General features: G+C 43.6%; 2 protein-coding genes across 3 annotated transcripts; both read right to left on the bottom strand.

Moving 5' to 3' along the window:
- Positions 1–15,888: 15,888 nt before the first annotated feature.
- On the bottom strand, positions 15,889–23,453 carry IL1F10 (interleukin 1 family member 10). 2 transcript variants are annotated; one of them, XM_008528437.2, is made up of 6 exons: positions 23,348–23,421; positions 22,755–22,862; positions 19,174–19,233; positions 17,310–17,395; positions 16,879–17,006; positions 15,889–16,593 (listed from the first exon to the last, which is right to left on the bottom strand). In XM_008528437.2, exons 3-6 carry the CDS (start codon positions 19,203–19,205, stop codon positions 16,381–16,383), a joined length of 459 nt encoding a protein of 152 aa, XP_008526659.1. In that variant the 5' UTR covers positions 19,206–19,233; positions 22,755–22,862; positions 23,348–23,421; the 3' UTR covers positions 15,889–16,380. The 2 variants fall into 2 exon arrangements, with proteins under 2 accessions (XP_008526659.1, XP_070429741.1); XM_070573640.1 differs by lacking the exon at positions 22,755–22,862 and having other exon boundaries at positions 23,348–23,453.
- Positions 23,454–26,187: 2,734 nt separating this feature from the next.
- On the bottom strand, positions 26,188–31,614 carry IL36RN (interleukin 36 receptor antagonist). The gene is made up of 6 exons (XM_070573638.1): positions 31,556–31,614; positions 31,291–31,344; positions 29,836–29,921; positions 28,658–28,785; positions 28,194–28,460; positions 26,188–28,136 (listed from the first exon to the last, which is right to left on the bottom strand). Exons 2-5 carry the CDS (start codon positions 31,317–31,319, stop codon positions 28,236–28,238), a joined length of 468 nt encoding a protein of 155 aa, XP_070429739.1. The 5' UTR covers positions 31,320–31,344; positions 31,556–31,614; the 3' UTR covers positions 26,188–28,136; positions 28,194–28,235.
- Positions 31,615–56,686: the final 25,072 nt, after the last annotated feature.

Raw genomic sequence — 56,686 nt, 5'->3', positions numbered from 1 at the left:
CACTGGCCACAGCCTCCCCAGGAGGCCATAATGGGAAAGAATTACGGTGAAAACCCTGGCAGTTATTTTGCAAAATCACACAACCTACAGTGATGGTTTGCAAACCTTCATGTGCTTTCCTCCATCTGCTATTCAGCAAAGCTATTTATCCTAGCAAGCATTCATCCGATAAAACCGCTCTGGGCTTACCATTGACACAACTCCCACCACACCCTCCATTCCCTTTGGAGGACATAATTTGTGACATATAAATCCCTACTTCCTCCACACACCCCTTACTCTTCATCTAATAATCCTGTTTTTTTTTCTTCACAAGCTATATTGTTATCTGACATTACGTTGAGTACGTATCTGTTCAGGTGTTTATTCTCTGTCTCTTGCCCCTGGAATGTAAGTTTCTTAATATGTCTTATTTACAGATACATTCCAATGCCCAAAACAGTATCATACACATAGAAGGTGCTCAATAGTTATTTTTCAAATTAATGAATCTACTATCTTTCCATTCTCTTTTCTAAATATTCCCCCAATTCTTGCCTTGGCTGAAACCTGGCTCTCTTCTGGGGACCATGCTTTCCCTACAGCTTTCTCAAGGAGAAAGGACTCATGCTCCCACACCTAGTTATTTCAGGGACAGGAAGTTGGGACCAATGTTGGGTCACGTCTCCACTGACATCAAATTGTGACATCTGCAATCTTTGTATAAATGATCAACCAACCAAAGCAAACAAAATTCCCAGTCCTCTGAAGTTTATATTATCCTTTACCTCTCTTTGTAACTTTCAGCTATGACTTCCTGGTCATTCCCCTCCATTTATTAAATATTTGGCACCTAAAACCAAGTCCTCCTCTTTCTCCTAAATCCCAAGGGTCCTTGGCGTCCATGTGGATGATCAACACCATGATATCTCAGTCGTTGGTCTTTCTCACCTCCAGTGCCTTCCACCTCTACTCTCCCTTTTTAACCCACCCCCAGGGCCACACCCCGTGCCTTGCCATCATTCATTCCCTCTTCACCTCTAAAAAGTTCAAACATCCTGCTCTCTGACCACAACAGACAGACTTTATGGCCTGTTTCTCCCTCCCTCCTCTCTCTCTTTCCATCTGTTCATCACTCTCTCCATTTTTCCTGTTACTTATATATTTCAACCACCAGAGAGCTACAATCCTTTGACCTGCTCAGTTTTGCTCTTTCATCTCCTTCTGTCTTCAGTTCCTTACAGCTCCTCATGTGGACCATTCATTTGTCACTATTTCCCACTGTTTGGCCTTTCTGCCCTCTCATTGCACTGTTTGGAAAAGCTCTGGATCTGTCCAACATCTGCTGTCTCAGATCCTACACCAAGTCACAGAGCACCTCAGGAGGACATGGCAGATAGGCACCACTGGACATTGATGATAGTCAAAATCAAGAGGCCTTTTGGTTACTTAGCACCCCTTCCATGTTTCTATGCAGTCGTGTGCCACACGGAGACATTTTGGTCAATGATGGACTGCATATACAAGGGTGATCCCACAAGACTAGTACCATATAGCCTAGGTCTGTAGTAGCCTACACCACCTAGGTTTGTGGTAAGTACCCTCTATGATGCTTGCGCAATGATGAAATCACCTAACCATGCATTTCCCAGAATATATCCCCCTCATTAAGAGGTACATGACTGTCCCATCTCCACAGCAAATATTTCTATTTTTTTAAATTTAAAATTTTTATTTTTATAGCAGTAACATTGGATTATAACATTATATAACTTTCAGGTGTGCATCTTAACATATTTCAAATTCTATGTAGATTACATCATGTTCACTACCCAAAGACTGATTACAATCCATCCCCACACACATGTGCCTAATCACCCCTTTCTCCCTCCTCTCTCCCCGCTTCCCTTCTGGTAACCACCAATCCGATCTCTGTTGCTATGTGCTTGTTTGTGGTTGTTTTTATCTTCTATTTATGAGTGAGGCCATATGGTATTTGACTTTCTCCCTCTGACTTCTTTCACTTAGCATAATGCCCTCAAGGTTCATCTGTGTTGTCACAAATGGTCAGATTTCATCATTTCTTATGGCTGAGTAGTATTCCATTGTGTATATATACCACATCTTCTTTATCCACTCGTCACTTGATGGGCACCTAGGGTGCTTCCCAGCTTTGGGTGTTCTGAATAAGGCTGCGATGAACATTGGGGGTGCATGTATCTTTATGCATTTCCACAGAAAATATTTCAAATCTTCCCCACTTTCTTCAATCTCCCACATTACCTTCTCTTCCCTCACTTACAGCAAAATAACAGAAGCTAGTAGGAGACATTCTCAACTCTCCATGAGCCCACATTAAAACCTAGTGAGTCTTTCATTATCCTTTCCTTCTTCCTTTTCATCCCACAGAATGAGGAGCCCCACTCTTATCCAAGGCCAGTCCCTACACTTTTGCTTTGGGTACCATCCCATTCAGCTTCCTCAAGTCTCTCACATCGATCAGTTAGTGAGCAGCCTGTGTGCTAGCCCCATGCTGAGGGTTTGATAGGCATTAGCTTACTCAATCCTCCCAGAAAAGGCTAAGCTGTGGAGTTACTATTGGTATACACCACTTTACCGTGCAACTTGCGCAAGGTGGAAGAAAAAACATTCAATGCTCCTAATTCCACTATCATTAAATAAAATCCTATTTAGTCCTTTTTCCATTTCTACTGGTAAAATTAAGCCCAAAGGCCTGCTGTTTGCTTATCATACAAATAATATTGCCTATATTGCTGGTTTTCATAACTAACAAACAACAAGTATCAGCAATCCAGGAGGTGTTCCTCTCCCTCACAGCTTCAGTGGGAGAGATGTGGTTCTGCATCATAAAGTAGGTCAAAGAATCCATTTTGAGAAGCATTAAATTGAGAACAGCCACAAGACCATCACATTTTTCTGTGCATTATGAAGCCCTGTGTGATATTCATACTATCGCCAACGTTTCCATTCTTAGTTAAAATACATATGTCCTTGCAAGTAGTATTTCAATAAAGGATCTTATACAACACTGAAGGCTTCAGAAGTTGTTATGTCTTGTAAAAAAAAAAACCCTGAATAAAAGATATCTGTAATTTTAATTTGTTGTTATAATTGGCAGTGTGTTGCTGTTGTGGTTTGAAAACACATCCACACATTATTTGAGACTTTTCTCATTAAGAGGTGGCGTCTAATTACCCTCCTTCTGAATGTGATCTGACATTAGTGACACACTTCTAATGAAGAGAATGAAGTGACCGTGGTGTTGAATGGCTTCTGAAGCTAGGTCATCAAAATTTATACAGCTTCTGCCTGGCTCTCTCTCTCAAGACACTCACTCTTGGAATCCAGTCACCATGTTGTGGGGAAGCCCAACCTGTGTGGGGAGACCATGCACAAGCATTTTGGCCAACAACCCACCGAGGTCCCAATGGAGAACCAGCAACAGCCTCCAGACCTGTGAGTGAATGGCATCAGATGGCTCCAGCTCCCACTCTTTGAGCTCACTCAGCTGATGCTGGGTGGATAAGAAAGAAGACATTCCCAGTGAGTCCTGCTCAACTGCAGATTCACAAGCAGAATAAACACTGTCTTCTTCTTTTTTTTAAGCCACTAAGTTTTGGGGTGGTTTATTTCACAATAGTAGATAAATGAAGCAGTTGCCTTGGAAATAATACTGAAAAAGAATTTCCATATCTTTAAATGGTATAGATACTTAAAAGGTTTCTAGTTAAGTCTGAAGAAAGCCATTGGCACTTTCCTTCCAGATGCATCACACAAAGATAAAAGTATATGATTCTGCTACATTTATATTTTAAAGGTAACTTGAGTGTGTCTATTTCATCCAACTTACTCAAATAAGAAACAGCAGAGTAGAAATTTAAACTCAGATAAATTTACTCCAGAGTCATGCACTTACCCACAAACACATACTGCATCCTCACCCTGTTTTTTATCAGCCATCCTTCTCCACTAGCTCCTTCCTATCAGCTTTTACACCTGTTTAAACCTGTCCCACCTTGAAAACTTCTTCTCTTAGCCTCGTGTCTCCCTCTAGCTACCACGTCTCTCTCTCCTTTCGCAACCAAATTTATTGAAAAAGTAATCTCGACTCACTGTCTCCATGTTCTCACCTTCCACTCACTCCTGGAGACCCTTCATTTTAACTTTTGCTCAACCATCCTCCTGAAAGTACTCTAGGGTCTCTCAGCTCCTAAATCCAACAGACACTTTTCAAACTCTGCCAGACTTGATGTACTGTTAGCATTTGACACCGTTGCCTTTCACTTTGAAACCGTCTCTTCTCTAGACTTCCGTATTCTATGTCTCCTGGTCTTCCCTTTACTTCTTAAGGCGTCTCCTTTTAAGCCTCTGAAGACTTAGAATTGAAGGCTCTGCATCCTCTGCCTGATTCTCAAATATTTCTCTGTCCTGGACCATCTTCCCTTTTAAACTAATCTCTCCATTTCATTCACCCCACAGAGTCAATTATCTTATTTATTCAGAAAACTCCAAATTTTATATCTCCAGTCCAAATTCCTCTCTAAGACTCAAGATCTGCATGGCTAACTACCTACCGAACACCTCTGTCTGGATGCTTACATACACCTCAAAACTCAACATAGTCAAAATCAGTACTTATCGTCTTTCCCCCAAAACGGCCACCTAGTCCTCCGTTATTTCTTATGTCAGTGAATGGAATCACCATCCATTAAAATAATCACCATCCATTAGTAGAAACATTCATCAATAGACGCCAAAACTAGAAATCTGGCTCTCATCTCAACAATTACTCCCACATTCTGCGTATAACGAATCACCAAAATCTATCAATTCTACTTTCTTACTATGCCTTAAATCCATTCTCTCTCAGATCCCCTGCAACAATTATTAGATACTCATCTCTCAACTGGATTGGAGCAGAAACATCACTTAAGAGGCTGTGCCAACATCCATTCTCCAGCCAGCAGCCAGAAGCAATTATTTTAGGAGGCAAATTTGACCACGTCATTCTCCTGCTTGAAATCATTCACAGGGACTCCATGTTGCCTGCCTGTTAAAGACCAGGCTTTTAGCATGCCTTAATGAATTTCATAATTTGGCCCTTGTTTTCCTCTGAGCCACGTCTCTTGCCTCACCTCCTTTACTTGTACTCTTTGCTCCAATCACTTGTGGCTCTTTGGGATGATTAGCAAAAGGTTTCCTTTCCTGATTTTATTCTCGTCAGCCAGAAAGTCTTTAGAAATACTGGCGGTTTTAGTCTAAGGCACTTTATTGTCAGCTACCATAACTTTGTCATAACAAATATTCAAGTCTATGATATAAAATTGTGGATGGTGCCCCATAGAGCCATGCAGTGTAAAACCTGCACATCCCCATGAAGTGATCCTAATAGCTTTGTGCTTGTTTATGAGCGTATAAAAATAAAAATGGCAGTCTCTGTCCCTGAGGAGCTCACAGTCTGGTGCCATATCATCAGAACCTTAATTAAGGGGCAAGCATCCACCTACTGCCAGCAGAGTGTTTGGAGTGAGTGGGAATGGGCTCTGTCACACCCATATTATCTTACCAGGATCTCTTCAGAGCAGGAGCTCCCATCCCTTTGGTGAAGTGATTTGACCACACCTAGGAAGTGCCATCTACAAGGTACAACAAAGATGTACCCAAGGACAAGACAGTAAGGGGAGACACCCAACCTCCAGAACAGGAAAGGAGGTAAGATTAACCTTGAACCTTCACCCAAAAACCATGCCCCTACCCCCACCCTAGCTGACCCTGGGCAAAGCACCTCCTGCCCCTAGTAGAGTCTATTCTAGTGAATTCTCAGAACCAAGCTTCCCTGAATTTCATTCACGTCGCCTCTCTCGCAGGGTGTATGGGGAAGTAATGACTGATGAGCAGCCTCTCATAATGAGGATAATTTTCCATCATCTTCTATGACTAACAAGCCCGAGCAGAGAATGACATGCTGGGTCACATTTATGGCATATGTTTTTGTATAGGAGAGTTATGTTTTGATTCTCAACTTCCTGTTTTAGTTATTCCCTTTTTGTCATGGAAACATACACACACGGAGCGTCGTGTAGGCTGCCTGGGGTCTAATTTCTGGGGGCTGATCACGGAGGAAGTGAAGGTCAGTATGCCTTGGGGATCCTCAGAGTCTTCCCAGGAACCACCTAGAGGCTTCCCAGAAATTCAGATTCCTGGGCTGAGCCCCACAATTTTGTGTCAGCAAGTTTGACATGGGGATCAAGAAATCTTCATTTGTAACTAGCCAATCTTGATGTAAGTGGTCAAGAGGATTCAAGAACCTCTGATGCTCTGAGGGCAAATTATTATTTAACACAGTAAACATGCAAATCTATACACCTACAATGTGATCAGCATCCTCGGCGTACCGTGATATGAAGGGGAAATAGTCTTGGATGAGGGTCAGGCTACTCTTTAGAATATCTGTGAAAATGTCCTTCAGTCTTCCTCTCAGTTTGCGTTTGTGGCTTAGAATCCTTCAAAGCAGTTGATTATGCTCTCACTGTGCCCTCAACACTGAGTTCAGGGTTTTGGAGAGCAAGAAAGAAGTATGAGCTTAAAAAGCCGAGGAAGTCAAAACTTACACATACCTCCTGGCACAGAATCGAAACTGGGAGTCAGTAAATACACATGGAAGGGAGGAAAGGAAGGGAAAAAAGGAAGGAAACATCAGAAGCACAGCATAAGTACCTTTTCATAATAATATTGCCAGGGGCGCCAGAGGCTGGTTGCTCTGAGGCAGAAGGTACTTCTCCACTTCAGAACCCATTCCTAGGGCCACAAACCCTTTGTTTTCTCATCTTCCTCCTCCAAACAGCTTGGGTCTGTGTCTCTCAAGCCTTAGTGTCTCTCAGGCCTTAAGTCCTGCCTAAACTTCTACCAGTCTGCCTCCTGTAGACTAGGTCTCGGGTTGGACATCGCTTCCCTTTGGAAGTCCTTCTAAGGGCTAGCTCTCTTCCTTGGGTTCCCAGTTAGGGTTAAAACCACTCAGCAAGATGAAGAATGTCTGAGAGGGCTTGAGCAAGGTTAGCCTTCCCATCTTCTTCAGAAGCACCACGTGCTGGACCCCACTTATTTCTGTATCCCCCGTGCCCAGCACGGCACTTGAACACTGGGTGCTCAGCAACATTTGATGAGTGAATGAATGAATGAATGAGGAGTTTACTGGCATACACCCCACGTCAGAGTTTGTTGTGAAAGCTGGGTAATGTGAAGGTCAAGAGTGTACATTCTGGAATCAGTCTGCCTGGGCTTAGCCCCCTCCTCTTCGATTTCCTTTCTTTTCCATTGCCGCAGCGACTCTGGGCATAAATTCTTTTCAGTGCTTCTCCTCGAGAGGTGGCGTCTATTTCTCCACCCACGTGCCCTTGAATTGAGACTGGCCTTGTGACTTGCTGTGACTAATGGGATACAGCAGGAGTGACCATGTGCATGCTGGAACCCAGGCCTCAAAAGGATTTGCAGTTTTTATCTTTCCCTTTTTGAACAGCTGCCCTAAGATGCCACATAAGGAAGTCCCTCTAGCCTACTGGAAGATGAGAAGACTCACGGAGGAGAGCCAAGGCCCCCAGCCAACAGTCAGCATCAACCCCCAGACATGTGGGTGAGACCATCTTGGACCTTCTAGCCCAGGTGACCCCCCCACTGAATGTGAACCCAGGAACCACCAGACAACATGCAGAATCATGGGAAATGATAAATTGTTGTCCTTTTAAGTCGCTAAGTTTTGGATCGGTTTCACAGGAATAGGCAACTGAGATATCACGCAAAGAGCATCAGACATTGGCTGGGAGCCCTGAGGCCCCATCCTCTTCCACAAGCCCTCCTTCTGGAAACTAGGCTCTTTCTCCACTACTCCCACCCACTGGCACAGTCCTTCCTGACAAATCTGGACACGGGTTCTGATGCTGTTCTCCATAGGCCCTGATCTCCAAATTGGACCATTTGGGGAATCCTACTTGAGTTTCCTGGGACTGATCCCCACGCTGACCTGACCAACCAATATTCCCCCAACTTATTTGTGCACTTACTCCTGTATTCACTCAGAAATGTTGCTGAGTGCCTGACACACGTCATAAAAACTTTTGCATGATTGTGATATACAAACGAACAAAACAGTCAAAGACCTCTGCCCCGTGGAACTTACATCCTAGTGGAAGGGGAAGGAAAAAAGTACAATAAATAAAAAATAAATCATAGAGTGTGTTAGAATGTGATATTATTATAGGGAACTTCGGAGTGCTGAGATTCGGGGAGAGGTGCACGTTGCAAATTTAAATGAAGCAATCAGAGTAGCCCTCATTGAGGAAGTGAGACTTCCAGACAGAAAGCTAGTGCAAAGGCCCTGGGGTAACATTGTGCCTGACGTGTTTCTCTCCGGAGAACAGTGAGGAGCCTGGTGTGCCTCAAGCAGAGTAAACAGAGAGAGGCACGTAGGAGAGTAGATCATAGATAAAAGTATTAGGGTTCCCCAGAGAAACAGAATCAGTAGGATATGTAGAGAGATATATACATAAAAGAGGAGAATTATTATAAGAATTGGCTCACACAGTTATGGAATCCAAGAAGTCCCACAGTCTGCCATCTGGAGGAACAGGAAAGCTGGTGGTGAAATTCACTCCAAGTAAAAAGGCCCGAGAACCAGGGGCCAGGAGTGGGTGGCAACTGCTGGTGTAAGTCTGGAGTCCGAAGGTCCTAGAATCAGGAGCTCTGATGTCCAAGAGCAGAAGATGGATGTCCCAGCTCAAGAAAAGAGAGAAAATTCATTCTTTTTGTCCTATTCAGGCCCACAGTGGATTGGATGAAGCCCACCCACATTGGTGAGGAACATCTTTTTTACTCATTCTGCTGATTCAAATGCTAATCTTTTCCGTAAATGCTCTCTCAGACACACCTAGAAATAACGTTTACCAGTTCTCTGCGCATCTCTTAGCGCAGCCAAGTTGACACATAAAATAGACCATCACAATAACCCATTTTCCCCATAAACCTATGAACATTCTTTGGAATAGTGCTCCCTGAAACCATTCTGGAAAATACTTAACTAGGAGATCTCGGAGCCTGCAGTCCTCTGAGTAGACAGGCTCACGCGACCAGTGCCATTTTTTGGTATCTCGGGTCCCACGGCTGTGGGTCCTCAAAAAATGTCCATGGGAAATGTTCCAGTGTAGAAGAGCCTGTCCTGAAACTCCAGGCTTCCAGCCTCCTTTGTCGCTCTGATTCTACGACCAGAGCCTGGGCCAAGGGGTCCCAAGGGAGTTGGAGGGGATGAGCACAGGAGAGGGCGATTCAGGGCAGCATCTCTGTCACAGGGAGAAGGGATCCCCGGGCATATGAGTTTCGCTCCTTCACATGTATGCACAAAACCTAAAAGTGAGCATGTGTTTAATATGTCTTCCTTCCAAGGAAGGCTCCAAGCTCCGGGGAGCAGGGGCCACGTCCCTCTCGTCAGGGGTGCTAAGAATCCTGCTGTCAGAAGGGAGAAGCACACAGAGCTTTACGGAGTCTTCACGTGAACCAGATGTGCACCCGCACGTCGTTGGAGAAGGATGCATCTACCTTGGGTGAGACAGACATGTGGGGCACGGGGGCTGACCCACAGTGGATACTAAAGACTGGAGGGATTAATTTGCTTGCTCACGTAGCTCCAGCTCCAAAAGGCAGCGCAGAAGTTGATCTTTGTCGCCACCTGCAGCCTGAAGTTCTTCCTGCCTCAGAAATGGGCTCCCGGGATCCCGAGCCCGGAGTGTTTGGTCTTTGCGCCTTTGAAGGGGCAGAGACCGGAACTAGGTTTGGGGGTAAATAGACTCTTCGTTTTGGTAGAATCACTAGGGAACAACCTTTTTAGTTATGCAAATATAAAATCCACCTGGGAATGTAGTCAAATAATAACTCAAATGTCAGTGCCTCTGCCCAAGATGTTAACTTTTCTGTTTGATGCTCCTTATCTTTATTTCCGTCACGTTCACTGAGGAAATAGTGGTATGTTTTAGCAGAATGGTACCCAGGAAAATTTGGTTTCCACTGGAGTTGTCTTCTTCACTTTTACTATTTCCTCCCTAAATCTGGGCTTAGACTTCCCCAGAACTGCCATGTGCCGTGCGGCCTGTGGAGTTCTGTGTGTTTCTGCTTTGAGCATTGTTCGTAGAGGCTAAAATAATGTTTGGGCGTGGGATCATAAGATGAAAATTTGGGTCAAAAGGAAAATGTGACAGATTTTGAATCCTGGTGGGAAAGATTTAGGACACGCGGGTTATAGGAGGCCCTAAACACATCACCCTCTTGCACACAGTTGCTCCAGAGCTTCTCACAAAAAAGACAAGGCCCTTTATGCATCAGTTGCTGCCTATGTCTGGAGCCTCTTGTGGACACACACACAGCACACATGCACACCCAGGCACTCAGGCACACACACAGCTCACACATGCTCACACGTGGACACAGGTTCACGCACACACACATGCATATCACACTCACGTGTGCACACATTCATGCTCATGAGCACACACAAAACATGCATGCATTACCACACACACACAGCACACTCAGGACTTCCTTCAGGCCCATATGTAGCTGTCTCCTCTGCCAGGAACATCCTTAGCTGCCCCCTTGCCTCTCCCTGCACCTCACGTGGCTGGTCCTCATGCATACTTCACTTCTAAATCCTCTCGGGACCACCTTGCCTACCACCTACCCTCCCCACCAGCCCAGCTGCCTGAATAAGAGGTCACCGTTGTGTTTTTCAATTACCCATTTAATAGTCTCTGGCCCCAGACCTACCAGTCCACTCTGAGATGCAAATAGTGGTGAATAAGACCAAGTGTGCTGCTCCCAGGAATTTGCATAATAATAGCTCTGATGGACTGGTTGTGGAATGAAGGCTTTGGTGTGGTTGCCTGGGAGGAGGAAGAATTTAAGAGAAGCCTTGGGAGGTGGAAAAGGAATATTCCTGGCACCTCTGAGCTGTACTTATCAGAAGTGACTCCCATTTCTTACTCTTAAATCCCCAGTGCCAGAACATTCCATCATTATTTCTACCAGAGCCCTGGAGAATTTCAATCCATATATCCCTGAGTGCTTTTGCCGTGTCTTGTAGACATTCTGTAGAAAGCAGTCAATAAACATTGGCTTTTATTCATAACGTGTGGTCTCCCCACATACACAGTGTGTCTTTAAAGGGTAGGGATCATGTCTTCTAAATCTCTTGTATCCTCCTCCTCTCCCAAGCACTAACATAGAAATGGCATATATTAGATGCTCGAAATATTTTTTACATTTACATTACTTGATCCAACTCACCTTTGCTGCCCCTTCTCTTGTGGGCTGTGCCTAAGAGCCACCCAGGCATAGCCAGGCCTCCTCTCACTTGTGGGCCCTGCTCTAAGTCAGGTCAAGTTGAGTTACTGTGAGCGAAGGAGATGAGCTGGTGTGGGAAGATGAAGCAGGGGTCAGGCCAGCCTGGGAACCAGAGCACCAAAGCTGATCCCAGAGCGGTGCCAAACAGAAGGCGGGTAGGCGAGAGAGGGAGTAAAGAGGAAGCTGAGATGAGCTGAAGCCCTAGTAGCAGCTGAGTTGGTCCAGTGTTGACCTCAGGGACCCAGGTTTAAAATATGGGTCCACTTGAAATGCTTGGATGATTCCTCTAGAGCTCCTGGGTAAAGTCTAACCACCTTCGCAGGGCATTCACAATAAGGCCCCACCTATCTTCTCATCTTAATTTTCAGCAACTCCTCAGCCACAGGAGCTGGGGCTTGGCCACGTGGATGACTCACCATGCCCCAGATGTGCTGGGGGTGCTCTTCTATCACACCTTTGTGAGTTGTTCTCTCTTTCTATAATGCCCATCCCTACATTCTGCTAGAAAACTCCTCCTTTTTCTTTGAGGCCCAGACGAAATGAACTTTCTTTTGTGAGACCCTGTCCAGGCTTCTTTGTCAGCTCCACCTCCATGCAGCAATGGCATCCATTCACCTTGCTACCATAGCTCTCGTCATACTGTATCTCGAATGTCCAACAAGAACCAGGTGATCATCCACTAACTCGTTCAAGATTTTGCACTTACTCAGCACCTTCTGGTGTCCCAGCAGCTGCTCTGGACGTTGGTGACGCAAAATTGAACAGAACGTGCCCTCAAAACCATAGAGAAGTCTCAACACATAAAGACATAGTTATGACATGAGAGCCAGGTTATAAAGTGATCAGGACACACAGAGCATGGAAGCAGGGAAAGGACCTTAACGTGTTAGAGCCATAAAGCCCAGCATGTCTCTCCTCTGCTTAAACCTCCCTGTAGCTTCCCTTTGCACTTAACAATACATTGAAGCCCTTACTTTGCCTTCAAAGCCCCCGTGATCCAGCCCCCGCTGGTCTTGCTCACCTCCTAACCCTCTCCCTCGCTTTCCAGGCTCCAGGGTCCCTGGCCTTCCATTGGTATTTGAACGCACCAAGCCCCTTTTGTCCCAGGGCTTGTGCATTTGCTCTTCCTCTGCCTGGATCTCTCCTAGTCCCACTCCTTCTGGTCCTTTAGCTTCAGCTCAAAGGTTGTCTCCTCAAAAAAGTCCGAGTCACCTCCCCTGGCCACCCTCTCTAATGTCACCATTGATTATCTACCAACCTCACCCTCTGACCCATAAAATGCACTAACTTGTTGTCTTGTTTATCTGCCTGTTTAGTGTTTCTCTCACTCCCTTTTCAGCTCCAAGGAAGCTTGGTTTTGTCCACCATTCCATGCCCAGCTCCTGGAATAAGAGTGGAATAAAAATTTGTGGAACGACATTGGGGTGAGATGGGCCCAGTTTTATCTTGAGCTCCGACAGGTACAGCCTGTGTGACCTGCAGCAAGTTATTTCACTTCCCTTAGCCCAGCTTCCTCATCTGTTCTGTCAATGGGGGTAAGAATGCTTGCCCTGCAGAGTCGTTCTGAAGGGAAAACATGTCTGTTCTTAAGTGCCCTGGGCCATGGTGCATGTTGGGTGGATGCTGAGGAATAGTACAGAAGACGAAGAGCACCGGCCACTCCTCTGAGCTCTGGCACCATGGGCTCTCTGCTGTATCTGGAGCCCAACCACAGATTCTCCATGAAGTGGAGAGAGATTTGGGCTCGAGGATGAGTGTCAGTTCTAACTGCAAACTCTCAGTCGAGGTCCAGCCCTGTGTCCCAGCTGTAACAAGCCGCCTCAGCACATCAGTTCCACCATAACCTTAAACTCAACACTACAGTACAAAGTCACTACCTCTCCCGCACTGCTCCTCCTTGCTCCTCACACATCTAAACTAGCAGACAACTAACGGTACTGATCAGCTGGTTGAATGACTGATTCACTGTGAGGTATCTGATAGGAAAATCGTTAAGACTTGAACTAAAACTAAAATCGTAAGGATCCCACAGCATCGTCCATGGACAGAGGAGGAAAGCTGGGTCCTGCCCAGAGCTTCTTGGCTGTTTCTAGAAGTGCTGGAGCAGATGGACTGCAGAAGAAGCTGTGGCCAGCCTTCCAAGAACTCACCAATGTACATATATACCACATCTTCCTTATCCACTCATCAGTTGATGGGCACTTGGGTTGCTTCCACATCTTGGCTATGGTGAATAATTCTACAATGAACATAGGAGTGCATAAATCTCTTTGAATTGTTGACTTCACGTGCTTTGGATAAATACCTGATAGTGGAATTGCTGGATCATATGGGGTTTTTTTTTGTTTTGGTGAGGAAGATTGGCCCCAAGCTAACATCTGTGCCAATCTTCCTCTATTTTGTATGTGGGATGCCACCACAGCATGGCTTGATGAGTGGTGTGTAGGTCCTCATCCAGGATTTCAACTATCCAATCCCAGGCCCCTGAAGCAGAGTGCACAAACTTAACCACTGTGCCACCTGCCAGCCCCAGTATTTCTATTTTTAATTTTTTGAGAAATCTCCATACTGTTTTCCATAGTGGCTGCACCAGTTTGCATTCCCACCAGCAGTGTATGAGGGTTCCATTTTCTCCACATCCTCTCCAACATTTGTTATTTTTTGTCTTGGTAATTATAGAGATTCTGAGGGGTGTGAGGTGATATCTCATTGTAGTTTTGATTTGCATTTCCCTAATAATTAGTGATGCTGAACATCTTTTCATGTGGCTGTTGGTCATCTGTATATCTTCTATGCAAAAATGTCTATTCATATCCTCTGCCCAATTTTTTATCAGGTTGTTTGTTTTTTTGTTGTTGAGTTGTATCACTTCTTTATATATTTTGGAGATTAATCCCTTGTCAGATAAATGATTTGCAAATATTTTCACCCAGTTGGTAGGTTGTCTTTTTGCTTTGTTCATGGTTTCCTTTGCCTTGCAAAGTTTTTTAGTCTGATATAGTGCCATTTGTTTATTTTTCTTTTGTTTCCCTTTCCTGAGTAGACACGGTATTTGCAGAGGCTAGCTACCAAGGCTGATGTCAAAGAGTGTACAGCGTATATTTTCTTCTAGGAGTTTTATTGTCGTCCCGTTTGCAACAACATGGATGGACCTTGAGGGTATTGTGTTAAACGAAATAAGCCAGACAGAGAAAGACAAACACCATATGATTTCACTCATATGTGGATGATCAACAAACTCATGGATGAAGAGAACAGATTAGTGGTTACTAGACAGGAAGGAGCTGGGGGAGGGGTGGGCAAAAGGGGTAAAGGAACACATGTGTATGGTGATGGATAAAAATTAGACTATTGGTGGTGAGTATGATGCAGTCTATACAGAAACTGATATATAAGAATGTACACCTGAAATTAGACAATGTTATAAACCAAAAAAAAAAAAACAAATCTAACACAAAAAGGCAATGATATTCTCAATACGTATGTGCCTTCAACAGCATTCTCAAATAAAATGAGTTTTGGATTTAAGAAAAACAAACAAACAAAAGCAAAAGCAAAATGAACAAACAAACAGAACAGGTTTCCGAGCCCCTGTGGTGGTCCTCCTGTTTTTTGCTTTGGTTTGGGAGTTTTTTGTTTTCCTTCATTTCGGTCCTGGATGGAATCGATGCCCCTTTCCTCTAAGAATAAATGGAACCTCGCCCCACTGGCATTCCAGTGGTTAGGGGGGACACGCAGGCCCAGCCCCAGTTCCTGAGTGGACTGGCAACCCTGGACCAAGCCGACAGCGTATTCTATCACCCCACCCCACCTCATAATTAGTTCAGGGCTGGGCACATAACCCAATCCAGAGCAAGGACAGTCAGGCCTCGAGGTTTTATGGATTTGATGGGAAGAAGTAAACTTGCTATTGCTTAAGGCCAGTGATTCTCAACCAGGGGCAATTCTGCCCCACGGGGGACATCTGGCAATGTCTGGATGCATGTTTGCTTGTTACGACTAGAAGATGAGGGATGCCACTGGCACCTAGTGGGCAGAGGCCAGGGTCGTGCTGCACCTCCTACAATGCACGGGACAGTCTCCACCGCAAAAAATTAACTGGCCCAAAGTGTCAGTAGTGCCAAAGCTGAGAAATCTTGCTTTTTGATTTAACCTTCTGAAGAGATAAGCCTAGAATTGCTGGTGCCATCACACATACTTGCACGCCAGAGGAGGCGGAACACAGACAAGGAGGGAGAGAATGGAAAATAGAGGGTAAGAATAATAGTTCTGATATGCCTAGGGACCTGGATGAGCTATGCCTGAAGCCAATGAACCGGGACTCTTGTGCCAATAAATCTCCTTTTTTCATTAAAAGAAAGAAGAAGAAAAACTCACCAAGTTACCCATGCCCTTTGCGTTCAACATTGCACACATTAAACATTGGGTTAAACGTTGCACACCAAGGCCTCCTAAGGCCCTATGTTAGTCTCCCACTGCTGTTGTAACAAATTACCACCAACTTAGTGGCTTCAAACAATAAAAATTTATTACATTACAATTCTGGAGGTCAGATGTCTGAAGCGGATGGCACTGGACTAAAGGTGTCAGCAGGGCCACGTTTCTTCCGGAAGCCCTAAGGGAGAATCCATTCCCTTGCCTTTTCTAGCTTCTAGGAACTGCCTGCATTCATTGGCTGATAGCCCCCTTCCTCCATCTTCAAAATTAGCAGCATAGCATCTTCCAATCTCTCTTGTCTGTCACCCTCTTGCCTCCTTCTTAGGAGGACCCTTATGATTACATTGGGCCCACTGGGACCATCCAGGATGGTCTCCCCATCTCAAGATCCTTAACGTAATCACATTTGCAAAGTCCCTTTTGCCTTGTAAGGTAACGTATTTAAAAATTCTGGGGATGAGGATGAGGACATCTTTAGAGGGCCATTATTCTGCCCACCACAGACCCCGAGCAGGATGAGCTTGGTTTGGGGGCACCAGCCTGGAACTCAGTCCTGCCTCCCTACCTACTCTGTTCAAAGTAGAACTCAGTGCAGGGTGAGGGTTCACTCTCCTTGGTGAGTCGTACTGGCTGCTGGGGCTCAGCTGGGCCACAGAGAAACCAGCCAGGCCAGGCAGCAGCCTCGAGCCTGAAGGCAGAGCCCATGCTTCTCTGGAAGAAGGTGAAACGTGTGGCCTCTTCACCGCCCTTGTACAGGTCCTCGATGTTCACATCCTGTTGGGGCAAGGCAGCCGGCTGCAGGATGAGGCTGCTGATTGAGATGTCAGCCCTGGAGGCCTCTGGCTTGGCCAATGAGGGACTTGACAGGGAGGGTCTTTACCCAGGGGATGGCCTTCTGCAAGGTCTTAGCACCGGGTTACAGTAGGAGATGGTGGGAACCTGAAGGAGAGGGACGTGTGGACCTGGCCGGGAATCCACAGATGGGCACAGAGATGCCAGAGCATCTTGGAAGCCAGGCCAGTTCTCCAGGTTGCCCTAGAATGGGGTGCTATCTCTCACCTCCAGCTGCAGGGAAGGCCCATCTCCTGTCTCCACACATGCCAGGCAGCGACTGCCTCCCTGGATCCCCAGAAAAATGGGGACCTTGGTGCGATCCAGGCCTCTGTTGGGAAGTATGCAGATCTTCTCTGGGAGGGAAGAGAGAAGAGAGCCAGGAGATTAGGAGACCCCAGATCACAAGCGTGTGGGTGAGCTAAGGCTCAGGCAGGAAGGAACTGGCCAGGGTACACCCGGCTTGGCACCTGCATGCAGGCTGCTGGGTGAGCTGGAACTCCTGTAGAGGTGATGACCCCCTCCCTAGGTGAAATCCTCAGCTGCTCCCTGCATCTTCTCACTGCCACTGGAGGTAGGAGGAAGGCGAAAGGAGAAGGGAGAGCCTGTGGTAGATGGAGCATGGGCAATCCCAGGGAATGGAGGCCCCGGATGCTCACCTGCACAACAGTTGTCCGAATCAGGATCCCCCACCAGGAGCTGGCCAGCTTTCAAGTACAGAGACTTCTGATCTGCATCCTTAATTCTGGAACAGGATGGCAGTGCTGATGGCCCACTCCCTTCAGGACCACTGAGCCCCCAAGCTCCCCACCCCCATGCTCTGAATTATCACACTGAACATTTGGGGGTTCTTCTCCCTTCTCCAGGTGAGAAGGGGGGCACTGCTCCACACTAGTGCAGATAAAGACCAGGTCAGCCTTAAGGCAAGGGAAGGCCCCCTGGGGCTCTTGATTTTCAGAGGCTGCACCTCCTCCCTTTGCCAGGCTTGGCTCCTGTCAGGTGGGGAGGGGAGCCAGGGCCTTCTCACTGAGGGGTAGAGTTTGCCTGACTATGCCACCCTTTTCCATAACTTCCTGAGAAATTTCCTGATGAGGCTCAGATATGTCTGGGATACGGCGAGCCTTATCTCAGATTTTCTGGCTCTGCCCCATTTTTCATAAATGTTTATTCTCTGCAGTAAAGGGATTAGTTAAGTGTATAATGAAGTGTGATTTGTCTTTCAGATATTTTAAAGACTTTTTACAGAAGAAAATTCACAAATCAGAAAAAAAAAATCCTATGTGATGGTGAGTATGCCAACATGGCCACCCTCTCTGGGTGAGGTGTACTCTGGGGTGGGTCCACGTTATGGGCGCCAAATAGAGGAGGTCAGCAGAGAGCTGGAGCAGGGCCTGATTACAGTCATTTGAGGTTGGCTGTGATTCTAATGATCAGCCTGGGAGGGGAAATACGTGCCAAGGAAGCTGGGGAGAAACCTTGGTGAGCGTGTGCAACATCAAGGTCAAGCAAGTTATTAGCTCAGTCGTCTGGCTGGTTTCAAAGACATTCGTCAGCAGCTCTCAGGGCCTGGGCAAAACCTTCCAGGGAAAAACCTCTGGGCCAATGCCACCACCTCCAAAAGATTTTTCTCTCTCAATAACAGCTAATTATAATACCCTTAGCTAATAATTGCATGTGTTTAAAACAGGTTCACTTGTACAATAAAAATAAAGATCTGAAAAGAGCCTGGGCTTGCCTGCTGGCATTCTCCCTCCAGCCTGCACAACCAGGACTTGTAGATAACTTGTCTGCCAGCAACAGTCTGTTGGAAACCAGAACCCAAGCTAGATTCCCCAAAGGGTTGACTTCTATTTTGTCATTTGTGTGTTTTGTGCACACGTCTCGCCTTCCCAGCCAAGCAGTAACTTCTTGGAGCCCTCCTCGGGCCCCCCATGTCTATGGCAGGACAAGCTCATGGAGGAGCTGAGGAAATGCATGCCAGAGGTCAATCCTATTTTATCTCATTCTTAAAGGGCTTGAGGTCGTTTACAACAAAAATTACAGACAACGAAGTGGTGAACTAGAGCTAAAGACCCAAACGTGGAATGAGGTAAAATGCAAGGAAAGGTTGGAAGCTCAGACTGGGAGGAAAGGCCACAGAGGCCAGTCTCTGTCATTGAGATTCAAAATTGTCTCTGAGCTTTTAGAGAGAGGAGGATGGAGCAGCACAGAGACTGTGGAATCTGAGTCCTGGCTCTGTGTGACATAACCTCTCTGAGCCTCGGTTTCCAGAGCTGTCAAAGGGGCTTAGCAATGCTCCTCTTGTAGATTTCTCAGGATGGAGGCGAGGCAGTAGAAGGACCGGCATCTTGCAGATGCTCAGGAAAGAGAGCTATTGTTGTGATGATGATTAAGCTTAATTGTGGGGCACTTGAGATTCTAGGGTAAGAGGGGGCCTCATCCCTCTGACTCAGCCTCCTTTCCCTCTTCCCCTGTCATCCCCAGACCCACGATTAGGTAAGGGAGGACTCCAGGAAGACTTACATGTAGTATCGTGCCATGGGGAGGGAGCACATTCCTGCAATCAGGGGTGACTGGTTCTTGCTGAAAGTAGAGAAGTGCTGTCAGAGAAGCACAGCCGTGGAGCCGGGGAACAGACACCCTGAGAGCCCTGAGTCACCTAGTCACAGGGTGGATAGTTCCCACTAGCCTGCTTCTGCATAACAGGCCTGCCAGAATCCACCAAGGTCTCCCCCAGCCCAGCAAGCTCCAGGCAGCTCTAGATGATCCTCACGTGGGGCCGCATGGGAACAAGTTGGGCAGGCAGGGGTGTGAGCCTGTGACACGTGCACTGATGCTAGCCCTGGGAGACCGGAGAACAGGAGGACTTCCCACGGCTGAAACTGGTGTGGGATGTACTCTAGCCTCACAGTGTGAGAATGAGCCTAGCTCAAACCCTGTCCTACTTCCTGGCCTGTCCATCGCATCACCATGCTCCTGCCCTCCCCTTCCTAGCAGTGGGTTAGGCCCAGAGCTGAGGGAAGAGCAGGTCACCCCACAGAGTTAGAAAGCATCGTTCTGAGGGACTGGATCACTATGCCAAGATTGTGAAAGAGAGACCATCCCAACTCCCCTATTCTACTCCAGATGGGAAACAAGCTTGAGATAGAGACGCTTGTGTTTTTGAGGGTGAGTGATCTAAACTGAAGCCAGTATCCCCATATACCCCAGAGCACAAAGCTTCCCACAGCTCCCCTCCTTCTGGTTGGATTATCCTGCCCTAGATCTTTTCCCTAACAAGACCACCTTCAGAAAGGCCAATATGGAGTCTATCATGGAAAGAAACACAGAGCTAATCAGGTCATGAGGACAGTAGAGGTTGAAAAATAGCCCAGAAAAGTACAATGCAAGGATGGCTAAGGCTGAGTTTACCGAGTAGATCTGATTCCCACCAAGTAAGAAGAGAAAAGTGAATGAAAAAGAGAAGAAGGGAGAAAATAAGAGGGGATGGGTAAAAGGAAGGTGGGAAGAAAGGAGCAGGGCTCAGAGATGGGGAGAGGAACACTGAGGGACATTTTGGGAAGCCGGTAAGGAGGAACAGGTTGATGCTACAGCAGGACTTCCAGCCACCGCAGCAGCACTGAGCTCCATGGCCTGGGTGTTAGAGGATTATAGCCGAGGGGGCTTTTAGCACTCGGTGACCTTGGACAAGTCATTTCCTATCCCTGGGCTTTGCAGTGGGAGTCTAAGAGTCGGTGAGATTGAAGGATAACAGGCCACCGACAGGAGCGCAAATTCTGGATGGGTGTTGGCGACGTGAATTAAAGTCTTCCAGCATTCTATGCACTTTGTAATTTTACCTGTTGCCCTTATTCTAAGGAAGAATAATGGATTGCCCAAATGGTTAGTTATAAAGATATTCACTGCATCATTTTTTATAATAGCTGGAAGTGGGAAATAATCTAAATGCCCAATAATAGGTGATTGGTTAAAAAATAATGGCAGATTTAGTAAATAAGAAAGTATGTGTACATTAAAGATGCTATTGTAGAAGAACATTCTATGATATAAAAATATTCAAAATACATTAAGTGAAGAGTGCAGGTTATAGATAGTGTGTACATTATGATTCCCTTTAATTCCACACAGTGAGAGACACACATGCATAGAAACAAAGATTGCCAATATTGCTATGGCATTGTTATTCAACTATGGCTGACAGATTACACTGACTTTTATTTTATTTTTTTAACAAGTCAACATTTTTTCTATATGAACATGAATTTCCTTTGTAGTATAGAGTAAGTTTTAGTTTTTTTAAAAATGAATTGTTCAGTCAAAGTCATTGGCTCCCAAGCGCGCCTGCCTATCGAATCACCTGGAGGACTCTCGATAAGTACTATTTTCTGGGCTGAAGGTTCTGATTTGGCAGGGCTTCAAGCGATTCCAGTGATCAGCTAGGCTTGGGAACTGCTACGCTAGCTCAGTTTTTCTTATTCTCTAATGAACATGCCCATCACCTGCAGCTCTTGTGAAAATACAGATTCTAATTCCCTAGGTTGGTGAGAATTGAGATTCTGCATTTCAAACCCACAACCAAGTGATGTTAATGCTGCTGGTCCCTGGCCACACTTTGAGTAGCAAAGGACCAGCTTATCCCTCAGCCCACAGAGTCCGACAGAAGCCTGGCCTCAGTGCAAGCCTACTTGATGCCGTGCTCTCTCTCCGTCAAACAATTGGGGCTCCTTCGGTTGTAGCACCAGAACTACAGGCAGCCTGGTAGGTGTGCCAAGATCTGGCCAGGGCAGACTGATTGGAGGGACCCTGTGGACAGGCAGGCTGATGACTTGCACTCTTGGTCAGGGTCCATTCAAAGAGCCAGCAGAAATTGAGTGCTGGTCCAGTACAGCGGGATTCTCTGGGGCCCGTGAAGACTCCTGTCCTGATGCAACCCCAAATGCCAATATCTCTCCTAAAGACACCCATGTCAGGGACCCCCTGCCTGAGGTCTGACTAGATCATGAGGGAGTGAGTAGGAGTGAGAAGCCAGCTTCTAGTCCATGATAGAGCCTGGGGTTCTGGTGCTGAGCATCTGCCATGGTCCCTCCCAATGCACCATACATTCCATACCCAAAGCTTTCCCTTCCCTCTTGTCCCCAGGTGACCTTTCACTGGACTTTGGCCTATACTCCTCCTTGGACACCATCTCTGGCTGCCTCAGACCTCTTCAATGCACCTGTCCTGGATCAAACACCACCAAGTAGCCCTGGGCTTTCTCCACGTTCCTTTGCACATCACACCCCCTACTGCCTCCTGGTTCTCCTACACATTATCTATAGGGAATCTGCTCTCTCCAAGCCTGGAATTAACTTCTGTGGAGCTAAATCGAAAGACTCTCTTGATTCCTCTGATATTTGGCTGCCCCTACTTCAGAACACTTGACATTGATCAACTTCCTTCACACCTATCCATTTTCCCCTTCTTAGGTCCATTGCAGATTCTCCCTTCCTTATGGGGGCATCCCTGAGGCTGGAAATCACAAGTCAAAGTCCTAAGAACTTCTCTCTCTTATGTTGCAATTCATCCATTTCTGCCGCTGCAGTGATCTTTTTGGTCTAATGCCTCCCAAGTCCAGACTGAACATCCTACTTTCTCTCCAGCAGTCTACAATACATCCTTCTTTGGACATCCTGCCCTCACACTCAACCAGATATACCCAAGGTCAAATTAATCTTCTCTTCCTTGCCCATTCATCCCTCCCAACTTCATTTCTCTCACTGCCATAATCTTCCTCTAGTCAGTGAGATTTAAAACCTGAGTCATTGACAGTCTCTCCCATTTCTCCTGACTTTATGTTTGATTTATCAACAAGTTCTAATAGATAATTCTTTAAAATATAAGTTTTCATAATAGACATTAGACCTGTGCCCATATTCCTGGTTTTTCTACCTTCAATCCAGCCCAACCTATGTATGTGCCTGGACTCACGTTCTACATACTGCTTTCGCTGCATCCCTGCCCACCTCTAGAATCTACAGTGGCTGCCCATTTCACCACCATCTGGCCCCGATTTACTTGATGAGTGTGTTTCACTTGGTTCTTGCACGTAGGACATAGAAACATACCCAACAGGTTTGAATGGCAAGGCTGCATTCCAGACCCAGCTCTGCTACCAGCTTATCTTGCCATCTTGGAAAGTCCCCTTTTGTCCCTGGGCATCCAATTTGTTATCACTGGAATGAGAGGCTGGGCAAGGTTAGTATTTTTCAAAGCTAAGTTTCACAATGAAATTTTCCATAGAAACCTAATGAAAGTAAAATGGATAAAAGGGACCTACTTTTGTTGAATGAGGAAGCGATGAAGAAACTAGAACCCTGCTAGCATCTTCCTGGACCACTGACGCAGGTACTGGGACATAGCTAAAGAACCCCCAAGTCTCACCAAACACTGTTGAATACCACTGGCCTGGATGATTTCTTTGAAATTACTTTCCAAAATCTATGACGCTAAATATTTAAAAATCTTAACTTGACTTAACTTGTACCTTCTCTTCAAATTCTTCTATGTGCCCCTAGACTTATTTAGCATCCCACAGTGTTCTGTGGAGGGGATACCTTGTTATCTAGAGAGCTTGCTAGGAGGAGTTAAGGGAGGGGGCATATCAGAGATATTAACAGAAGGGAGAAGAGAGAGAGAATATGGCCTGTCCGCCACTGACCTGCAGATCCTGGGTGCCTGGAACCTGTGACTGATTTCTCCAGGGCATGTACACTGAGTTTATACTGTCCCATCAGGGTGGGTCAGGCCTGCAGCAATCTTTATAATTGGCTCCAGAATGGGAAAGAAGAGCCTAGGGATTTCACAATGTCTTCAGCACAGTATGGATAATAAGAAGGTGGGGGCATTAATGAGTGTTTGCTGGAGGGGGAGAGAGTCACTCATAAAGCCTTGGCAGAAGCTGGACTCGGGGCCCCTGCTCATAGCTACTGTCATTGACATTGTTATTGGAGGCTTTGGCCGCCAGATAAACAGTGCTGGGGTCAGACGTCTTCATATCACCATCCCTTTGGTGGCCCATGGGGCTCCATTCTAGGCTTAGAGAGGTGGAAGAGGCAAGAGTGAGTGTGTCTGAGGGGCCTAAGGACAGATCAACCTCTGATGCCTGAAGCCAGGCTGCAGCCAGTGAGGCAAAGTGAGAGCAGGGCTGTCAGCACTGTGAGTGTGGCCCTGTTTGGAAAGATGAAAGGGAAGTCTCTGCTTTACAACACCTTCTATTAGCTGGTATCAGCTTGACGAGACAGAGTGTCTAAGGAAACCCGTCTACAGAGGACGTTGACCTTAGATCCATCCCGGGACTGGGCAGGTGCCATGTGCCCTGGACCACTAGGGCACACGACACAGTGTCAGCAGGGCAGGAGTAAAGAACACTCAGGCCTCTCATTGACATTACTCAACTCAGTCCATCCATCTCCCCATCCATCCGTCCATCCATCCACTCACATGGGGCATAGTGTTCTCTAGGGACCAAGAGCCTTATTGTAATTCTCCCTCTTAGGTCATTTGCAAATTTCCACAAAGGACTTGGCGAGGAAGTGGGAGAGGTCAGTCCAAAACTCAGTTGCCTGAAAAGTGAGAAATAAGAAAAGGTGGGCAGGGACGAGACCAGATTTCTGTTTTCTAAGGCCATTAGTCATTCTTCATCCCCTCTCCCAATCTCTTATCCCACCAAAGAAAGAACCAAAGAATGAGGTATTATGCCAGGCAATCAACGAGTGTTTACCGAGCATTTACGCGCTATGTGACAAAGACATCCAAAACATGGTCCCTGTTGTTAAGTAGCTTTACAGTCCAGCTGGGGAGCTAAGTTACAAACAATTGAAAAGACAATCAAGAAGACCAGACTCTCGAATCGGAAGGCCAAGGGCATACTGGAGACAAGAGAGGCAGAGAATCTCCGAGAGTAAAAAGATAAATTCCTCAAATTGAAAGGGCCTTAGACATGACATTGTAGTCTCCCTTCAGACGGAGAAATTCATGCTATTGCATCCCTGAGAAGTAGGTTAATCAGGCTTTGCTTCAACACTTCCAGAATCGAGGGCCTCTCAGCCACTTGAAGAAACCCTAACAGTGTATGTGCTCTTTATGGGTAAAATTTGGGGGTCACACAGGAAGAACAGCCTCTGCACAATTTCGACTCATCCGTGCTTGTGCTTCCTGGAATTACACAGAACAAGTATATTCTACTAGGCATGCCTTTGAGTGCTTGAAGGGGGCTCTCTGTGTATTGCTTCTTCCAGGCAAAGACCCTCAGCTCCTTAGCCTCTGCCTTTATGACTTGATCTTGGGACCGTTTCTCCTCTTCAGGACAAACTATTAGTCCTCAATACCTGCAATGGGCACCAACTCAACCTGATGCAGGCATGCACCTCTGTAAATACAGGCCTAGGTTGGGAGCTTATATTGAAATTGCAGAAATCTAAAGCCACAAGATCTGTTCACTTGAACAGTCATGATGCCAGGGTCCCCCAGCCCATCCATTCCTAAAGGTAGCATTTCACGTTCCTCCTTTTCCAATTGACTTGTGTCAGCTCATCCCTGCTAAAGCCCTTTTAAATTCTACCATCCAACAAATGATGAAGTAACCATTTCAGGCTGGAGAAAGCTTCAGGAATGAGGTGGGATTTCAGCTACTCCCTGAAGGATGGGCCCATTTAGATGGGTGGAGAAGAGAGAAAGAATATTCCAGGTGGAGAAATAGTTTCCACATTCTACACTCACTGCACTCCAATTGTTTGCCAAACGTTGTTCAAGGTGCTTGGAAACAAACGGATATAGCCTTGACCTTGACGTCATTTTAGGGGCCGCAGACACCAAGTCAATTACAATGAGGGGAAGTTAGCATAGAGGTGTGCACAAAGCATTGTCACAGAAGATGACCAGGGATCTCAACTCAGCAAAGGCTTATCGGAGGAGGTGACAATATGAGACTATGGCTGGGCCTGTGGGCAAAGAGAGAGTGCGAACTGGGTCTGCAGAAGCACAGCCCGGTACCTGGAGCCTATGTTCTTGGCAGCCCTGGGCTGCCGGCTGCCCAAGGACATCAGGAGCCACTGAGGTCCATGGAGGCAAACCCTTTGGGCCTGGCCGCCCCCTTGCTGGTCCCTCAGCAGAATCTGAACCTGCCAGGCTGGTCTGACTGGTGAGGTGCAGTGGGAATTCCTGGGACTCAGACTTGGGCCCTCCTCTGGCTTCTGCTCTCATCCCCCAGGGTTTCCCTAGGGACACTGGAGTCACGGTCCCTGGCAAGTACGACTGGAAGTGCAAAGGTAGTCAAGGAAGGTCTAAACCTTGCAGTAACAGAGAATATTCAACAGATTTAGTATGACCACCTTTTAAGTAGAATATTTGGGGAAATAAAAGGGCTGATGTTCATTTTGAGAAGGAAAATGAAAATATTGGAGAAAATTGCAATTATAATAAAATAAATACATTCATTTCTCTTTCCATGTATATTATTTACCTATTGCTGTGTAAAAAGTGACTTCAAAACTTAGCAACTTACAGCACCAAACATTTATTATCTGACAAGTTCCCGAGGGTTGGGAATCTGGAGCAGCTCAGCTTGGTGGTCCCCACGCCAGAGTCTCGCCTCAGGTTGCAGTCCAGCTCTGGGCCAGAGTGGCACCCTCTGAAGGCCCGACTGGGGCTGGTGGAGCTGCATCAAAGCTCACTCGCGTGGCAGTTGCCAGGAGGCTTCATTTTTCACCTCACAGCTCTCTCTGTTGGGCTGTTCACAACACAGCAACACAGCAGGTGGCTTGCCCCAGACCAGGTGAGCAAAGAAACAGAGAGAGACCAAGGTAGAAGCTGCAGTGTCTTTTATAACCTGATCCCAGGAGTGCCATAACATTACTGCTGGAATATTGGTCATAGGGACAACTCTGGCACAATGTGGTTCAGGCTGTGAATACCAAGAGACGGGATCATCGGCAGCTCTATTAATTTCCCAGGGCTGCCGTAACCAATTACCACAAACTTGGTGGTTTCAAACAACAGAAATTTGTTCTCTCATAGCTCAGGAGACTTGAAGACCATACTCCCTCCAAAGGCTCTGGGGAGTTCTTCCTTGCCTCTTTCTAGCTTCTGTGGTTGCCTCAGTTGTTGGCATTCCTTGCCTCACTGCAGCACAACTCCAGTCTCTGCCTCCATCTTCATATGGCCCTCTTCCCTGGGTCTCCTCTGTGTCTCTGTCTGTCCTCACCTCTTCTTACAAGGATATCAGACATATTGGATTTCGAGTCACCCTAATACAGCTTGAGCTCTTAATTAACTGCATCTGCAAAGACTATATCTCCAAATAAGGCCACAGTCTGAGGTTCCTGGAAGGACATGTATTTGGGTAGAACACTATTCAACCTGCAAAGGAGCCCCTTTGGAGCCTGGATCCCATATCTTGGAATCTCAGGGGGCTGTGACCACTTCAGGATTTTTCTTTTTGTAAATTCCTTCCCTAGGAGATTCCGGCCACACTAACCCATCACGTCCTCCTTCCCAGCTTCGCTGAGATCCGTGTTCTGATTCTACCCACCAAAGCAGCAGAGCTCGATTCAATTTGTATTTCACTCAGGGGAAGTGGAAGCTGAGAATGATCAGAAATAATATCTGCTCTGTTTACCTCGAGATTAATTTTTCTTATTATTATACAAGTGATCCATCTTCATTGTAAAACAATTAGAAAATACAGACAAATAAAAAGAACAAAAAGGAAAATCACCTATAACACCACCACCCTGACATTGCTAAAATTGAAGTAAAATCTCTTTCAGACTTTTTTCTATGCAGAAATATAGAAATAAGTATTTTTTTAAATTAAAATGGAATGACAAGATACGCTACTTTGTATCTTGCTCTCCTTACTTAATATGTCACGAGCATCTTTTCAGGTGAATAGACACCAGTATCTTGGATTTTAATTGACCTTGGGTTTCAAAAGGTGTGACATGCCCTGCCCATCTTTGGTCTTCTGAGCTGCAGCCATGTCCTCGGATAACAACATCCTCCCCTGCCTGTGGCTAGAGCATGAGGGTAGAGATGGAAAGGCAGCATATGATGGCAGCCAAATTAAAGGGAAGAGGGAGGGGGCTGGACCTTGGGTCCCTGACTCTATGACGACCCTCCCTCTCCCGCACAGTGGTGAATGATAGGACCTCCTCTGGGCAGCTGGTGGCCCTGATAGGCTCAACTGGGTATGGGCTGGCCTGTGGGGCTCAGAGCATGCGATAAGTTACCACCAAGGATGAAGGATCTCCCTATTCTGATCCCTTAGGAATCTTTTTATGTGACTCCCAGTTTATCTCACGTGGTTTTTGTAAGGTTCCACAACAGTAGCAGCACCCAACAAGGAGGGAAACCGTGGGCTGAGCCCCAAGTCTCAGAAGAATTTACCCAAACTGGGAACCAGGTGAAGGAAGGGGGGCCGTGTGCCTAACCAATGAGAGGTGGGGGCCCTGAGAGCAGGGGAGGGTGATTGCCCTGGGTCTCATCCTCCACTCCCCTGCCCCTGCCAGAGCTGGCCCTGCCCACCGAGTTCTCAGGGACACGTTGTCCTAGTCACACTGCTGGAAGTAGAAGTCTGTGATGGGGTCATCCCCACTGGCATCGTCGGGGAGCTGAGTGAGTCTAAGAGGCTGGTCTGCTTCGGGCACGGTGCAGAGGAACCAGCCCGGGTAGGCAGCCGATTCGAAGCTGGAGGTGAGTCCAGTGTCGCGCCGGTAGAAGGTGAAACTCTTATATTCTTTGGCACCAAGGTAGAGCTCCATGATGTTCACTGGCTGCGAGCAGAGGGGCATGGTGGTGAGGGGCAGAAGTGGGGACAGTGAGGAGGCTGGGCTGAGGGCACGTGGAGGCAGAGCTTCCATCAACAAAACCCTGCAAGGACATCCCGAGGGGTTGCAGGTTGCAAGGTCTCAGTGAGTTCAACGTCTGTTGGTTTAGTTGCCAGATGGTGAGGATGCCCAAAAGGACTCACCTCTAGTTTCAGAGTCGGTTCCTGCTCCGTCCCACACGACAGGCACTGGCTCCCTCCCTGGACGCCCAGGATGACTGGAGAGAGCTTGGCATCCAGAAACCGATTGGGTACAACGCTGATCTCCTCGCCTACAGGAGGGAGGCCAGATGCAGGGGCCTTGGTGGCCTTTCCCTCCCTCTCCCTAAGTCCTGGACTTTGGGGAGCAGGACCTATGTGAGATGTCCTGTCCCCAGGCTGGGCAGAAGGGAAGCCTCTTGGTGATTTTCATGAAGGGAAAGGTGGTCCCACTGGTGCCAGTTGGTCCAGTGGATGTCAAGGCACATAAGCACATTGTACCACCTCCCACTCCCAGGGGCAAACCTTCAGGGCTTTTTCTAACTCCCTAGGGAGTTGGAACTTCTTTAATGCCCCTCAACTCTCCAGCCTCTTTTCTGAAGCTTGTCAAGATAAGCCTCCCATTAGAGTTATTTGAACATCTTTCATTCCTCTCTGTACCACACCCCCACCACACCACACACACACGCACATGTGCACACGTGCATGCACAATGCACTCACACATGTGCACACACACACATATGCACTCACTTGCATACATGCATACACGTGCACATACACGCATCCTCACAGAGGGATCTGCCTGGCCCTAGCGCCTGAAAAGGGTATCCTAGGTGGGCAGATGTGTGCTGTTTTAGAGAGAAGGACCTGTTTGGTTGCGAGGAGGCAGAATGGGTAAGCACGAGGCCAGATGGTGCCACCTCCTCTCTGGGTCGGACCACTCTGAGTGACTGAGGATCCCGAAGGCGGAGGGACTCAAGGTAAGGGAATAGAAACTGGGTCCCAAATGGGAATAAAGGCACAGAGAGCCTGCTTTAGTTCTCTCCTCAGCACTGGCTCCCAGGAAGAGGAATGTTTGAGCCAAGCTCACCTAGGAGGGAATGACAAAGCATTCATCTAGGAAAACAATCCCACCTCTGCACAGAGGTTCCAGGGGCACTGGGGTCCTCCCTTTGATGGAAGGTGTAGTATTTAATTTGTCCTTGCTCAGAGCCTGGTTTTATGATGCCCCATTTACAGTTTCAGGCCCAGGGTCTGTAGGCCTGTGCCATTTGCATGACTGTTCAGGTCCCCTCCTCTCAGACAGCGTAGAGACCTAGGAAAGTAGGGTTTGCCACCAACCTTTCATGACCTTCCCTGTATGCAGCCCTCCGGCTAGAAGCTGGTTATCATGCAGATAAAGCACCTTCAATGCCGCATCCTTCATTCTGAAACATCAGCAGGGGATGACAGTCGGGGGAAGGGTGGGCACTCCCGCTTGCCTGGGATCTAGAGTCCCCCATCTCAGGCTTTGTCTCCCTCTTCTCCCACTGCGCCCAACGTAACGGCAAACCTTCTCCCCCAGTCCTGCTGGACTCATGCCCCGCCAATGGGACATTCCACGGCCTCCCAGCTGAGTCTGGGATTTGCTCCTTCACCCTACTCAATGTTTTCTACACCACCCAATCTCCTCCATGTGTTATGTTGGAAAAGAAACTGGACTGTGAGTCAGGGTCCTGGGTTCTCGTCCACCTCAGCTACCGTTACTGTTGAGTCACAACAGACAAATCCCCCGCCCTCTCTGAGCCTGAGCCTCCCCATTGCTAAACTAAGACAATGAATTCAGTATCACTTAGGCTTTGCCCAGATTAAAATCTGATTCTTCAATTATTATTGAAGATATCAAGATGCATTTACTTCCACTTGGCCATATATTCCCCACCAAGTGAGGAATTTCTTTACATTTAAAATTCTTTAATTTAACTTTTCAAATGTATTTTGCATCTATGGTCTCAGTTGATTTTCTGACATCCTGTGAAAATGGTGAAAGATGTATCCTAAAGTGGGTTTCTCCAGATGTCAGATGGAAAAAAGCACGCTGTGTACAAATTGATCCAATGTCGGCTAAACACAACTAAATCTCTACTTCAAAGTTACTAATATGCTGAATTGCACTATGCTTCTCCCTTAAGGAGACATAGACAGCAGTGTTTCCCACATTTACTTAATCAAGGAGCGCCACTGTATACAGCAATGCATAGGATTGGGGTTCCACAGAACCCACATTGGGAAAAGCTCTCCTAGACTCTGAGTTCAGTGAGAGCCAGGACCAGTCTCACTCACTGTTGCCAAGTCCAGAGCATAGCAGAATGCCAGGCTCAGTACAGGCCAGTGGACAGACAGACTCATTGACTGAACAGTTCTGTGGTGGTTTAGTCCCAAAGGGCAGCAAGGAGGAACAGAGTGGCCGGACTGACACCACTTCACTGCAGTGGGTGGCAACAGCAGGGCTCGAGGCTCCTGACTTTCACTCTCATTTGAATAGAGGAGGCTGCGGCTCTACACGGGGTGACTCACTCGGCCCCCTTCCCCTCAGGGAACGCCCATGAAGAAGCCTGCCCCATCTGAAGGAGGCTGCAAGAACTTTTCTCAGGGCAGTGAGGAGCTCTTCTCAACTTCCCAGCTGCCCACACACCTGGGAGAGCCCCAGCTTGGGGCAATCACTCCCCTTGCCTCTCTGGAAAGGCTGGGCAACAGGTCTACCTGGAACCACTTCTCCCCGGTGACACGGCCGAATCAAGACGCTCGGATACTCACCGGAAGCACAGCGCTCCACTCAGAACCATCTTGCGCTTCACAGTGTGTAGACTCCTATTTTTAAAAAAACAGAAAATCTTAGGTGGAGACTGAGCTGGTGGGAGCAGGGTGGCAAGCAGCCTCCTGACTGCCTCCCTCCCCCCTGCCCCCCTCCCCCACCCCTGGCGTGGGAACAGCCCCCACAGATCAGGGGATTCTAGGTCTGGGGTCAGGATAGAGTCGCAGTCCTGCAGGGGAGGATGAAGCCCAGCTCCCCAAAGGCCACCTCAGCTCCTCCTTTCTCCTGGCGGAGCCGTGGTGTCTGCCTGCTCCTGCAAGGATGCCTTTTATTAAAGCACAAGGGAGGGGCTCCTGAAACTGCCACAACCTGTGGAGGAACAGGGTTTCCCAGAGAGATTTCACACCACCCTGAGCCTCCAGAAACACCTGCTGCTCATTATCTCTCCCAGGGAAGGAAGGTTCTGGACACCGTCTTCTTCTGGCAGTTCTGAGGAACTTCCTAGGGGCTTTCCAGTTCCTCGAGAGCACTCGGCTCCTCCAGGTCCTTCCAGATCCAAAGGCGTCAGGGCAGACAGCAGCTCAAAGAAAGCAGATTTTAGAACAACTCTCTTTCCTTCCTTATTTCCTTCCTGCCTGCCTTTGCCAGGCCTATGGAAGATGCTGGAGGGAGGGCTCTCCTGCTTAAGGGATGTTTAGTCTCTATATTCATTGTCGAAAAACTTGAAAATCCAGATTGGCAAAAAAGAAAAACGTGAATACTTGTCTTCTGCGAGTGCGCCATCAGAAAACCAATGAAAACACTTTTTCGTCTGCACATGCATACATGTCACTGTTGACAGCTTTTCACACAACTGCATCATAGAACCCACACTCTTTTCAACCTGCTTGTTTCATAGCAAAGTAGCAGCATATCTTTCCATACCAGATATGAATAATGACATCATAACATTGAATAGCCGTTGACAAATAAAAATGGCAAGCAATAGGATATATTGGAGTATATGAGGAAGCCATTTGGTATAAACCTAATTCAGCCTGACTTTTTTTTCCAAAAAGGCCTGACTGTGGCCATTGAGCATGCATTGTATATCTGCTTAGACATTTTGAGATAAAGGTGCAACTTCCCTCCCCCTCCCAACATTGGCATCTCCTTAAAGATTAAGCATCTTTCTTTAGGGTGGGAACTGATTGCAGCGCTCATCTGTGACCGCCCAGCTCGAGGCAACAGACCTGCCAGCCTGCGGGTTCACCGAGACAGCAGGCCTATCGGCTGTTTCCATCAATCGCTGTGCTGACAGAGCAGCCTCGTGATTATTGTAAAAGGGACATTTCAATCAGATGTGAAACATACTCTTTGAGGGTATATAACCACCCTGTATACCCCCACTTCTTTGGAGTGCTCTGTTCCTTTGTGGAAAAACTCTCCCGGGTTATAATCCTCAGATTTAAGCTCAGAATAAACTCACCCAAATTTTCATTTATAGATTGGTTATGGATTATTTTCATCAACACCGTATAGTATTTCATTGTATAGATGCAACATCATTTATTTATAGGAATCAATTATTATTAGTCCTTTATATTATTATTATTTACTATAGAAAATCTTGTGATCATGATCTTTATGATCGTGATCATGAAGATGTCTTTGTATCAACTTCTTTGCTCATGTGTCTGATTATTTCCTCAGGAAATAGAATCTAGCTCCTGCCGTCCGTGAATGATCTTTCTTCAGTACCTCACTGGTAAAATAATATGTGATTGTGTAGCAGTTCCTGCAGTTTAATAGCTCCACACACTCTCTGTGATGGATCTGAGTTAAAGGTAAGGGTCAGTGAATAATAACAAACAATTTAATTATCTCTTGAGTACTGTTAAAAACCGTGTATTGTTAAGGCATAAATTTTAAAGAATTGTGTTCAGGCTTACGGGCTAAAAAGTCCTTAAAGCGTTCAAGAAGAAATAAAATACCAACTTGTTCAAAGGAAATAACCCACCACTCACCTAATGCCACTAATGTGACAAATACCTTTAGAAAAATAAAAAATGTAGAAGCCACCTTATGCAAATTTATTAAATTGACCATAAATTAAGCAAATAGAAATGACGCTGAATTAGTTGCAAAAAAGAGCAAAACAAAAAAGAAACTCCGGAAGGAGCTGGCCCACAGGCAAAGTGGTTTTAAGCTAAAAAGGCTTTCACTTGCAAAGTGTTTACAGAGAAGTAGAGACTGTTTCACCTAAACGGGTAAAATGCCATCTGCCCAGGCTGCCTTCTCCGATTCCCCAGACCCCAGGTAATTGCACCCATGTGCCTACAGGACACTGCCGTGGGGCTTCATAAAGCTCTTCCCTCATTGCGACAAACGAAGAATGATGCCCGTACATGGCCACCTCCTGATATGGGGCAAGCCTGCTGAGGATCCAGGGAAAGTCTCTGCCAGCTTTGCCCACTCTGCAATGTGCTTTAAAGGGGATGGACGCAGAATGAATGGATGGAGCGACGCATGAATGAGCTAAGAAGGTGAAGGTGAGAAAAATAAAACAAACCCCTGTTACGAAAGTTCTTGTCTTGAAAATAAGACAAAATGATGACTGCATGTGCTTTCAATGTCATATTGGAGCATCACCAAACAGGCCCCACCAACAATTACTCAGTTCTCGAGGGAATGTATACTTTTGTTTGACTTAATTACTATGGATTACATACCAGACTCTGTGAACTAAGAGGTTGATAAATTGCAAATTATTTCTGCTTGATAGAAAAGATAGCCCTAAAGGATGCAGTTTTATTGGCTTACAATTCACTAAACAACTTTTTAAAAATCTAAGTTAGCCAACCTATTCCACCATTTCCTTCCTGACTGATTATATGATCTTCTGTTCCTTGACTTATCTTTTGAACCAGTTTTATAATCCTGCTGGTCCCTTCATTTATTAACAATGATAAATCTTTGACACATGCTTGCTATGTGTTTGTATGAGTCATGTTTTGGACTTCTTGAAAATCAGACTGGTGTCACCCAAGACAATGTTATTTTGCCCCAAACTCGCACGCCATGTGTGGTCGTTTTAAAATAAGTATACAAGTTTTCTGATACTTTATCCTTTAAGAAGTGGAGCTTAATTCTCCTTCCTTTGGGAGTGGGCTGGACTTAGTGACTTACTTTTAAAGAAAAAGCTACATGGTGGAAGTGATAGTGCCACTTCTGAGGCTAGATCATAAAAGCCATGGTGGCTTCCTCCTTGGTCTTTGTTCACTTCCCCTGGGGAAGCCAGCTGCCATGTCATAAGGACACTCAAGAAGTCTGTGGAGAGGCCCATGGGGTAAGGAACTGAGACCTCCTGCCAACAGCTATGTGAGTGAACAATCTTAGAAACAGACCCTCCAGCCCCATTCAAGCCTTCAGATGATGCAGCGCTGGCTGACCTCTTGATTGCAACTTCACTAGAAACCCCAAGCCAGACCACCTAACTAATGCCACTCTTCTGATTCCTGATTCTGAGAACTTGTGTGAAATAATAAATGTCTGTTGTTTTAAGCTGCTAAGCTTGGGAAAAATTTGATGCACAGCAATAGGTAACTAATACGCCTTGTCATCACCACTGGCAGTTTCTACTCCTGTTGGTTTTTTCATTCTCCACAGTCTTCAGTGGGTACACTTCCTTCTTAGGAAACATCTCAATTCTTCATGCACTTTATATGACAAAGTAGGTGCCCCAGAAGCTGTCCCAGTCTGCAGAGAGGTCATGTTCCCCATGGTGACTTCTCACCACCCTGTGAGAGTGGCAGTGCCCTGGAGGTGGGAGTGGCTCGTCTGCCTGCTGTAGAGATGGGAACTCAAACAGAACAAGTGTACACACCTGTGTCAGTATGTGAGCACACATTCACAGTTTATTACAGTAAAACAGTAATTTTTTATTAGGAAAATAAATTTAACAATGATGAAAATAACCGGTATTCATTTGATGTTCCTATGCCCCTAGAACTACATTTAGTGGTTTCCCTAAATTTGCTCATTTTGTGCTCATTACTGCCCTACATGGTAAATACTATTATTATCTCTGTTTTATGGAGGTGGAAACCACACATGGAAAGATTAATTATGTTGCCTGATATTGGACCAGTAATTAGTATTAGAGTCAGAACCAAATCCAGGAAACCTGAGTCTAAAGCTATTGACCCCAAGATACAACATGGTGTCAGAGCGGTCTTTTTACAATCTGAGTCAGATCATTGTCACAGTTCTATTCTCCACGTCTCTGAGAGTAAAAGGCAAGTCTTCACCATGCTTCCAAGGCCCCAAAAAATCAGGCTTTCATTAACTTAACCTCATCCTTTCACCACACCATGCAGTACACTCAAGCCACACAGACCTCTTGCTCTTTCTTAAATAAGCCAGTCCTACTCCTTCCTCAAGGGCTTTCCACTGGCTGTTCTCTCTGCCTGGAAAGCTCTTCTCCAAGATATCAGCATGGCTCACTCCCTTACCTCCTTAAAGTCTTTGCTAAAATGTCCCCTTCTCAGTGAGACCTACACTCACCATCCTGTGCTTCTCTCCTGCTCCCACATTCCCCTTACCATGCTCCATTTCTTTCCACAGCACTCACCATTTTTAAGTGTATTATATAATTCAGCTGTTATTATGTGTATTATTTATTGGCTTCCCCCCCCAATCCTGCTGGAAGATAAGCTCATACAAAGGCAGGTGTTGTCTATGTTTTTCATTGGTGTATTTCAAGAACTTAAAATGGTGCCTGGTGTACAATATGTCTTCAAGAAATAATGCTGCAACACCATTGAATGAACTGTATACTATACCACATCGAAAGGCCAGAGAATTCTCAAATAAATAAAGTTTTATTGGAACACAGCCATGCTCATTTGTTTACACAGTCTATGGACGCTTCTGCACTACTGTGGCAGAGTTGAATATTTGTACTGAAACTGTTGATAAAGCCTTAGATATTTAGTACAAGGCCCTTTATAGAAAAAGTTTGCTAAACTCTGGTCTAAACCATCTCGATTCAAGTCCTAAATCTGTCACTTAATAGCATGTGTCTTTAGTCACGTTATTTAACCTTTTTGTGTTTTGGAGTTCTCATCTGTAAAATGGGGATAAAAGTAGTACTTACTCAGAAGTGGTTGTTTAGATGAAATGAGTTAATGTATGTGAAGTGTTTAGAACAGTGCCTGGTGCATAATCGGTGTTTAAATGTCAACTATATCATCACCATCATCATTAGCTACGTGGCCTTGGGAAATTTGCCTCATCTCTCTGATTTGATGATTCATCTCACCTCGTTATTGTTTCTTAGTAAAGAGGAGAGTAAAATCCACCTCACTGGGTTTTCATGAGGACTGGATGAGGCTGTAAAGTGTGGGGTCCCCAGAGACACCTGCTTCCTGCCCCCTCTGTGTTTCCTACCTGTCCTGCTCTCCTCCCCGGGCATGTAAAGAGACCTGACAACATGGCAGAGGCCAAGTTTCCATTGACCTAAGTCTGAGGCTGGTTCAAGACCAAAGACTTCCTTGCATGAGTGAATGCAGCTTACCTGACCCAGAGAGGGAGAACGCCCCAGCTCAGTCTGGCTGAATGACTACAGAATATGCTGTGGGACTTCCAAGTTATTTACAAGAAAGATGACATTTACTGCACATTCACTGTGTCCGTACAGCCTTTGCCCATCAGTCCTGTAAGGTAAGTGCTGTTCTTATTCCCATTTAACTGACAAGACAAAACGAGGCTTAGAGAGATTAAGTTACTCACCCAAGGTCACAAACTAATAAGAGATGTACCTGGTATTGATACTCTTATAGCTCAATTCCATATAAACTCACCCCCATTCCCCACTGTAAACAAATAAACCATGTAATGCTTATAGATTCAAGCAATAGAGGAATAGAGGGCAGAGCTGGAGGCCAGGGGGATCTCCCTGCCAGGAGTCTGGTTGCAGGAAGGACCAAAGGACTTCTTGAGAAGAAGAGAGGCTTTGGGAAAGATGGTAGAAACCAACAGAGATGGTCCAGAGACAAAGGGCTGCACCAAGGCGGAGTGTGGCATGCATCTGGGTGGAAGGAATTCCTCACTCCCTGGGGTGACTTTTGGTGGCTTAGAACATCCCGGAAGGCCCTGCCTGTAGGAGAGATGCTGAGGATGCACAGACACACAACCTTCAGGGGGCCATGAGCAGAAGGGACCTCCTCCTATGGCCCTGGACTCCCACCTCCACCCCAGCCACATCTTATGGTCTTTGTGGGGAATGTAAGGTGTGGCTTGGCTCATAGCACATTTAAGAAACGCTAGAATCCCCGAGAAATCACAGACAGGTTTGTGGGTTAGGGCACTGTAGCTGGGTGCTGAGCCAGAAACGTGTTGCTTTGTTGTCCTTGCTTAGTCTCATGACATCTTCTAGGGCGGGGGGCTTAGGAGGAGCCAGTTCTACAAGGTAGGATGGGAAGGCAGTGTGTGGGCAACCCACAGGCGGGGTGAAGCTCTGGGGCGCGTCATACCCATAGGCAGTTTCTCTTGATTGAGTCACCAAGGGCGGGGGCCAGAGCCACTGGCAACATCCTTACCTCAAATCCAGGTGAGACTCTCCTGAGCAGGTCCAGGCGCTTCTCTGGTCTGTACCTCTCAGGCCCTCAGAATCTGAGGACTCTCCTCCCACGGATTATGTGGTTTGACCACTACTGGACCTCTTACCCCAGAACAGTTAGGACATCAGCCAGATTCTGGAACTGGGTATGAAATTAGAAATAGACCAAATAAAGAACAGAAAAGCCAAAAGATCAGTAAGAGTGCTGGTCTGGCTCCATTCTTCCTGCTCCTTCGGTGTCCCCTCCTTCTGCCTGGCCAGAGTGCAGGCTCTTTGTGCATGGCTATGACCTTACTAGAGATGGTGCTCTTGGCCAGCCTGGATCTGGCAGCCCACACCTGGATGCATCGCTTCCAAACATCCACAGGACCAATCCATGCAGTCGTTCCTTCTGTTTTTGTATCTCTTTTCACAAAGGATTTGGAACAGCTCACCCAGGCAGTGAGCGTCCACAACAGAACTAGACAGGATAAGGTGAGCTACTTTGGGGGTCCCCCAGAGGAGGCCCCAAGCTTTCCTTGGTTCTGTCAGTGTCACTTGGAACTGAGGGGGTGGAATCATCCCCTTTCATGAACTCCATAAGAACAGACTATTTCTTTTTTTAAAATTAATATCAAATTTTTTTTGCTGTTTTTGGTAACCTTTATTATACAGCTGTTTGCACATTTGTCATTTCTAATTTTTTAATATTTTTAAGTTGTGGTAAAATACACATAACATAAAATTTACCATCTGAAACATTTTTAAGTGCATAGTTTGTTGCCATTAACATTCATATTGTTGTGCAACCATCACCATCATCTATCTCCAGAACTTTTTCATCTTGCAAAAGTGAAATTCTGTACCCACTAAACACTAACTCCCCATTTCTCCTTCCCCCAGCCCCTGGAAACCACCATTCTACTTTCTGCTCTGAATTTGACTACTCCAAGTACCTCATGTAAGTGGAATCATACAGTACTTGTCCTTTGTGACTGGTTTATTTCACTTAACACTGTCCTCATCCGTGTTGGAGCATGTGTGAAAATTTCCTTATCTTTAGAGACTGAATAATATTGCATTGTATGGCTATACTACACCTTGCTTATCCATTTACCCATTGTGGATACTTGGGTTGCTTCCATCTTTTGGTCTTTGTGAATAATGCTCCTATAAACATGAGTGTTCAAATATCTGTTCCAGCCCCTGCTTTCAATTCTTTTGGGTCTATACCCAGAAGTAAATTGCTGGATCATATAGTAATTCTATTTTTAATTTTTTGAGGTACTACCATGTTTTTTTAATTGAGATATAATTGACATATAACACCGTGTAAGTTTAAGGTGTACGATGTGATGATTTAATACATTTATAAATTGCAATATGATTATCACCAAAAAGTTAGCTACCACCTCTATTATGTCACATAAGTATCACTTCTTTTTTGTGGTGAGAACACTTAAGATCTAGTCTCTTAGGAACTTTGAAGTTTATAATACAGTATGGTTGGCTATAATCACTCTACTGTGAGTTAGATCTCCAGAACTGATTTATCTACTAGTTGCAAGTTTCTACCCTTAAACAATACCTCCCCAATTCCTCTACCCCAGCCTCTGGTAGCCACCATTCTACTCTCTACTTTTACGAGTTCGGTATTTTTAGATTCCATATATTAACTATATCGTACAGCATTTGTCTTTCTCAGTCTGGCTTATCTCACTTAACATGATATCTTCAAGGTCCATCCACGTCTCAAATGGCAGGATTGCCTTCTTTCTCATGACTGAAAAATATTCCATTGTATATATATACCACATCTTCGTTATCTATGCATCTGTTGACAGACACTTAGACACTATTGTGAGTAATGCTGCAATGAACATGGATATGCAGATATCTCTTCGAGATACTGATTTCAACTACTTTGAATATATACTCAGGAGTGGGATTGCTAGATAATATGGTAGTTCAATTTTTAATTTTTTGAGAAACCTCGCTATTGTTTTCCATAATAGAGGTACCATTTACATTCCTGCCAACAGTGTATAAGAATTCCCTTTTCTCCACATCCTCATCAACACTTATTACCTCTTGTCTTTTTAATAGAAGGCATCCTAATATGTGTGAGGTGATGTGTCATTGTAATTTTCATTTGCATTTCCCTAATGATTAGTAATGTTGAGCATCTTTTTGTGTGCTTATTGGGCATTTGTGTATGTTCTTTGGAAAAATATCTATTCAAGTCCTTTGACCATTTTTTAATTGCATTGTTTGTTTTTTTGTTGTTGAATTGTAGGAGTTCTTTACATATTCTGGATATTAACTTTTTTATCAGCTATATGAATCCCAGTGAGTGGGTTGTCTTTTCATCCTTTCATTCAAAAGAAATTTGATAGTGTCCTTTGATGTAAAGAAGTTTTTTTATTCTGATGTAGTTCCACTTATCTATTTTTTCTTTTCTTGTCTTTTGGTGCTCATATCCAAGAACTCATTGCCAAATCCAATGTCGTGAAATTTTCTCCTTCTAAGAGTTTTATTTTATTTTATTTTCCTTTTTAAGATTGGCACCTGGGCTATCATCTATTGCCAGTCTTCTTCTTTTTCTTCTCCCCAAAGACTCCCAGTACATAGTTGTATATTCTAGTTGCAGGTCTCTCTGCTGTGCTATGTGGGACATCACCTCAGCGTGGCTTGATGAGTAGTGCTAGGTCTGCACCCAGCATCTGAACTGGCAAAACCCTGAAGAGCCACCAAAGAGAAGCACACAAACTTAACCAGTTGGCCACAGGGAGGCCCCTCTTTTAAGAGCTTTGTAGTTTTAGCTCTTACATTCTGGACTCTGGTCCATTTTGAGTTAAATTTTTCATATGGTATAAGGTAAAGTTCTGACTTAACTGTTTTGCATGTGGATATCCAGTTTTCCCAGCACCATTTGTTGAAAAGATTATCCTTTCCCCGTTGAACAGTCTTGGCACCCTGGCAAAAATCGTTTGACCGTATACATCAGAGTTTATTTCTGGGCTCCTTATTTTACTCCATTGGTCTATATGTCTATCTTTAGACCAGTGCCACACTGTTCTGATTACCACAGCTTTGTAGTAACTTTTGAAATGAGGAAGTGTGAGGTCCCAAAATTGTTCTTTTCAAGATAGTTTTGTACTAGTATCACTTTTATCATAAATATAATAGAAGCTCACTGTTGAAAATTGAAAAAGATCCATATAGCAGGGTATCCAGTGATGAAACTTGTTTTACTTCACTTTAGCTTATTATATTTTATTTCATTTCATTTAACTAAGTCTAAGAAACTTCCACTGACAGGCTAGCAGCCACTTCTGTTTCTGATGTTGAGAAAACTGATGAACCCCACAGATATTTTTTTGTTTAATGCTTAAAGAACTGCTTGAGCAGTTCATTTTGTTTCAGCTGTTTTAAAACAATGTTGTGGGAAAAGAGTCTTATTTTCTAAAAATTTCATTTGCGCTGGACAGAACCTACTTCTTCTAGTTCCTCTGCCTTTCTATATAAAGTTTAGAATTATTTGGTTGCTGGGGAGGAATGGGCAAATTTGAAGAGCGGCTAGGAAGCCTTCTGAGAGATACACAACAACATGTTATTAGAGCATAACTCAAGGATTGAGACCAGCTGAGGAAAGAAAGACACCACACCCTCAGGACCTAGAATGTCTTGGTGGTGGATGCTGTTTGCAGCCCAACAACATCACTTCCACTGCCTCTGCTGCCATCACCACCGCCCCCATCATCACCATCACCACCTCCACCAGTCTCTCCCACCATCACTACCGTCATCTTCATCACCTCCACTACTACCTCCTCCACTGTCACCACTATAACCAGCTCTACCACAATCACCATCATCAACATCACTACCACTACCTTCACCACCACCACTGATACCATGCCACACATATGACTAGCACCTTATCCGTCATAAACACCATAACAACCACTACCACACTACCATTATCTTAACCACTACCACCATCACCACTTCCTTCACCATCACTATCATCACCACCACCATCATCATCATCATCGTTGTCATCATTTTGTGTTCTTCCTCTTTTTCGTCATCATTAATAATAATAATAAGGATAGCTAGCCCTTTAAACAAATTCAATTTCTTTCATAGATATAGGACTATTCAGATTATCTATTTCTTTTTGTGTTAGTTTTAGTAGTTTGTCTTTCAAAAAAATTGGTCCATTTCATCTAAGCTGTAAAATTTATGGGCATACAGTTGTTTATAGTATTCACTGATATCCTTTTAAAGTATGTGTAGTCAGTATTGACGTCTCTGTTTCATTCATGGCACTGGTAATTTGGCTTTTCTCTTTTTTTCTTGATCAGTTATCCTGGGGATTTTTTCAATAATCAGCTTCTGGTTTCATTAATATTTTCTATTGTTTTATGTTTTCAATTTCATTAATTTCTTCTTTAATCTTTTAAATTTACTTTTCTCTGATTGATTTGGGTTCATTTTACTCTTCTTTTTCTATTTTCTTAAGGTGGAAGCTTAAGTTACTGGTTTGACACCTTTCCTTTTTTCTAATCTATTTAACACTATAAATTCCCCTTTAGGCATGCTTTCGCTGCATCCTACAAATTTAGATATGCTCTATTGTTATTTTCACGTAATTCAAATAGTTTTACCTTTCCTTAAGACTTCCTCTTTGACCTGCAGATTGTTTAGAAGTGTGGTGCTTAATTTCCAAATATTTGAAGTCTTTCCAGAGATCTTTTTGTTGTTGATTTCTAGTTAATTCAGTTATGGTCTGAGAATGCACATTGTGTGATTTCTATTTGGAATTTGTTGAGATTTGCTTTAGCCCAGAATATGACCAATCTTGGTGAATATTCTGTGTGCACTGAAAAATAAAGTGTATTCTGCTGTTGTTGGGTAGAGTGTTCCATACCTGTCAGTTAGGTCTAGTTGGCTGACAGTGTTTTTCAGGTCTTCTATCTCATAACTGATTTTTTTGGTCTATTTGTTCTATCAATTATAGAGAGAGGAATGTTGAATTTTCCAACTATAATTGGAGATATATCATTTCTCCTTTCAGTTCCTTCATTTTTTGCTTCTTGTATTTTGAAGCTCTGTTGTTAGGAAAATATACTTTTATGATTACTATGTATTTTTGGACAATTGACCCCTTTATCCTTATGGAATGTCCCTCTTTATTCCTGATAACATTCCTTGTCCTTAAGTCTGCTTTGTCTAATATTGATATAGCTACTCCAGCTTTCTTTTGTTTAGTATTTGCATAGTATAACTTTCTTCATATTTTTACCTTTATCTATGTCTTTGTATTTTAACAGGGTTTCCTGTAGACATTAAATAGTTAGGTCTTGCTTTTTTATCCTATCTGACAATCTCATCTTTTAACTGGTGTATTTAAAGCATTTACGTCTAATTTAATTATTGATTTGGTTGAATTAAAATCTACCGTCTTGCTGTTTTCTATTTGTTCCATCTGTTCTTTGTTTCTTATTTCCTCCTCTTGTGACTTCTCTTGAGTTAGCAACATATTTTGTGACTCTGCTTTATCTGTTCTATTGACTTATTATCTATATTTTTAAATATTTTTGTTGGTTTCCCTAGGACTTACAGCATATGTTTTTCATCAGAATCTGCCTTCAAATAATTTTACATCACTTTAAGTATAATATGAGGACCTCACAACAGTATATTTGCAATTCCTCCTTCCGTGCTTTGTGCTCTTATTGTCATACTCTCTACTTTTCTGTGTGCTCTAAACACATCATATGCTGCCACTATTTCTGCTTTAGACCGTCAGTTACCTTCTGGAGTAATTGAAAATAAGAAAAAAATAATGTAGTTTTATCTTCATTTATTCTATTCTCAGGATTTTTCATTTCTTTGTGAATCCAAGTTTTGTTCTAATTACATATTTTTTCTGCCTGTAGAATTTTCCGCAACATTTCTTGTAGAGTAGTCTGCTGGCGTTGAATTCCATCAGTTCTTGTTTGCCTGAGGAAGTCTTCATTTCCCCTTCATTTTTGAGTTATATTTTCACTGAGAATAGAATTTGGGGTTCACGGTTTTCTTTTAGTACTTTAAAGATGTCGCTCCATTGTCTTCTGGCTTGCACGATTTCTGACAAAAAGTTTCATCTAATTCTTATCTTTATTTCTCTGTTTGCAGTATTTCTATTTTCCTCTAGACACCTTCAAGGTTTTCTCTCTGTCTTTAGTTTTTTAGCTGTTTGAAGATGCTATGCCTAGTTTTTAGCTGTACTTTTTTAAAAAAATCCTGCTAAGTGTTCTCTGAGCTTCCTGGATCATGGTTGTGACTGTCATTAAGTTTAGAAGATTCTTAGCCATTACTTCTTCAAATATTTTTCCTGCCCCATTCTCTCTCTCTTCTCCTTCTGTGATTCCAAGTTCATATCTGTTAGAACATCTGGTATTGCACCATAATTCTTGGATATTCTGGATTTTTTTTTTCACTCCTTTTTCTCTTTGTGATTATTTTGGGGAATTTTTATTGACTTATCATCAAGTCCACTTATTCTTTCCTTAGCTGTGTCAGTTCCATTGATGAGCACTTTGAATGCATCATTCATATCTGTTCCTGTGCATTTTTTAATTTTGGGCACCTCTGTTTGTTCCTTTGTTGTAGTTTTCATCTCTGATGAAATTACTTATCTGATCTTCTATTTTATCTACCTTTTTTGTTAAACTGCAATCTTTTCTTTGTTCTTTTTCTCCCCAAAGCCCCATCACATAGTTGTGTATCTTAGTTGTAAGTCATTCTGGTTCCTTTATGTGGGATGCCACCACAGTATGGCTTGAAGAGTGGTGCGTGGGTCTGTGCCCAGGATCCAAACCAGCAAACCCTGGGCTGCCGAAGCAGAGAGAACGAACTTGACCACTTGGCCAGAGGGCCAGCCCCTATCTACCTTTTTCACTAGTGCCTTTAACATACTACTCATAGTTCTTTTAAGTTTCTTATTATACACTTTCAGCATCTGTCACATTTTAAACTGGTTTTGAATATTGATTTTTATTTCTTTACCTTGAGAATTTGTTGGTTTTTCTTATATCTTCATGTGCCTCATATTTTTTTGTTGAAAGCTGGACATGTTGTGTAGGATAGTAGAGACTGAGGTAAATAGTTTTTAATGCCTGCCTCTAGACACATCTTTTCGCCTGCTAGGCATTTAGTATGTAGGTTTATATTAATCTGGATAAGAGTTGGGCTACGTCTGAGATATGCTGTTGCTGTGGTAAACCTCGATACACCACAGGCTTTACATCCTTGTGTAGCAAATGGTTCACCAGAGCAAAAGTTTTAGGTCTTCCCTTTGTACTCTACCCCAGAGAGGGTCTTTTTGCATGCTCTTATTCTTTTCCTGTACATCTTCCAACATACATAAGGCTCAGCAAAGATACCCATGCCCAGGCTCGGCAGACATCTTCAAGGATCCAAAGAGTTTTGAACATGGATGTGTCAGCACTGAACGGCATAGACCAAGGCCCTCCCTGAATTCTCTGGATTACATATGAAGCCTGAGATTTTATGCAACTCCAGAGGTGATATGAACATGGAAAGAGATCCAATAATGGGTGAAACCATATTTCTCTAAATGTTTTCTCTCTTTATATATTTCTACTTTGCTTTATTTGTGTTATTTATTACTAGATACCATTTCCCTTGAAGTGCTTCCCACAACATCCACACTGCATCGTCTTTTTTTTTTTTTTTTTTGAGGAAGATTAGCCCTGAGCTAGCTACTGTCAGTCCTCCTCTTTTTGCTGGGGAAGACTGGCCCTGAGCTAACATCCGTGCCCATCTTCCTCTACTTTCTATGTGGGTCACCTACCACAGCATGGTGTGCCAAGCGGTGCCATGTCCACACCCAGGATCCGAACCGGCGAACCCGGGAGGTTGAGAAGTGGATTGTGCGAACTTAACCGCTGTGCCACCAGGCCAGCCCCTGCACAATGTCTTATAACTTACTTTTGATATCTGAAAATGCTTATATACTTTCTTCTATTTTATTTCTTAGTTCTGTCACTTCTTTCACTACATCCTCTTTTTGGTATTTTTTCTCTGGTTCATATAGTTCTACTTTGTTGCTGAAGTTCACATAGTCTTCCTTTATTGCCGAAATGGCTTCATTTAGTTGTACTGGAATGTTGGATTATACTTTTTATTTGCTCTATGGCAATACTTTTCTGGTGATATCCTTAATCGATTAAAAGTATTTTACTACTCTCTGAAAATGTAGATAGTATCTGTATATGATAAATCTGTCTGTTCTCTTTTTGTTGTTTATAGTTGAATTGATTGCATTGTCCTGGACCAGTTGTTGGTAGGAGGTTCTTGCGGAGATGGGAGACTGGGATCTCTAACTGGCTCCGCAATTCGAGGCCTCTCTCCTTTCTTATTGCAGTGATTTGCAGTGACAGGTTGTTACAGCTCAGCTTCTCTTAAATTGGGCATCTCCGAGAGGCAACAGGCTGCCTCTCAGAACCCAACTTTGAGTCACAGGGCTTCTGCCACCATGCCTGTGCAACTCCGATTCTTTTATCAGTTTCATCCACTAAGAAACACAGCCCCTAGATTACTAGGTTACCTACTCACTTTTAGAAGATACGTTTTTACTGGCCCTTTTCCCATCTCTACTTCTTTCACCCACATGCCTGGGACTCTCAATACCTTCATTCTCTACCTCCCCCAGCATCCTTATCTTGCATGGTCACAGCTATGCTCACAGCAGTAGATCTCAGAGTGGTTTTCTGTACTTGGGAGCATATATATTTGCTGGTGATTGCTGAGCTCTGTTGCCACCAGGCTCCTTTGCATTCCCTGCACTCTCTATGAGGCCTCCTGTAAGTACAGTTGCCTGATAAAATACAGCGTATCCAGTAAATGGAATTTCAGATAAATAATGAGTAACTTATTAGTGTAAGGATGTCCCAAATATTGCTCTGCGGAGGATATGGATAAACGAGATTTAAATTTCTTGGAAGAAAAAGAGGGATTTAGACCTCACATGAATCTAGACCAGGGGTTAGAAAATATTGCACAGGACATACTTCTACTAAAGAAGTATTTGCTGTTTATCTAAAATTCAAATTGAACTGGACATCATTTATTTTTATTTGCTAAATCTGGCTATCATACCTGCAAACCTTTGTTCCTCAGTTGAGTAAAAACACTAAAATGTAATTTGGAATTTGCACGCTTTCTGTTTTATAGTTTTTCTGAAAATGTTTGCTTTTTAATTGTCATTGTAGCTCTATAAAATGTCCAGCATGACACTGGGAAGATTTAGAACTAATCTGCCAATGCAGTCCTATCGTAAGTCTCTCATCCCTTCCTTTTGCATCTTTCCCTGAACTTTTGTTTTAGGAGTGCCTCTTATAGACACCAAATGACTAGATTTACTATATTTTACTTCTATCCACTCTGAGAGTCTTTGCTTTTTTGTAACCTTTTAAATTTAAATAATTATAGGTTAATAGGAAGCTGCAAAAAAAAACAGGGAGATCTTATGCACCTTTCACCCAGCCTCCCCTGGTGGTAACATCTTACATATACATACTACACTAAGGAAACCAGGATTGGTACAATTCACAGAGCTTGTTCATATTTCCCCAGTTTTATAAGCACTCATTTGTGTTTGCGTGTGTCTGTGCGTGTATACATATACGTAGACATGTATATATATATACACTCAGAGAGAGAGAGAGAATATATGTTTCTTTGCAATGACAGCATCCCTTTGTACAATCAGCACCACAATCAAGATGCAAAACTCTTCCATCGCCACCAGGCTCTCTCATGCTTTCCCTTTATAGCTGCATCCAGCACCCACCCCAACCCCTAATGCCTGGCGACCACTGTCTGCTTTTAAATATGTCCCAGTTTGCTGGGAGCAGCTTAGTGTTACTCCTGTTATTTCAGTATAAGTATTAATAGTATGTCTTCACATGTGCTTTTTCAAGTGTCCTAGTTTGCATAATACATTTATTCCATTTTCTTTTATTGGGACTACTGACGTATTTTCTTGGGCTTGTCCTGTGATTTTATTTTCTGCCTACCGTAATTTTTGTTTTGCTCCACTTGTGCTTTTTTGTTTGGTTGATTTATTCTTTATTAATTTCACCTAATTTTCTCCTAATATGTTAGAGGCGTACAATCCTATTTTTATTCTTCTGCTGATTAACTTAAATTTTTGATACACACATTAAAACATTTTTTCTCTAAAGATTTACATTTATTTGTTATTGAGCATGTTATATTCTACAAGACTTAACTCAGAACCAATTTTATGGGCTGTAAATAAAGGAGGAAATCGGAGACTCTTTCAGTAAATGTAAATGTGGCTTCTGTAGTAATGAAATGTACAGAGTTCTGCTTCCAGCAAGATGGGGTAGTAAGAACCAAACTTAACTGCCCACCTGAATCAACTAAAAAAAGAAAAAAGATAAAATCTATGAAACAATGGCTTTAAAGCACTGAACATCAGCCAGTGAAGGACAGTGAACCCTGAGAGACAGGAAGCACACAAGGTGACCCAATGGTTACCCCAGCTTTGGAGGAGAGACCCTGGCAGGGCCCAGCATTCTTTCTGAGTAGAGAAGATGGAGCAGAGAGTCCATGGAGATAAAGGTAGTTGGAGATGACAAAATAGTACCAGAAAGGGGAGCGCTGCATAGGAAGAATGCAGGAGATCTATAAAAGGTCCCCATCGCATAATCACCAGAGTATACAGATGAGGAACCTACCCAAAGCTGAAGATAAAAATCTTCTAAAGGATTAGCGAGTTCTCTAAATACCTGTTTTCACCTGCCAGACTGGAAAACCTCATAATTCACAAGGCGTTACATATGAGTGTAGCACTCGGAAGGACCTCGCTTAAGAAATGCACAAGAACTAGACCTAGACTAAATGCTGCTCTGGTCCCACCTATCAAACCTGAAACCAAGACCCAAAAGGGCCAGACTCTTTCCAAGGAGATTAATTGCTTCCTAGAACAAAGTTCAAGAATATTTACAGGAATACAAAGATATCCCACACCCTTAACAAAATGGCTGGTTTTAGTACTAAGGCAAGAAGACGAGGCTGGGGCATTCTGTAGTACCAGAAAGTAAAGAACTTTTTAAAAAATCCATAATGATGGAGTATATCAAAGAGACACAGAAACTAACTGAAAGAGCTACCAAGGCAAGAATAGTTTGAACAACCAAATAAATAAAGTAGCATTGGATTATAACTCAAAGTATAAAATAAATATTCATGAAACCAGACTGATATAAATAAACGATCAAATAAATAAACGGCAAAGAACAGACAAATCTCCCATGCAAATGAGTTCCAGATAATATATGTAGATTCTCCACCCTCAAGGAGTTGAAGCATAACTCTCCAGGTCTTAGGTGTGGCTGCACATAGTGACTTCCTTTCAAAGATCACAGTATAGAACAGAGAAAAAAAGAGTAACCTTACAGTAGAGAAACGTAGGAAACACTACCTCAGCCCAGCGATCAAGGTTAGCATCAAGACTTATAAGTTATGTTGATTGTATGTACCTTTGATTTGATGTGATAAAAATGGCCCTTTACTGCAATGTTCTTCCTCTCCTAACCCATAACTGTAGTCTAATCATGAGAAAATTGTCAGACAAATCCAAATTGAGTGTTATTCTACAAAATATCTGACTGGTACTCCTCAAAACTGTCACAGTAATAAAAAGCAAGGAGCCATGATGAGTAATGTGACATGGTATCCTGAATGGGATTTTGGAACAGAAGGGAGATATTAGGTAAAAACTAAAGGCTTAGATAATAATGTGTCACTATTGGTATATTAATTGTAACAAATTAGTACCATACTAATTTAAAATGTTAATAATAGGAGAAACTGAGTGAAGGGTATATCAGACTCCGTACTATCTGTGAAATGATTTTATAAATCTGAAAATATTCTGAAATTAAAAGTTTATTTAAAAGATAACCAACACGCAACAGAGCAGATTTCACGTCTGGCATCCATAGATCAGTAGACAGAAAAAGAAATAGGAAAAAAAAGACAGTATGAGGAGAAAAATAAATTGAAACCAACTGAATTGACACAGATGTTAAAATCAGTGAATAAAAGACATTAAAACAGGTGTTATAACTGAAGCCCATATGTTTAAAACATTAAGGAGAGGCACAAAAGATTTAAAAAACAGACTCAAATCAAACTCTAAGGTGAAAACTACACTGTTTAGAGTGAAATATAGACTGCATGAGTTTAATAGCAAATTAGATATTGCAGAAGAAATGATTAGTAAACTTGAGGACACAGTAATAGAAACTATCCAAAATAAGGTATAGAAAGAAAGAAAACAAAAACAATGAAGGATCAGTGGGATGTGGGACACCTGCAAGTGGCCTAATGTAGATGTAATTCCAGAAGACAAGGAGGGACAAAAAGATTTGAAGAAATAATGACCAAATGTTTTCCAAATCTGATAAAAACTATAAAACTACAAATCCAAGAAGCTCAATGAACCCCATGTACATAAAACATGAAGAAAACTACAGGAGGAAAATCATAATGAAATTGCTTAAAGCCAATGATAATGAGAAAAATCCTAAAAGCAGCCAGAGGAAAAAAGATACGTTATATATCTAGAAACAAGGAGAAGGATGACAGTAGATTATTTTTTGTCAGAAACAATGCAAATGAGAAGGCAGTGGAGCAATATACTTGAAGTATTGAACAAAATTATCAACTGTATATTTGCAGTTTTAAGTAGCAAAAATATCTTTCAAAAATGAGGATTAAGTAAAGATCTCTTTATATACACACAGAAATAAAATGATACCATATGGAAATATGAATATGCACAAAGGAATGAAAAGCAATGGAAATTATAATTGTAGCTATAAATATACAAGACTTTTAACTTAATATTTAAATTCATTTAAAATAAATTTTTTAAAAATAAGACAGCTTGCAGATTATAAGATAGATGTTAATAAAATGAATGACAAGAAACAGCATGAAGTCTAGGAGGAAAGAAATGGAAGTATATTATTCTACTCAAAGGCAGACTGGTAAATGAAAGATGGATACTATAAGCCATGAAGCAACTGCTAAGATAGCAAAATAATTAGTTATAACTAAGAAGTCAACAGAGAAGCTGAAATAGAATCATAGGAAACTAACCAATTAATCCAAAAGAAGGCAGAAAAAAAGGAAAGGGAAACAAAGAACAGACGGCAAATATAGACAATAAACAGTAAGATGATGGACTTAAACGTAACCACAGCAATAACCACATTAAATGTAAATAGCCTAAATTGTCCAATTAAAGGGCAGAGATTGTCAGATTGAATAAAAAGCAAGATGGTACGATATGCTACTTAACAAGAAATGCACTTTAAATATAAAGACACAAACATGCCGAAAGTAAAAGAATGCAAAAAGATATACCATGCTAACACTAATCAAAAGAAAACTGGATTAGATTTTAGAAACATTATCAAGGGAAAGAAAGTCATTTTGCAATGATAAAAGATATACTCATACACCAGAAACTATAAAACATTGCTGAAAGAAAATAAAGGAGACCTAAATAAATAAAAATATGCCTTGTTCAGGAAGACTCAATATTGTTAAGGTATCAATTTTCCGGCAAGTCTATCTATAGATTCAATGCAATCTCAATCAAAACTTCAGCAAGGGGCCAGCCCTATGGCCAACTGGTTAAAGTTCCATGTGCTCCACTTTGGTGGCCCAGGTTTGTGGGTTCAGATCCCAGGCATAGAACTACTCTGCTCATCAGCCACGCCATGGAGGCATCCCACATACAAAATAGAGGAAGATTGACACAGATGTTAGCTCAGGGTGAATCTTCCTCACAGAAAAAAAAAAAATTCAGCAGAGCTTTCTGTAGAAATTGATTAATTGATTCTTAAATTCATATGGAAATTCAGAATAAACAAAACAACTTTTAAAAAGGACAAAGTTGGGGCTGGCCCCATGACACAGCAGTTAAGTTCGTGCATTCCGCTTCAGCAGCCCAGTGTTGGCCAGTTCAGAGCCTGGGCACAGACATACCCACAGCTTATCAAGCCATGCTGTGGCAGGCATCCTACATGTGAAATAGAGGAAGATGGGCACAGATGTTACCTCAGGGCCAATCTTCCTCAGCAAAAAGAGGAGGATTGGTGGCAGATGTTAGCTCTGAGCTTCCTCAAAAAAAAAAAAGAACAACAACAAAGTTTACGGGTTTATATTGCCTAATTTTAAGACATTATAAAGCTATACTAATAAATACCATATGACATTGGCAATAAATAGACTCAACAGATAGATAAATAGATCAATGGAGGAGCATAGAGAGTCCAGAAAAAAACCCACACATATATGAACAACAGGTTTTCAACAAAGATGCAAACACTCTTCAGTGGAGAAAAAAGTCTTTTCAACAAATGGTGACAGAACAATTGGAAATTCATACACGAAAAAGAAGACGGAGAAGGAGGAAGAGAAGGAGAAGAGGACAAAAAAAGAAAAAAGTAACCTGTACTCTATTCCTTGCACTTTATGTGAAAACAACTCAAAATGGATCGTAGACTTTAATGTAAAACCTAAATCTATAACACTTCTGTAATTAAATGTACTAGTTTGCTAGAGCTGCCATAAAAAACACCACAGATTAGGCGGCTTATAGAGCAGAAATTTATTTTCTCACAGTTCTAGAAGCTACGTGTCCAAAATCTACATGTTGGCAGGTTTGGTTTCGTCTGAGGCCTTTCTCCTTGGGTTGCAGACGGTCACCTTCTTGCTGTGTCCTCACATGGTCCCTCCTCTGTGCGTGAGCATCCCTGATGTCTCTCTGTGGCCCAGTCTCCTCTTCTCATAAGGACACCAGTCAGGTTGGAACAGGGCCCACTCTAATGGCTTCATTTTAATTGAATTGCCTCTTTACAGGCCCTATTTCCAAATATAGTCTGCATTCTGAGCTACTAAGAGTGAGTGCTTCAACAAGTGAACTTGGGACATAAGTTTTGAGACACAACATATGAATTTGGCACACAATTTAGCTTATAACATTAAATATAGAAGAAAATCTTTGTGACCTTGTAAGCAAAAATTTCCTAGATGTAATGCCAAAAGGACAATATATAAGATTTCAAAAATTGCTAAATTGGACTTCTTCAAAATTAAAAACTCTTGTTCTTTGTAAGACTGTTAAGAGAATGAAAAGAAAAGCCACTGACTGGGGGAAAATACTTGTAATGCATATATCTGATAAAGAACTTGCATGCACGATGTATACAGAATTCTCAAAACTCAATAATAAGAAAACAACGCAATTTTCTAAATGTGCAAAATATTTGAACAGATATTTCACCAAATAATATATGTAGATGACAAACAATCACATGAAAAGATGCCCAATATCATTAGTCCTTGGGAAAATGTAGGTTAAAACCACTGTGAGTTTTTATCAGCCACCTGTTAGGACAGCTAAAAGACTGGCTATACTAAGTCTTGGAAAGTGTGTGATAGAACTGGAATTCTCATACAAAGCTGACGGGAATGTAAAATTTTTAAAAAATGACAGTTTCTATTAAACATACACCAAAAATATGATCCGGCCCTACAACTCCTCGATATTACTGAAAAGAAAGGAAAGCATACGCCCATCCTAAGGCCTGTATACTACTGTACATAGCAGTTTTATTTGTAATAGCCAAAAACTGGAAACAAACCACGTGGCCATCAATAGGTAAGTGGATAAACAAACTGTGGTATATTCCTACAATGGAATAGTACTTAGCAATTTTTAATGACTGTTGAAATGCACAACAACTTGAATGGATCTTAAGGACATTATATTAAGTGAAAGCAGCTAGAAAAAATACATTACATCATGTATGACCCTATTTATTTAAAATTGTAAAAGCTGAAAACTAGCCTGTAGTAACAGAAAGCAGATCAGCAGTTTCCTGGTGAAGGAGGTGTAGGGAGAGTTACGAGGGGCAGGTTAAGAGATATGAAGGAATTTGGGGGATGGTGAACATATTCATTATATAACCTCAACACTGTCAAAGTTGGTGCCTGCCTCATTCTATAAAGAAAACTCTGACTCCATCCTTGAACATCCAGGATGAATGGAGTGGGTCTGTCATCCAGGACCAATCTAGACTAGTTGGTATCCAACCTAAAGACAGGAGGCTAGATGCAGAAATCCAAGGCCACCCACCCTTCCTTCCTGCTCAGCCTTGAGCTTAAAGGACAGGACCCATGACTACTTCCCTTCAGTCTCGTAATAAAGGGAGTAGATCACAAGAGGACATGGTTTGTATGGTCTGGAATAGACAGTTTCCCATTGATTCACTCTCATTGCTCAGTTCTTCACCTGAAACACAAGCGTAGATGGGGATTGAGCAGTTGAGAGAATGGGCTGTCTTCAGCCTGTCCCTGAATCCATAGACTCTCTGCAGCTCAATGTCTTGTCCTCATCTCTGTCTCTTCATCTCCCTCTTCTGCCCCTGGTCCTTGAAGTCATGAAGCTTATCTTTTCTCCCGGAATTCTGGGATCATGCCCTCCCCAAATAACCAATTCCAAAGCTCTCATCTTAGCCTAAGGCTTGAATTCTTCTATTCTACATCTGCCACCATACCAACCAACCTCCTCAGTTTGTGGCCAAACTGGACTGAGACTCAAGGATGTTACCCAGTACCACACATCTCACTCTGTATGACCTACAACAGCGGAGCAACTAGAGGTCACGGCTGGGTTTGATATCTTCTACCAGGAAATTACCTTTCTTATAGGAATTGGCCCTTCTAGAGAAGAAGCATGGAGCAGAGATTTGGTGAAAACAAATGGGCACCCCCAGACCATTTCTGACTTCCCAGTATGAAAACTCCTCTACCTTCAAGGATATAGGAGTACCACAGGACAGGGTCAGGTCCAGAATGACCATAGTGGACAGTGGGCAGATCTCTGAGCTCAGCCAGCAGTGAGAAGCCGTCTGGAGCTGAGATTGTAGTATGGTCTGGGTACTCTATTCTCTGAAGGCCTCCCCTCTACCAACTTGTAGCAAGAAGATGAGCATCTTTCCTGTTGGGGAAGTGCAAAACCCAAATCCCAACTTGTCTCCTGGACCAAGTTATCAACACAATCTATCCTCTGGGGATATCTCAGCCCCAGTTAAGGCTTTGTAGTGGAAGGAAGGGAGGGACCTCTCATTTAACCTAAGGAGGAGCAGCACTACCGGACTTCAAATGTCAGCATCAAAGGCTCACCAAAACTTCTGTTATCTATTCTCTCAAGGAGGGAAATGCCCAGAGAAGTTCTTTCATTGCAGATCTATCCTAATTATGATTCATAAATTAAACCGGACTAAGAAACACAAAATTATCCATGCAAATTTAGTAGTACAAAACATCCACCCCTTTAATTGATCTGACCCAGCATCAAATCAACACACAAAACTTAGTGCATAATTTTGTTGAGAATTTACCTCTAAAGCACAAAATTTACTAAGGCCAATTGCCTAACTATGTTCAAAGTTAGATAAAATATACAAAGATAACTATTAGGATATAAAGAATCCTGTCATTCGTGTAATCATTCAAAGAATGTACAAAAACAGAAAGTGTGGACCAGTGGGTCTTCTACAGGAGCACAGAGTTGGACTCTCTGGTCTGTTGAGAGAATTCACAGCTGAGGCTGAAGGGAGCTCCTAGAAACAGCAAAGACTCTTGGTGCTGGAACATCCATGGAGGCCCATGACAGAGAAGAACCTGGAATGGTAGACGCCCAGCCTCACGGAAGTTGAGAGCCATACCTCCATCTGTGGTCACAGATCCACACAGACACCCATGCTTATCATGGAGAGGGATAGAGGGAGATGCCATTTGGTTCTCCAGCAATTATAAACGTACCTAAGAGTCAGAGGGAGAAATTCGGAGCCCCCAACTCTATAGATTCAGGTTTAGTCTTCGCAATCATTTTGCTACAGTTGCTGTGATTCACTTACATTCTCCAGACTAGAGAAACTTAGGGAAGGGCAAATTCCCTAAGGTGGAGTGCAGGCAGGGAGGGCAATCTACGCAGGGCCGGGCAGTCCTGGAGTTTGGCACAGAGGTAGCTTCCTCTGATGGCCTGAATCACCAAGGCTGGGCCTCCAACATCATCCACCTCATTGCAGACCAGGAAAGGGACATCTTCTGGGTTGCCAGCTTTGAGAAGTCAGGATGAGGCACTCCGGGCAGGATCAAGCACTGACTCCTTCCGTAGCTCAAGGGCCTCTGAAAACCTGAGAATGACCTCTCCAGGAACCGACCTATTTGAGCACTCACAGAAATGCATTCTTCTGGAGGCAGGAAATGAAAGTTCTAGTTTGTCGTTGTCTTTGTCACCAGGAAGGACAGGGATTGAGGCAGAATCTCCACCCTGGTCATGAAAAATGAGCTTGGCGCCCTCAAGGAGATTCATCAGATGTTTGGTTTCCTCTGTAAGAGGAAAGAGGAAAGATGCCATGGTTTGTGCTTTGGATAAACCTTCCTGGATTTCCTATATTTGTTTCCTTGCAGGAGATTCAGTCCCTACCCAGTGAAAAAAGAAATATATTTTCAGATGAGTAAAACAAGGGCACAAAGTCATACTATTTTAGCTCATTTTAATTTTTATCATAGCAATAATTGCATATTGCTTTAAAAAGTCAGATAGAATTTTAAAAAATGCATAACTACAAGCAACGGAGCCCCACCCATCCCTTTCCCATATTCCCACTCCCCTGAGGCGACCA

The sequence above is a fragment of the Equus przewalskii genome, chromosome 14 (genome assembly GCF_037783145.1).
Source record: "Equus przewalskii isolate Varuska chromosome 14, EquPr2, whole genome shotgun sequence".
NCBI lineage: Eukaryota > Metazoa > Chordata > Mammalia > Perissodactyla > Equidae > Equus > Equus przewalskii.
This window is presented reverse-complemented; position numbering and strand designations above follow the sequence as displayed.

Excerpts from the sequence above, each read along its gene's own strand:
- IL1F10 (XM_070573640.1), bottom strand. The coding sequence starts at position 19,205 with ATGTGCTCCCTCCCCATGGCACGATACTACAT. Across the intron at positions 17,396-19,173 it reads CCCATGGCACGATACTACAT|AATTAAGGATGCAGATCAGA; the intron begins GTAAGTCTTCCT and ends ATCCTGTTCCAG. Across the intron at positions 16,594-16,878 it reads GGCCTTCCCTGCAGCTGGAG|GATGTGAACATCGAGGACCT; the intron begins GTGAGAGATAGC and ends TTGCCCCAACAG.
- IL36RN (XM_070573638.1), bottom strand. The coding sequence starts at position 31,319 with ATGGTTCTGAGTGGAGCGCTGTGCTTCCG. Across the intron at positions 29,922-31,290 it reads AGTGGAGCGCTGTGCTTCCG|AATGAAGGATGCGGCATTGA; the intron begins GTGAGTATCCGA and ends CTGATGTTTCAG. Across the intron at positions 28,461-28,657 it reads AACCGACTCTGAAACTAGAG|CCAGTGAACATCATGGAGCT; the intron begins GTGAGTCCTTTT and ends CTCTGCTCGCAG.